Source organism: Lathyrus oleraceus, chromosome 4 (assembly GCF_024323335.1).
Source record: "Lathyrus oleraceus cultivar Zhongwan6 chromosome 4, CAAS_Psat_ZW6_1.0, whole genome shotgun sequence".
Classification (NCBI taxonomy): domain Eukaryota; kingdom Viridiplantae; phylum Streptophyta; class Magnoliopsida; order Fabales; family Fabaceae; genus Lathyrus; species Lathyrus oleraceus.
This window is the reverse complement of record NC_066582.1, coordinates 317,640,273-317,712,361: the sequence shown is the minus strand read 5'-3', so window position 1 is coordinate 317,712,361 and position 72,089 is coordinate 317,640,273. Positions and strand designations below refer to the sequence as shown.

Here is a 72,089-nt window from a genome sequence, read left to right as displayed (position 1 = left end):
GATAATCAGCTTCCTCCTTTCTTTGGGGCTGAGGAGGATAGAGAAGAAGATCAGTTCTCGGTACTGAACGAACAGTTTGGCCAGTATGGTGTTCAACTGCCAAACAAGGAGATTCAGGCACTGGCAGAGAAGATCAGGGCTTTGGAAAGCTATGCTACTCCAGGGGTTGTTAACATGTTAAACATGGGGCTGGTTGAGGGGATTGTGATCCCATAGAAGTTTAAAGCGCCTGCGTTTGATAAATACAATGGGAGTTCTTGCCCGGAAACTCATCTCCAGGCATTTGTCCGAAAAATTTCTGCCTATACAATGGACCAGAAGCTCTGGATGTATTTCTTCTAGGATAGCTTGTCTGGGGGATCTCTTGAGTGGTATACAAAATTGAGAGCATCAGACATCAAGAGCTGGCAGGATCTTGGAGATGCCTTCTTTAAACAATATCAATTCAATGCTGACATGGCTCCTAGCAGTACCCAGTTGCAGGGTATGTCTCAGAAGCCTAATGAAGGGTTTAAAGAATATGCACAAAGATGGAGGGAGTTGGCTGCCAGAGTTCAACCTCCTTTGGTAGATCGCGAAATGTCCGATCTGTTCATGGGTACCCTTCAGGGGACCTTTGCTGAAAGAATGGTGGGATGCCCGGTTACCAACTTTGCAGACATTGTGGTGGCAGGGGAAAGAATTGAAAGTTGGTTGAAAATCGGGAAGATACAGGGTAACGCTTCGTCGTCTGGATTGAAGAAGCCCTTTGGTAATGGCCAGCAAAAGAAGGAGGGTGACACAAGTGTTGTGTATGCCCAGAGGGGACCCAATAGGGATCGTTACTACCAGCACACTACTGTGGTAACCATTCCTGCTGATAATCAACCTGCACAACAACATCAACAACAACAACCGCAACAGCAACGACAGCCGTTTCAACAGCGACCACAGCGGGCCGGGTATCAAGTGAGGGGACGAATGACTGATCGTCAGTTCGATAGGCCGCCCGTGACATATTCATTTTTGTTGAAGAAGTTGAAGGATTTGGTATTGGTTCAGCTGAGAACATTGGCTCAGTTGAGACCTGATCAGAGGCCTGCCAATTATGATGAAAATGCCAAATGCGAATTCCATTCTGGTGCTCCCGGGCACAATGTTGAAGGATGCAAAGCTTTTAAGCATGTCGTCCAGGACTTGGTGGATTCTAAGGCTATCAATTTTGCTCCATCCCCAAATGTTAACGCTAACCCCATGCCTGTGCATGGTCAGAGGGGGGTGAATGCAATTTCTGAGGATAGGAGGACAGTTGGGCTGATGAATGTGGACCAGTTGAAGACTCCATTGGCTGAGGTCAAGGGACAGCTGTTGAAGATTGGGGTCTTTCCGGGTTGTGGTGATTGTTGTGTTGCGTGCACTATTGCCCCTGATGGGTGTGTTTTGTTGAGGGAGGCTGTCCAGAGGATGATGGATGAGGGAAGCCTCAGATTTGAGAAGGTTGGTTTGGAGAGGGAGGATGTCTCCACCATAACTATCTACTTTGATCCGGTCGACTTGTCAGTGCTGGAAGATGCGGCTCCAGTTACCATCACGGTACCTGGGCCTATTCCTTATGACAATGATGATGCGGTGTCGTGGCACTATGGTGGGGAGGTTTATTGTAATGGGGAGAAGCAGGAAGATCAGGCTGCAGGTGAAACCACCGTTTCAAAGGTAGATAATGCCGGACCTAGTGGTTTCACTCGCAGTGGAAGGTTGTTTGCACCGGACACTTTAAGGAGTGGGGAGGGAGAAAAAGAAAAGAAAGATAAGGCCGAGGCTTTAGCCAGGGCAAGAGGGAAGCAGGTGGTGAGCGAGGGTACTCCTGTGGCGACACCGGCGCCTGGTGGGTCGGAGAAAGAACTTGATGATGAAGCTGAAGAATTTCTGAGGATCATCAAGAAGTCTGAGTATAAGCTTGTTGACCACTTGCAGCAGACCCCGTCTAAGATCTCAATCCTGTCATTGCTGTTAAGCTCCGAGGGGCATAGAGAGGCTTTGTTGAAAATATTGAAAAGAGCCTATGTTCCGCAAGAGATAACAATCAGTCAATTGGAGACAGTGGTATCTAATGTCAATGCCAGCCATGGGCTGGGTTTCACTGATCTTGATCTGACTGTAGACGGGCGTAACCATAATAGGGCATTACACATTGCGATGGAGTGTAAAAGAGCGGTGCTTTCGTACGTTTTGGTGGATACCGGTTCATCGCTCAATGTGTTGCCGAAGAAGGCCCTAGCAAAGTTGGACTGCGAAGGGTTGATCTTGAGGCCCACTGACCTGGTTGTTAGAGCCTTTGATGGTTCGAAGAGGGCTGTGTTTGGGGAAGTGGAGCTCCATGTGAAGATCGGGCCCGAGGTGTTTAAGTCGGTATTTTATGTCATGGATATTCAGTTGGCATACAGTTGCTTGTTGGATCGACCATGGATACACGCTGCTGGGGCAGTAACTTCGACTTTGCACCAGAAATTGAAGTATATCTGGGACGGGCAGGTCGTAACCGTTTGTGGGGAAGAAGACATCTTCATCACCCACCTATCATCGTTCAAGTATGTTGAAATGGACGGTGAAATATTTGAGACGCCAAGTCAAGCATTTGAAACCGTCAAGGTGGAGAATGCCCTTTTCGCTAAAGAAGAGAAGAAGTCGTCCATTTCTTCGTAAAAGCAGGCCGCCGAGGTGGTGAAGAGTGGAGAAGCCCCAGGTTAGGGAAGGATGATGGACATCGCCGCCAAGAAAGACAGGTTTGGGGTTGGTTATCAGCCGGGTCGAGGCTCGTCTGGACAGGGCAGAGGGCGTCGTCAGCCGTTCACGTTCACCAGTGCTGGAATGCTAGATCCAGATCACATCTGTATGGTGGGTGAAGAGATCGACAGTGACTGCGAGCTTGATCAGTGGATAAAACCGTGCGTAAGAAGAAGAAGAAATGATGATGACAACATCAATGGTAAACCATACAAGAAAAACAAAAACTCTCAGTACTAAACGAAGGCTAATCATAACATCATCAAATGATGAAACACATATCAAAGGAAATTCAAAAAATAATACTAGCAACAATGAAGTGATGATGACAACATCAATGGTAAACCATACAAGAAAAACAAAAACTCTCAGTACTAAGCGAAGGCTAATCATAACATCATCAAATGATGAAACACATGTCAAAGGGAATTCAAAAAATAATAGTAGCAACAATGAATTTCAGATATTATCCTCTGACGACGAGTCATTTCTCATACACAAATTAAATAGTCAAAAATCCATTAAAGGAAAACAAATGAATAACAAAGTCTCGTCTAAGAAAAAAATAAACAAAAATCATAAAAATTGATTACAGTTTTAAAGACTTCTTTCATGTTTTAACGTTTAATTTTATGTCTCATCTTGCATTTCTATTATTTATAAATATATTAGTTTTTAATTAAAATTACACTATTTTTTATTGAACAAGTTAAGTGGACTTCTTCTATTCTTGCTAAATTATGTGGAGTTCTAAGAGCCATAGAAATTTTTATGGACAAGGATTTGTCAAAGCTTTGGATAGAAACAAATTCCACCATGATAGTACAGGTTTTCTCCAAGTCTTTTTGTGGAAGGCTTGCATAAGTTTTTTTTTCTTTTCAAATAGACACGTTTTCATTACTTATATTTTTAGAAAAGGGAACTCTTACGAGGTCTTTTCTTTTCTAGCTTAGGACTCATTTTCAATTCTCTAATAATTTTTAATGCTATTTTTTTTAAAGAATTATGAATGATTTTGTAAAAAATAGACATGTATATTCTCTATCCTAATCTCTATGGAGGAAAACTTTCCTATTAGTAGATATTTGAACGGGGTAATTTGTGCACCAATATGTTTTTCGAAGGCAAATCGATATTTTTATGCTAATTGGTTATTTAATTAATTTTTCCTTCAATAACTATAACTTAGAATTATAAATCAAACAACAAAAATATAGAGTATTAAGATAACTATCACTCAATAACACTTATCATTTTAACATTGCATAAGCAAGATAGTTAGAATATAATAAATAACTTCTTAGTTAAATTAGTTAAACGGTTATAATTAATTATAGTTAGTTATGAAGGTGAGAAAAACAAGAAAGGGGGGTTTGAATTGTTTTGGAAAATAAGCGCTTTTTCAAAATGAAAATCACACAAGGATTTTATACTGGTTCGCTTATAACACAAAGCTACTCCAGTCCACCCGGACAAGGTGATTTCGCCTTCAATAAGGACTTAATTCACTAATCTTGAAAGATTGTTTACAAACAATGTCTAAGAGAAAGATCTCTTAGTCCTCTCAAGTATACAGACTACGCAGAGTCACTTGAGGAAAATAAACAATAGATGAAAGACAATGTAATCTAGAGTGCTTCTAAGATAAGCAAATATTACAACAGTAAGAACAAAGTGTTTCATGTACTAAGCAAAAGCTTTGTGAAGGTTGAGAGAATAAAATGTGTTTTTGTGTGTTGATGTTTCAGTAAAATCTTGTTGTACGCTCAATGTTGATTTGCAGTCCTTTATATAGAAGAGAAGGATCCGTTGAAAAATCATAACAGATAATAACTCCTGAATAATAATTAGTGCCATAACTTATGTTGCTTGTTGCCAAAACAACTTTCTCTCCTTGAATGACTACTTTCTAAAAATAATTCCTTTTCATTTGAATTTGGAGTTAACGTCTCTTTCTGTATTAGGAAATCCATTTCCATAACTTTATTTGAAATTAACGTTACTCTTCCTTATTTAGCAATTCCATAATCGGAGTCTTCGTGTTTCTGGAGATCTTGGAATCTTGCTATCTAACTTCTGATGTTGATCTCTTTTGAGTTCTGATGGTTTCTTCAGATAGCGCTGAGAGTTTCTGGAGTTTGACATACCGTTGTTCAGAGTCAGAACTTCTAGAGCGTACTTCTTGTTCAGATGCTTCTGATATTTTGCTGTTTTGCTCAGAGTTAGACTTTCTTGAACGTGCTTCTACTTCAGATGCTTCTGGTCTTCTGATAATTTGTATCTGATATGATTATGTATCTGATGATTTCTTCCTTCTTTCCTTAGAACCCTGCACACTTAGAAACTTTTCGTTAGGGTGCCATTTTTGGTTTCATCCTTTGTTATCATCAAAATCATGGAATCTGTTGTAGAACAATTTTTGTTCTTACAATCTCCCCATTTTTGATGATGACAAAACAAACTTAATTAGCAGATGAAACATAAACAATATCAGATCAGATAGACAAGAGCTCCCCCTGAGATAGGCTAGGGAGTTCAGAAGTTCTTAACAAAGCTTCCAAGCAATGAGGTTTCTTGATACCTTCTGCAATTTCTTAAGTCTAGAGTTAGATAAATTAATTTTTAAGAAAAATATGTTGTAGAGTGCTTAAGGTATTTAGACATTATTTTCATCAGAGCTATTAATGACTTCTCCCCCTTTTTGTCAGAATCAAAAAGACATAGCAAAAATAATAATTCAAGAGAAAAACATTGTATTCAGATAAAAAAGCGACAGAGGCAAAAGGAACAAGTAAACATCAGAAACAAGGAAGGCAAAGCAACAAAATCCTAAGTGCCTAAGGGTTGGGAGGCGGAGGCATTCTCTGAAGCAGTTGAGCCAGCATGTTCTGAATGTTGTCGTTGACAGTATCTTGTTTATCCATTCTGGCACGGAGTTCCTTCTGATCTTTCTTCAGTTCTTCCAGCGTCTGGAGAACCATAGGAACAACAGATGAGGACTCCCCCTGAGTCAGAGCCCGCTGTGCTTCAGCAGCGGCCTTTGCTTCAGCTTCAGCAGCAGCTTGTGCTTCAGCTTCGGCAGCAGCAGCAGCATCGGCCAGAGCTTTAGCTTCAGCTTCCTTTACCCTTAGGATTTCAGCTTCCCTTGCTCTTTCTTCCTCCAGCCTTCTGGCTTCCTCTTCAGCTTCTCTTGCTAGTCTCTCTTCCTCCAGCCTTCTGGCTTCAGCTTCTCTTGCAAGTCTTTCCTGGAGTCTTTCCTCAGCATCTCTGATGTAGCCATTTCTGACTTGTTCAGAGATGTTCTTCAGTTTAAAAGCCTCAGAGGTCATCCAGCCAATGACTCTGTTCCAGTGTGTCCTTATAGAGTCAGGATCATCACTGACTTCAGAGTTAATGGTCAGAGACTTGACCTTTTGTACTGAAGCCCCTGCGACCAGCATTATGGCTTCCTCAAGGGTAGGTACGGAAAGGTTAGGTTCAGAAGTTTGAGGTGAAGAGTTTGGAGGGCTGAGGTTTAATGTTAGAGGTTCAGGTTCAGCTTCAGGTTCAGGTTCAGATGTTTGGGATGGAGAGTTTGGAGGGTTTAAGTCTAATGTTAGAGGTTCAAGTTCAGCTTCAGGTTCAGGTTCAGCGGAGGTGTTTGGAGGGGTGATAACAGAGGTGTGGAGGTCAGAGGGTTGAGTTTCAGAAGGTTGGTTTTCATAGGGGATGTTGGTTGTTTGTTCTGGGGGAGGTGAAGTTGCTTCAGATTGTGTTTGTTGTTGTGAAGCAAGGTTTTGAGCCTGAATTTGGGCTAGGGTTGGAGAGTTAGGGTCAGAGTATTTTGGGTCAGAGGAGAGGTCAAGGTATGGAGGTGATTCTGGGGCTGAAGATGATGAAGAGGAAGTGGTTTGGCTTATTTCTTTAGTTTCAGATAGAGGTAGTGATGTATGAGCAGGATTAACATTTGGTAGAGGTTGTGAGGTTCTGGTTGTAGAAGGTGGGGTTTCAGAGGATGTGTATATAGGTGGTGTTGGAAGAGGATTAGAAGAAGCCATAAGTTGTTCAGAGGGAATAAAGGGAACAGACGTACCAGTAGTTACTTGCAGAGGCGCTGGAGATCTGGTTCCAGAAGTTTCTCCTATCCTTGCTCTCTTTGCCTTTGAAGACTTATTCTTAGAGGGACCTCTTTTGAATCTGACAAAGTCTTCTTCTGAATCTAGACAATCGTCCAATCTGAAATCAGATATGTCGACTCCTTCATCCTTCAGACGTTGCATGTAGAAGAGGATAGCGTCTCTGGGTTCATTCTTGAAGAACCTTGCAAGACCATGTGGCAGCTTCCTCTGATCCTTCAAGGAGTCCCAGGAGGTGTCCAGCGTGGGTCTGACTTGAATCTTCTTCAAGATTCCCATGCTCTTGATATTTCTGGCGTTCAGAGGCTTCCCAGTATCTATTGCCAGATCTTCCATAAGCCTGTTCTTCTCCAGATGATCTACCAGCCCATTTTCGATGAAAACATCAGACAGAAGTCTTCCCAGAGGGATGTAGGATCTGGGTTTCATGTTGTTTCTTGTCTCCCTTACAGAGTCTCTGAGATATCTGAAGAGTAGTGCAGGAAGGCAGAGCTTCACACCCTTGTGAATGCAATACAAAATGCACTTCTGATCTGTATTGATGTAGTCAGAGGAGTTTGATGCTGGGCGATGATGAATGGTTCCCAGAATGATCTTGAGCCATACTCTGAGGTTCTGATGAAGTTCTTTATTCTTTGAAGGATTTCCTTCAGTGTTGAGTTTGAAGATGGTTGGGTTGATTTCTTCAGCAATGCGCCTTGACCTAGGGTTGATGTTGTAAATCCTTTTTCCTCCATCTTTCTCCATGTTCAGTAAAGAAGCAATTGACTTTTCAGTAATCACTATCTTTACCCCCAATACGTAGGAGACGATGAAATGGTCATCAGTGTCTGCAAATCTCCAGAATTCTTTGATGAGATTTGGGTAAACAGGGCCATAAAGCCTTTGGAAGTAGTTTTCCCACCCTTGTTTACGGAGTTCTTGAGTAAAATCTACTCCATTTCTCTTCATGTTGTTGAAGTCAACAAGAGATTCACACAAAACTTCCAGTCCCTCAAAGGGAGTTGTTAGGTTTATATGGGGTTCACGGTCAAGAACATGGGGTTCCTTGTACACTGGAGTAATGGAGACTCCTGTAACCGTTGGAGTTGGAATGCTTGAACTTTGGGCAGTGGTGTTGGATTCCATTTGTTGAGAAAAGTTGAAAACTTGTTGTTGTTGAGCATCCATAGTTGATGAAGAAGGAGATGAAGATGAAGAGTTTGTAGAAATGCTTCAGAGAGGGTTTGAGAGTGAGTGAGAGTGATAAGTGTGTGAAATGTGAGAGGAGTGTTTAAATACCCTAAAAGAAAACACATGCAAAACGACACTCAATTCAGCGTTGGCACAAAACACAAGTTAGCACGCTTGGGGAAAAATGATTAAGGCTCATTAATGAATGTCTAATCCCAACAGTATGCACACTGCTCGAGGAGATCTTAAACGTTTGCCCTTTGGTTTTCTTCTGGACAGCTGTCTAGAAGTTCTAGGGTTAGACGCTAAGTGCTCCACGTGTTTTGATGTATCTGATCTTCAGGAATACCACAGGATTGGTTCCTGGAGATTTCTAACTCAGATATCTTCTTAACTGGTAGAAGTATCAAAGTCAGAGGCAGAAGTACATTTGTTTATGTCAGAGTCTTATTTTACATCTTCAGAGCCACATTTCATTCGGGGCAATTTTGAATGTTCAGATTTTCTAAGATAAAAAGAAATTTATCTTCAGCTAGAGGCTTAGTAAAGATATCTGCCCATTGATGATCTGTATCAATGAACTTCAATGTTACTATCCCTTTCTGAACATAGTCTCTGATAAAGTGATGTTTTATTTCAATGTGTTTAGCTCTGGAATGTAGAATGGGATTCTTACTTAGACAAATGGCAGCAGTATTATCACAGAAGATAGGAATGTTACTCTCAAAGATTTGCAAATCTTCTAACTGATTCTTCATCCAGAGCATCTGAGTTGTGCACAGTGATGCTGAGATATATTCTGCTTCTGCAGTAGATAGAGCAATAGTTGATTGTCTCTTGCTAGCCCAGGATATCAGATTGTTTCCCAGAAGCTGGCAATTTCCAGATGTGCTTTTTCGTTCTAGTCTATCTCCTGCATAATCTGCATCACAGTAACCCGAAAGTCTATACTCTGATGTTTTCTCATACATCAGGCCCAGGTTAGGAGTTCCTTTCAGATACTTGAGAATTCTCTTAACTGCTGTCAAATGAGATTCTCTAGGATCTGATTGGAATCTGGCACAGAGACAGACACTAAAGAGAATATCAGGACGAGTAGCAGTCAGATAGAGAAGAGAGCCTATCATACCTCGATAGAGCTTCTGACAAACCTTTTTGCTTACTTCTTCCTTTTCAAGAATGCATGTTGGATGCATGGGAGTTTTTGCAGAGTTACAGTCTGCCATGTCAAATTTCTTCAGAACATCTTTAATGTATTTGCTTTGCTGAACGTATGTGACTTCTGAAGTTTGGTTAATTTGAATTCCCAGAAAGAACTTTAGTTCTTGCATTAAGCTCATTTCAAATTCTGCCTGCATTAACTCAGAGAATTCTTGACAAACAGAGGCGTTAACTGAACCAAAAATAATATCATCAACGTATATCTGGCATATCATGAGATCATTGTTAAGGTTCTTACAGAAGAGTGTGGAGTCAACTTTCCCTCTGATAAAATTGTGTTCCAGAAGAAAATTGCTTAAACGTTCATACCAAGCTCTGGGAGCTTGTTTAAGTCCATATAAAGATTTTTTAAGTTTAAAAACATGTTCTGGAAAATTTGGATTTTCAAAACCTGGAGGTTGGTTGACATACACTTCTTCTGAAATATAACCATTAAGAAATGCGCTCTTGACATCCATTTGATATAATTTAATAGAATGATTAATAGCAAAAGATACAAGAAGATGAATAGATTCTAACCTTGCGACTGGAGCAAAGATTTCATTATAGTCAATACCTTCTTGTTGACTGTAACCTTGAGCTATCAGTCGAGCTTTATTTCTGACGACTTCTCCTTTCTCATTCAGTTTGTTTCTGAATACCCATCTGGTTCCAATAACATGAGTGCCTCTGGACTTGGGAACAAGATCCCAGACATCATTCTTTGTGAATTGATCTAATTCTTCTTGCATGGCTGAAACCCAGTCGTTATCTTGAAGTGCTTCATCACAGGACGTAGGCTCAATCAGAGACACTAGTCCCAGAGGAGTATCTTCAGAGGTCCTGAAGGTAGATCTGGTTCTGACAGGTTCGTCTTTGTTTCCCAGAATCAAATCTTCGGATACATTGATACGACTTTTAACTTTCTTTGGGATTTCTGGGGATTTAATTTCTTCAGAGTTCTGAGTAACAGTTGCTTCTGGAGCTTTATTAGATCCTGCAAGAGTGATTTCTAAATCTGCAAAGTTTTCAACTAGCTTTGACTTTTCAGGGTCAAGCTTATCATCAAATCTGACATGAACTGATTCTTCCACAATTTTGGTTTCTGTGTTGTATACTCTGTAGCCTTTAGAACGTTCTGAGTATCCTAACATAATACCTTTCTGTGCTTTGGAATCAAACTTGTTCAAATGTTCTTTAGTGTTTAAGATAAAGCAAGAACATCCAAAAGGATGAAAATATGAAATGTTTGGTTTTCTTCCTTTACACAGTTCATAGGGAGTCTTTTCCAGAATAGGTCTTATAGAGATTATATTCTGAATGTAACACGCTGTATTTACAGCTTCTGCCCAAAAGTGCTTTGCCACATTAGTTTCATTGATCATGGTTCTGGCCATCTCTTGGAGTGTCCTATTCTTCCTCTCTACAACTCCATTTTGTTGTGGAGTTCTAGGGCAGGAGAAATCATGGGATATTCCATTAGAGTCAAATAATTCCTCAAAATCTTTGTTTTCAAATTCACCACCATGATCACTTCTGACTCTAATAATTCTAGAGTCAAATTCTTTTTGCACTTTGGAGCAGAAACTAGTGAATACAGAGTGAGACTCACTCTTGTGCTTTAGGAATTTCACTCATGTCCAGCGACTGTAATCATCAACAATGACTAGTCCATACTTCTTTCCATTGATTGATGCTGTTTTCACATGACCAAATAAGTCAATGTGGAGAAGTTCCAGAGGCTTAGAGGTAGAAACAACATTTTTCTTTTTGAAAGACGTTTTTGAAAATTTTCCTTTCTGACATGCCTCACATAGAGCATCTGAAGAAAACTTCAGTTTAGGTAGGCCTCTGACTAACTCGAGTTTATTTAGCTGAGAAAGTTTCCTCATGCTAATGTGGCCCAAGCGTCTATGCCACACCCATTGCTCTTCGTGAACAGTCATCAGACATTTAACATTTTGTTCTTTTAAATCAGAAAGATTGATTTTATAAATGTTGTTTTTCCTCTTGCCTGTGAATAGGACTGAACCATTGTTTTAATTAATGGCTTTACATGTCTTTTGATTAAAGATCACGTCATAACCGTTATCACTTAATTGACTTATGGATAACAAGTTATGCATTAATCCTTCTACGTAAAGAACATCAGATATAGAGGGAAGAGTGCCATTACCAATAGTTCCGGAGCCTCTGATCCTTCCTTTCTGATCTCCTCCGAAGCCTACGAATCCAACATCTTTAAGTTCCAGGCTTTGGAACATAGACTTTCTTCCCGTCATGTGTCGCGAGCATCCAGAGTCCAGGTACCATGACTGGTGTCTGAACTTTGCTGCATAGGATATCTGCAACATAAACAATCTTATCTTTTGGTACCCAGAATCTCTTGGGTCCTCTTAGATTAGTTTTCCCAGAGTTTCTTATAACTTTGGGTTTTCTAGCATTTTCAAATTTTTGTTCTTGTGTGTGCGTATAGTGATATGAAAACGGAGATTTAAGTTGGTCACCAGTAGAAATTTTATCTTCCTTAGAATCATACCCAATTCCTTTTTTATTGTTCTGACTGACTCCATAAATCATGGATGCCATGACACTTCTTCCTATCCCATTTTTCAGAAATTCTTGAAAGGCTTCTTTGTATTTATAAATTATTGCATTTGAAGTCTGTGGAGTTTGAGATAAGACTTCTTCCAGTTCTAAACATTTTTTATTCGCTGCATCTCTTTGTAATGTTAAGGATCTGATTTCATCCTCTCGTTTTAGAATTGTTATCTCAAGTTTGCCACATTCTTCAAATTTTGCTTCAAGACAGCCTTTTATATTTTTAAACTTTTGTTTTAATTTCTGATATGAGCTAAGAGTTTCTGACAAGCATGATTCTAGATCAGATCGAGAGAATTCAGAAAATACCTCTTCAGATTCTTCATCTGAGCTGCTCCTGGATGTGGTAGCCATAAATGCCACATTTGCCTGTTCATCAGAGTCAGATTCTGATGAGCCAGATTCACTATCATCCCAGGTAGCCATTAATCCTTTCTTTGTCCTGAAGGTATTTTTCTTGAAGCTTTCTTTTCTAGAATTGTCTTTCTTTAGCTTGGGGCATTCATTCCTGTAGTGACCTGTTTCTTTACATTCATAACAAGTAATATCTTTGTTAGTTTTACCTTTTGAGGTTGATTCTGATCGATCCCCTCTGGGTCTTGGTCTTCTGAAGTTGTTGTTCCTCTTTTTCCAGAGTTGTTTAACTCTTCTGGTTAGGAGGGACAATTCTTCTTCATCATCAGAATCTTCTGGTTCAGAGTCATCAGCATCTTCAGTTTCTGCCTGGAAGGCTTTGGTTCTGTCAGATTTGCGTCTTTCAGATCTGGACTTTAATGCTACAGACTTGTTCTTCTTCTGAGGTTCATCTTCCTCTAGTTCTATCTCATGGCTTCTGAGAGAACTGACAAGCTCTTCAAGACTGATATTGTTCAGATCCTTGGACAGCTTCAGAGCAGTGACCATGGGTCTCCACTTCTTTGGCAAGCTTCTGACTATCTTTTTGACATGGTCTGCAGTTGTGTATCCTTTGTCTAGAACCTTGAGACCTGCAATCAGAGTTTGGAATCTAGAGAACATTGCCTCTATAGCTTCATCATCTTCCATTTTGAAAGCTTCATATTTCTGGATAAGCGCCAGAGCCTTTGTCTCTTTGACCTGAGAGTTTCCTTCATGAGTCATCCTCAGAGACTCAAGTATGTCTTTGGCTGTTTCTCTGTTGGTGATCTTTTCATACTCGTTGTAAGATATAGCATTGAGGAGTATGGTTCTGGCCTTGTGATGATTTTTGAAAACTCGCTTCTGATCATCTGACATCTTACTTCTGGGAACTTCAGCTCCATCCTCTGTGACAGGAGGTTTGTATCCATCTGTGACAATGTCCCAGAGATCAGCATCATAGCCTAGAAAGAAACTTTCGATTCTATCTTTCCAGTAATCGAATTTCTCTCCATCAAAGACAGGAGGCTTAGCATTGTAACTATCCTTTTCAATTGTGTGGGCCATAGTTTTTCTCGTTCTGGATCTCTCTACATTGTTAAGTGTTTGATTAGAAAATCAATAACAGAGCCGGAGCTCTGATACCAATTAAAGGTGAGAAAAATAAGAAAGGGGGGTTTGAATTGTTTTGGAAAATAAGCGCTTTTTCAAAATGAAAATCACACAAGGATTTTATACTGGTTCGCTTATAACACAAAGCTACTCCAGTCCACCCGGCCAAGGTGATTTCGCCTTCAACAAGGACTTAATCCACTAATCTTGAAAGATTGTTTACAAACAACGTCTAAGAGAAAGATCTCTTAGTCCTCTAAAGTATACAGACTACGCAGAGTCACTTGAGGAAAATAAACAATAGATGAAAGACAATGTAATCTAGAGTGCTTCTAAGATAAGCAAATATTACAACAGTAAGAACAAAGTGTTTCACGTACTAAGCAAAAGCTTTGTGAAGGTTGAGAGAATAAAATGTGTTTTTGTGTGTTGATGTTTCAGTAAAATCTTGTTGTACGCTCAATGTTGATTTGCAATCCTTTATATAGAAGAGAAGGATCCGTTGAAAAATCATAGCAGATAATAACTCCTGAATAATAATTAGTGCCATAACTTATGTTGCTTGTTGCCAAAACAACTTTCTCTCCTTGAATGACTACTTTCCAAAAATAGTTCCTTTTCATTTGAATTTGGAGTTAACGTCTCTTTCTGTATTAGGAAATCCATTTCCATAACTTTATTTGAAGTTAATGTTACTCTTCCTTATTTAGCAATTCCATAATCAGAGTCTTCGTGTTTCTGGAGATCTTGGAATCTTGCTATCTAACTTCTGATGTTGATCTCTTTTGAGTTCTGATGGTTTCTTCAGATAGCGCTGAGAGTTTCTGGAGTTTGACATACCGTTGTTCAGAGTCAGAACTTCTAGAGCGTACTTCTTGTTCAGATGCTTCTGATATTTTGCTGTTTTGCTCAGAGTTAGACTTTCTTGAACGTGCTTCTACTTCAGATGCTTCTGGTCTTCTGATAATTTGTATCTGATATGATTATGTATCTGATGATTTCTTCCTTCTTTCCTTAGAACCCTGCACACTTAGAAACTTTTTGTTAGGGGGTTCATTTTTGGTTTCATCCTTTGTTATCATCAAAATCATGGAATCTGTTGTAGAACAATTTTTGTTCTTACAAGTTAGCACTTATCATTATATGCATAGGCTGCATTATAACTAACATAAATGCCATATATATGCCGTATACTACTATATAAGTACAACCATGTATTTTGAGTCATTATTATAATATTTAAAAGATATTTCAAGAAGATTCTCTAAAAATCCAAAAGTATTATATCTTGAGACTAACTTAAATATGTCCAAAGCCAAATTAATTATTTTTCATTCAAATCGTGGTATAATAACCAATTAGTTAAGCAATTAACCTATTTTACTATGCTGAAGAAATTAATAAGAGAGAAGTAGGCGAGAATGTGCGAAGAGAGAAAGAAGTGAAAAATATAATTGATTTAGAGAACTGTTTGGTATGAAAGAGAGAAAGAGAGAGAAGAAAGAAATATTATAAATTTTCCTAATACAAAAATATTTTTTTTATATTAGTTCTAGATTATTTATGAGAGTAATCGATATTATATAAATAATATTTTCCGATATAAATAATATATATTCTAAAGGAAATAAAATATTAAAAAAAATCACTTACAAAAAAGTGAAATGACACTAAAAAAAGTGAATAGAGTGAATAAAGTATTCATAACATTGTAATTTATAGTATTTTGCAGTTGCAAAGTCAATAAAAAGTTTTCCACAGTTTGTGAACAGAGAGAAACTCTGCAGAATCTTAATTCTTCTTCTCCTTCATCGTTCTTTACTTTCTTTCCTTCTATATTGTTTTTCTTTTATTATCATTGTGTGGGTAATAACAATCTTGTTCATCAAGATTGATTGAAATTCTTCATAGGTTTTGGAGGATTTCCAACATCTGGTATCAGGAGCCCTGGTTGAAACGATTTGTGGGGAGAAAATCACCATGGCAACGAATCATCCAAACGGACATTTTCCAGCAAATCTTCTGATTCTCAAGAACAACAATTATGAGAATTGATGCAAGTAGATAAATGTTGTGTTTTGTTATCAAGATCTTTGGGATCTTGTGAAGGAATGAGTAACAACGCTTGCAGAAGCCGCGACATATCAAGAAAAGGCTGCACATAAAGAATTGAAGAAGAAAGATTATAAAGCTCTCTTTATAATCCATCAATGTGTTGATGCAGATAACTTTGAAAATGTTAGTGATGCAGAGTCAGCGAAAGAAGCACGGGAAATTCTGGAGAAATCGTTTGGAGACGCGAAGAAGGTGAAAGAGGTGAGGTTACAAACTCACAAAAAGACGTATGAATTACTTCAGATGGAAGACAATGAAAGCATGACCGATTTTTCACCAAGGTTACGAAACTGATGAATCAAGATCTGTTGTTGGAAAGATTTTGAGGTCATTGGATCCAAAGTTTGACCACGTGGCAGTAGCCATAAAAAAGTCGAAAGATTTGTCAAAATTGACAAAGGAAGAGCTTCAAGGGACATTTGAATCTCATGAACAAAAAATGGATGAAAGAGCTGCAGGAAAGTCGAAGAGTGATATGGCTTTAAAAGCTCAATCAGCAAAAGAAAGAAAAGGCAAAGGAAGTTGGAATGGCAACAAAGGCAGAGGAGGTTACAACAATTCGGCTAGTCGAAATCAGCAAGAAGGAAAGTGGTCAAATCAGAGGAAACCCTGGAACCAAGGCAACCAAAGAGGTGGTGTTGCAGGTAGAGGAAGAAGTGGTGGTAAAAAGCAAGACAAGAGTCACATTCAGTGTTACAATTGTCAAAGGTATGGTCATTATTCTAGTGATTGTCCAGAAAAGCAGAAGAATCAAGAAACTTATGCAAAGCTGGCGAAACATGAAGAATAAGAGACGTTGTTGATGGTTACAACAAGAGAAGAAGAGAGATTCAAGGACCAGTGGTACTTGGACTCAGGATGCTCATCACACATGTCTGGAAGAAAAGATTGGTTTGTCAACATAAAGCCCTCAATGAATAACATGGTGAAAATTTCAAATGACAACACTCTAACAGTTGAAGGTGTTGGTGATATTCTGATTATGAGGAAAGATGGAAAGAGGTCAGTAATTTCAAATGTGTTGTACATACCAGGCATGGAGAACAATTTTCCCAGCATATGGCAATTAGTCGAAAAGAACTACAGAGTGTCGATCGAAGACAAGATGATGAGAGTTCTCGACTCAAATGGAAGGTTGATCTTGAAGGCTCCAATGTCTCAGAATAGAACCTTCAAGATTGAACTAAATGTGATGGGGGCATAAGTGCCTTGCAATAACATCCATCAGAGATGAATGGATATGACATTATAGACTTGGCCATCTAAATTTCAAAGACATCATAGATTTGAAGAGAAGAAATATGGTTTCAGGATTACCAGAAATCGATATTCCAAACGAAATGTGTGAAGAATGCAGGCAGGCGAAGCAGCATAAGAAAAAATTTAGTAAGGATGCAAGAAGCAGGTTGAAGGCAATTCTTAAAGTCATATACTCTGATGTATGTGGTCCTCTCTAGGTGTATTTGATTGGAGGTAACAAATACTTTGTTATATTCATAGATGATTTCAGTCGAAAATTATGGTCTTACCTGATCAAGAAGAAAAGTGAAGTGATCGAGGTATTTATCAAGTTTAAATTATAGTAGAAAGACAGAGCGGTCGAAAGATCAAGATTTTGAGGACTGATGGTGGTGGAGCATGTGTCAAAAGACTTCGGCGCATTATGTGTGAAAGAAGGGATTGTGCATGAGGTGGTGTCACCCTACACTCCACAGCAGAATGAAGCCTCAGAAAGGAAGAATGGAACCATTATGAATATGGTTAGAAGTATGTTGAAAGACAAGCATTTACCCAAAGAATTATGGGGAGAAGTTGTGTCGACTGCGACATATATCTTGAACAGATGTCCAACGAAGAAGTTAGAAGGAATCACGCCAGAAGAATGTTGGTCTGGTGTCAAGCCTAGCTTGAGTCATCTGAAGGTGTTTGGATCTATAGCATAGACATGTGCCAGATCAGTTAAGAAGAAAACTTGATGACAAGTCGAGTCATATGATCCTGATAGGATATCATTCAAATGGAGGATATAAGTTGTTCGACCTAGTGAATAAGCAAGTGGTGATCAGCAGGGATGTGATCATATATAAGCTTAAGGAGTGGGATTGGACTGAGAATGTAAAGAAAGATTCAGTGATAATCTTTTATGATGAACCATCTAGTGAAGTCAAAAGAGAAGTTCGATAGGAAGAAGTCAGAGGTGAAGCAGACCCAAGCAGACCTCAAAGAACAAGACACATGCCTGCAAGGTTGCAAGAATGTGTGATTACATCAAATGATGTGGTCGATGAAGAAGGTGAGCTGGTACATTATGCTTTATACGCAGATGTCGAACCTGTCAATGCAGCTGAGGCATTGGAAGATTCGAAGTGGATGAAAGCAATGGACGAAGAGATAACAACAAAGAGTCATGGAGTGATCGGTCACCATTTCCATTGAATTCCCACCGTTAATCCGACATATTTTCATCACTTTGGTAAGATTTATGCTTGTTTATAGTTGCTTCAGAGTCATTTATCATGTTTTGTTGGTTTGGTATCGCATTGCATTTGATTACAAGTTTATGTCAAAAAGATCTCTTTTACGCTTCGTTTGGTAATGTTATTGTTACAGGCCATTGCACAGGTTTAAAAGCATTAATAGTGAAGTTATGGATACTCAGAAAGGCAAAAATATGAAGAGACAGCAGGTCAACACGGGCACCCGTGTGCTACAACACTGTCTGTGTTGCTGGTCAGGCAAAGCAAAATGGGAGAAGAAAAACAGAGATCAACACGGGAACCCGTGTGGTGACACACGGCCGTGTTGTTTAAAACAGTGCATTAACACGGGCACCCGTGTGGAGGAACACGGCCCGTGTTATTGCCCCTGTAGCTTTATTTGAAGATGCCCATTTTGGAGAGCACACACGGGCACCCATGTGTACACACACGGCCCGTGTTGTTGGGCGCGGCTTGGAAACCTCAACTTTCGCTTTGCGAACCTATTCTGCTCATTAAGGGTAGTTTGGACCTTTTGCTTGGAAGAAATTCATCCGAAGCTATTAGAAGGCTTGGAAGAGAAAGGAGAGAACACTTTTTGACGGACGAAAGAAAACACTACATTGAGAGGATAGCTACTACGGAGAATTCGAAGACGGCGAGATTCAAGGGTTCCGACCATTGAAGATCAAAATCTCCTAGTTCTTTGTAATGTCTAATTTTCATACTATGATTTCGTTTAATACTATGAGAGGCTAAATGTAACACCCTTCTAAAATACCCCAATAATTAATTAAAACAACAAAATATGAATCAGAGCAGATATGCAATTTCAGGGTGTCACACTTGACACTTCACACCATTCACCAAAATAACTTGTCATGCTCATTTATTAATCAAAATAAAACATTGCACAATTCGCAGCGGATAGAAATCTAACAACATGCAAACCATGTAACACATTTCATGTAAAATTGTCCAACAACCAAAAATAAAACAAAGTAAAACATCCCGTCCCGATGTTACATATACCAGAGCATGACCCACTAAGGAACTACGCTAGACTCCAAGCACTAGCTTCTACTCAATCACTGCTCGTTACCTGAAACATAGTTGTAAGGGTGAGTTCCTCAATCGATATAGTAAGCATTATAAAATATCATGTAATGCTAAGTAAATTAACACATTCATCACCCTAATCATATCACACATTCAGCAACGGCAACATCAACTCATAATCATACTCAACACAAACACAAAACACACGTATAATATTGGAATACATCCATTCATATTATACGCCATACATACATTATGAAATGAGACTCCATGCATGCGGTACCGACTATTCGTGAACACATAGTTCAACCTCACCGATCAAACCCAGATACGGCTACCAAGCTCACTAGTCCCACTCATTTGAGACCTAGTGACTCCCTCACTAATTCCTCACCATGGGAATTAGCTACCACCATAAAGGCTATGCTATGCACACTAAATCACCTAGCATGCAAACATCAACAACAATCCACAATGGACATATGCTCACACTCTAAGCCATAAACAGTCCATCCACAATTGCATACATAAGAGATATATTCACAACATTATGCATACCATCATACATCATCAGCATATTCATCACAGACTCATATCATGTCATGCCCAATAATAAATCACAGTATTAGCACACTCTACTAATACCTATACTGCTCAAAACAACGGGAAATGATCCCTACTATATCATACATCAGCTAAATTACATCACTCAGCTGAAACGACCAAAACTGCACAACAACAGCTCAGAAAAATCGAACTTCTTCCCATACACGTATGCCTCATGCCCATACGCGTATGGCACATTTCCTAGCCAAGCCCATACGCGTATGGCCTGTCTCATACGCGTATGATACGCGTACCACTTCTCCCATACTGTCGCATCCGCGAAAATCAACCGGCGAAGCTCAAATAAAAGCACAACACAGAGCCGCCACTGCGCGTTATTTATCCCAAAATAGGGAAAGGAAACGCTCAGAGAAACCTGGAAAGGAAATGGTCTCGCGACCAAAGAGAAAGGGTAAGGGAGTCGGTTACGCAAGGGGAAGGTATTAGCACCCCTCACGTCCGTCGTACTCGACGGGATCCACGTTCTAAAATAAAGAATAGGTTGCTAAAACATCACACACACACACACACAGGGAACGCAGGTGGGGTTAAGAGAAGAGAGCTCGATAGGGTATCGCACCCTATGCCTACATATCTCGTCTGGAACGAGAATCAGAGCCACTGTAGTTCGGCTTACGCACGCCAAACAACACAAAACGCACGAACAGAGGGCAAACGTGGAGCCTGACAACCACTCGATGGAATTACGTCAGCATCCGAACCAAAACACAAAAACAGCAAACATGGAGCCCGACAACCAATTACTGGACTTACGTCGGCATCCGAGCCAAAACACACAGTCAGATAACAAGTAAACACACACAAAAAAGGAAAAGGTTGCCCGGAGTGGTCTTGCACAACCACCTGCCTACATACCTCGTTTGGAACAAGGATCAGGGCGATGTAGTTCCCCCTCAAGGGAAAGAAAATCTAGTCAGAAACCGAGGGAAGACACACTACCAGGGAGCTGGACTCGAGCCTAGTGTTGTCATGCATCGTTACCCTACGTTGAGGTTTCTACCTACTTGCACAACTGCAAGCTACTCCTATCCAGGAAAGAAGCAAGCATACAAGCATACAACCATCAAGCATTTTAAACAACCATGCCAAACAAATATTCATAAAGCACACACTATAACCAATCAAGTGGGCTCAAACAATGGGTTTGACTGCCGAAGCAAGTCGTCTGTACATGGGTATTATTCGCTCTTAACCTTGCCATTACGAGGCTAAGGTGAAGCAGATGAAAAGGTGAAGTGAGGATGAGACCTCACAGCTCTTATCCCTGACCAGGGAGAGCTTCTGACAAAGGAGTGTGGGTCCAGAATGGAGGGACCCTTCTACGCTCAAAGACTCTGACTCGATTGTGCAACAGCACGAGATCTTGGGTTTGTGTCCCAATGCATCAACACACGGCCGTGTGAGCAGAATGACGACTCACAGAATAGTGGGGGATAGATTGCATATCCCTTGGCTTCCACCAATTGCCTTGATCAAGGACTTCACCTGCTTGGGCACAATATTAAACAATCACAAACATCGCCTCTTAAGGAGGACTTCAGACATTTTGCCCGGCCAAATAACAGACCGGGTCTCCAGACTACATGAAGAATAGAAGGCCTACCTCAAGTGGTTTAAAAACCAAGCAGCAGCAAGCAAGTTCTTAAAGAACTGTAAGCAACTAAATGTACCTGAAATCAATCAAGTATCATCAGTACTCAAACAGACAAACAGTAAACAGCAAATGTTAATCAGTCAGACTATACAGATTAATGCACACAAATGCAAGCTATAAGCTCAAGCTCAAGCTTCACAACCTACAAAACAAATTCATGTTAGTTCTCAACATTAAACAACATCAACTTAATTGACTTGGTTCAATCTCCTTAAGCATTGTGCTTTTCATCCTGAAAAATCAAGCAAATGTGAGAAACAAGACCACTAGGCCAAGCCTAGGGTCCAAAAGTGGCAAAAATGTCTAAACAGCAAACAATCTCCAACCAAAACCAAATTAACACAAATAGAAAGCCAAGGCAATTGATCCCATGTTTATATCATTCACCATATTCATTTTATGCCCAAAACAAATCAAACTAGGTCAAACATAACACCAAACATCCAAACAGAACTATTGCATTCAATTCCATATCAAAACAATTCCAAAAATCCTCAAATAATTTACACCTAAACAGGACATATTCAAGGTATAGCATATCAATTTTCAGCTCAATTGGACAAAAGGAACTATGTCAATGAAAATCAAGAAAAACAGACACAAATATATGATCCAAATCATAGCATCAACACATGCATTCACTTCAAAAAATCATAAGTCAATGAAAACAATAAAGAAATGAATGGGACCAAAAGCATCATGTCCTATCATGTGCCTATAACCAGCATACCAAATTTCATGTTCATCTAATACCATATGAGGATTTCACAAAGATATTCCAAACACATGTCACACAAGCTTGCACATTTGACCAACAGAGATGAAAAATACCAATCAAATTGAAAATGCCACATAAAAATCCAGAAAAATTCACATAGCATCTTAACATGTTAATGATCACACATATAAAATTTCAAGTCATTTCAACAAGCCTAGGTCATGAAAATAAATCCAGAAAGTTGACCTAGCTAGGTGTGGCACAAATTGTCACACCTAGATTCAAAAATTCATAACTCAATCATCAGGTATCCAAAATTCACAAAATTTACATGTAAATCACCATTAACATGTCTACAATCACCACAAAAATTTTCAAGAATTTCTTTTTAAGTATGAGTATTTCACATCAAAAATGGTAAAACATGTCAAAATTACACACAAGTCAAACTTCTATGGTCCAAGTCAACAATTCCCCATGCACAACTTGCAAAATCATGTCCATAAAATTCTAGAGAGAAAATGGGAACTATAGAAAAAATCCTCACATTTTTTTGACTTTCCAATAATTTTCTATGAATTTTTTAATGTTTGTGTGATTTTTAAATAATTATTTGGAACTGTTTTAATTTAATTAAGTTACTAATAGCAATTTTGTAATTCTCCAATCAAAGGCGCGGTAAACAGGATTTTCAAACTGGAATGGCACTCACGCGGATCAAACAACAAGAATTTCCAGAAAATCTCTCTCTCCTTCCACGCGTTTCCAGAAATTTCAAAAACTCAAGAACACTAAACCTTAACCAAAATCCACAAATGGATACTCGTTGGAACGGTCTCATCACGTAGAGTCCAAATATCATCATGATTTCTCCTAATTGTCTCTAAATCTCACGGATCGAAGGAATTAGGGTTTGGCAACATAACTTTGAATCAACCTAACTCGAGCTACAGTTCACTATTCTACAAACCAATTATATCACGATGCTCTACATCACACACTCTACAAAACGCATATAATCATTCATAAAATCATGACATTTGAAATTCGAGCACCTGGAAATGGCAGTGTTGAAATTGATGTTCTTCGCGCGATTTGATCCCAAACAGATGGAGAAGGATGATGTGTGAGGTGTCTGGAATGCTCAGGTTCAGTTGCAATCGCTCCTAGTGCATGAAAACTCCAAATGCCATTGATGCATCCAAAATGAACAGTCACGAATTGATGCTCCTTTCAATCCAATCTTCCAAAACAGATGAAGTATGAGAGGAAAGAAGATCAAACCAAAAAGAATCTTGTCAAATGATCACGAATTGAGAGAGATTGATGGAATTTTGTGTGATGTGTTCTTGAGAGAAATTTCAGAAATTGGAGAATTTGAGATGTGATTTTGGGAATTGTGATTTTCTGTTATGGATTAGTTATGATTAAGAACTTATACCTCCAATTAATCAACACTTAATCACACCAATTAACAAAATGCAATGTGTTAAGCATAAGTGTCATTTTCACACCAAGGGCAAAATGGTAATTGCATATGCCAGCTCATTGCCAGCTCAATGCCAGCTCACACAAACCCTAAACACCTGTCATGAACTGTTGCCACTTGTTTCATGTTCATTGGACATGTATTTCTCATTTTCCACATGTGATGGCTATGTCATACATTTTCAAGTCCATTTCAAAAGTCAATTCTCAAACCACAAGGCCTTGGCATGTTATGAGCATTCCAACAACTTCCAAATACCATTTGTGAAGTGTTGCAAAAATCCCCATCCAAAAATTCCCATTATTTCTCAAGTTGGACAATTTTGCCCCTAGTTCTTTAACTGTACAGTTGAAATTTGACTTTTTGCATTGACCATTTTTGATAAAATCCAATTATGCACCATGAAAGTACATGTCAAATGGAGTTTGTGCATATAAAGAACATCCAATTTGGACACTCCATGTGGAAGTTATGCCCTCCTGATTATGGGTCATTTTTGAAATTCACTGGACCATAACTTGACAACCATACATGGGATTTTCAAGTTCTTGGACTTTTTGGAAAGGTGAGAACAAGATCTACAACTTTCATGTTGAACAATGTTTCATTTGAAGCTTCCTTGGACATGTAATTTTGAGGTCAAAAACTTTCCATTTTTGAAAACTTCCATTACAAGTCACTTTCTATTTTTGGCAATTTTTTGTTCTGACTTGATTTTCTCCATTCTTAAGCTTTGCAATGTCAAATGACACTTGTTTCAACATGAATGAAGTGTATCCAACTCTCTCCCACCTCCAAATCCATAAAATCAAGCACAGTTGACTTTTCAGCTGATAGATGAATTTGGCAATGCATAGATCAATCTGAGCCCCAATCCTCTGATGAAATGGCTCAAGGGTGAAACCCTAGCCTCAATAATCTCAATAAAACCATAAAATGACCCTCATACCCATCATAAACCCCATCTCCTGATCATGCCCTGATTGGCCCAATGCAACTGATTAGGGTTGACCAGTGGTCAAAACCCTAATCTCAAGGAATCAGCTTCAATACTTGATGATGACAAGCCATGATGATGATGATGAATCAATGTAATCAAGATGAAGACCAATATCCTTTGAGAATCATAAAACCCTGATTCATAGCCCAATCCTCATATGGCCAATGATCAGTCAATAAAACCCTAGCTTTGCACTTTGACTTCCTCATCTCCTGACCAAGACTTGTGAGGATGACTTGCACAATGTAACCACATGATATGCAATATGCAATGCCTAATGACCTAAAAATGTATGTAATATGTTAATGCTAGTCCCAAGAGAGGAGGGCAAATTTTGAGGTGTTACACATACGCGTACCAACAGAGACAAAACTACGTTAGAACATCATCTTCTTCATTCATACGCGTATGGCCTCACCCCATACGCGTACCACTCACAGGCTACGCATAAGTACACGCGTATGGCGCGTATCAGCACCAGTCTCCTCCCCTCCAGGCCATCTCATACGCGTATGGCCTAGTGTCATACGCGTATGACCAGAAACCAAAATTCCAGATCTGCTATGGGTTTTTCTCTGCTACGAGATTTCTCAAATCCAACCTCCCACAGTCCAATTTTTACACAGCATTCGTTCATATTATCTAACACAGATCATACCCATTCAGTTTCACAATTTCTAACCTTATTACATCTAATTCCTACGGATTTTCTTCAATTATAAACTCATATCTCATTCATCCATAAGTTCACAATTTGCAGCATTCATCATCCTGATTAGAGTCAATTCAATGGCTTATTACTACCCATTACATGTTAACCCATAATCCCCATTAAACGATGATAAACCCCCCTTACCTGAGTTAATCCGGCAAATCCTTTAACTTCAAGTTGTTCCCTTCTTCAACCCTTTTTCTCTTGCTCTTCCTTTTTGCCATTTTTCCACTTTTTAGTCGCTTCTCTGTTTTCACGTGTAAAAACCTTTTTACTAAATGGGACTCTTTACCGATTCCAAAAATCGTTCCAATTCCAACTTTATTATTCCAATAATAATAATCCAATAATATTCCAATTATTTAATTAAATTAATAAATATAATAATAATAATATATATGAAGGGTTTATCTTTTATTTTGAAAAATAATACCCTCTCATTCATATTATCATCATAATATACTATTAAACTTAAATTAAATAATTATCATATTTTATCGGGGTGTTACAACTCTCCCCCACTAAAAGAGTTTTCGTCCTCGAAAACATACCTCAAGCGAATAACTCTGGATAAGACTCCTTCATCTGACTCTCAAGTTCCCAAGTCACATTGCCACCTGCTGTCGCATCTCGAAAAATACGATTCCTCGCGATGATCGCGGAAAAATTATGTTCGAACAGAGTCGCCACCGAACTTTATTTATCCCAATGAAGGAATAGGAAAATATCGATAAAACCTTTTAGAAAATAGAATAATGGTCGTCGCAACCATATTCGGGTTCGGGAGTCGATTACGCAAGGGGAAGGTATTAGCACCCCTCACGTCCGTTGTACTCAACGGGAACCTTTTAGTCTAATTTGCTATTTGAATGTTAGTTAAATGTTATTTGCTTTCTTTGAGTAATTAGAATTGATGATAAATATGGAGGAAGACCTCAAAGGGGGAAAAGGGAGGTTTTTTATTAGTGTGCTCGCGAAGATACAGCAATCTCCTGCCTACGTATCCTTATGGTGCAATAAGGAAATCAGAGCATTCGTAGTTCGGGCAACTACGGTTTTGGTGTGTTTTGTTTTGATGAACGACTGTGTAGGTCGGCGTTCTAACGGCTAAACGCTGGCATGTCTACTCTCGGGGGAGGCTCTAGCACTGGTTTGTTATGCGCATTAGAAAGGATTGACAGTGTTCTTTTTGAAAGGGTTTTGGTCACGCGGGGGTGACGAGTTGAATTGATGTGTTTGATGTTTGATTGGTTTGGTTTCGATCGCACGGGGGCGAGAAGTTAGGTTTGATTTGTTTGAGATGTCTTTTGAAGAACGACGAAAGATTGAGCAATGTGGTGTTCACCAATCGTCCAATTCTTTCGAGGAATAACAAGGCGTCCGCCTTCTAGTCCCTTTTCGTTCGAATTATTTTGAAAGTTTGTTTGTGGATGTTGAATATGCACGGTAGTGAGGCGTACGCCTCCTACTTGCTTATTCAAAGAATAATGAGACGTGCGCCTCCTATTCCCTTATCCAAGTTTATTTAACGTATTTTAGTCGGAAGTCGATAATTTGTGCAATATGGCGTACGCCAATTATCCAAATAATCGAGAGATGACGAGGCGTACGCCTCCCATCTTTTATCATTCGAAGTTTAATTTAAGAAAGATATGTTTGGATATTTGTATTTGATTTGCGAGAAAAGTTTGAATTTTGGATTGGTAGGTTTGGAAAGGTCGATGATTTGAGTTGATGATGAAGATTCGAGCAATATGGCGTACGCCAATTATTCGAATAATCGAGAGATAATGAAGCGGATGCTCACTATTCTCCTTTTCATTCAAGGATTAATTATTAAAAGGTTTTGAGGAGTGCATTGATTGAAACATTATGATTTGAAGTCGTATGATTATTAGGGTTTTAATTTGATGACGAAGATTCGAGCAATGTGGCGTACGCCAATTATTCGAATAATCGAAAGATAGTGAGGCGTACGCCTCCTATCCTCTTTTCATCTGAAATATAGAATAAAAAGGATTTGGAATTGATTTAGAAAATGAGGTTTGAATGTATATGATTAAGGTTTAATCGGGTGACAAGAACTCGCGCAATATGGCGTACGCCAATTATTCGAGTAATTGAGAAATAGTGAAGCGTACGCTTCCTATCTCCTTTTCACCCCAAGTTTATGTTTAAGAGAAAATTCTTTTTAAATTGAGTTGGTTTGGAAAATGGTTTGAGTTTAGAAATTAGACTTGATTTTGAAAAGTGATTTGAATATTGTGTGATTTAAGATTTAATCGGATGACAAGAACTCGCGCAATATGGCGTACGCCAATTATTCGAGTAGTTGAGAAATAGTGAAGCGTACGCTTCCTATCTCCTTTTCATCCCAAGATTTATGTTAAGAGAGAAAATCCTTTTGATATTTAGTGGTTTGGAAAATGGTTTGAGTTTGTGTATTATTTCATCTACTCGGTTAATCAATAACCAAGTAGGTTTCATTGTAAGAAAGCCCAAGAGTAAGCTATGTGAGGTTGATGGCGATGCGAAGAGCAATCGACTTACAAGGGTGTTTTAAAAATGGGCTCGATATTTGGATCGAGAATTGTGATTTGTGCTTTTTGAAATTGGTTGAAATGGCTTTAAGTTGATGAGCTTGAAGTAATCTTGTCACAATTGTAGCACATCATGCAAAATGAAATTAATACTTTGTACATATGACTAAACAAGCATAGAATAATAGTTTATATAAATCTCAAAAGTGAATAATTATCTAAGTTATGCCAAGTAAGAAAATGATGATAATACGACATATTAATTAATTAAATTATAGTAGACTATTTATGATAATAAAGTTTTTTCTAATAAATAAAATTCATGTTTTAAATCAAATAAATTCAAACCAATCCTATGCTAACCAAAAGAAATAAAGAAACTAACTAAAAAGACAGATGGGCCTTGAAGGCCTCTGAAGCCCATTAGGGCGTACAACAACAAGGAGCAAGGGGGTGGTCCAAAACCCAGGAAGCCCATGTGGCTGATCCAATTCGGGTTATCCATAACCCTGGACCGGGTCAAAGAAACCGACCTAAGATCCGTTGGATCTCCAACCTTGAAACATGCGGAACGGCGTTTCCAACGCCTTGAGAAGGTCAACCAATTCTTGGGCAGTGAGAGATCTTGGCTCTCATTCATGGCCATAAATCAAAAAATCTGCAGTTAATGATAATTAACAACAATGAAGAATATATACGCTCTGTTCTTTCTCGTTCAAGAACTCAACCTTTCGGAAAGTAATCGCGTCCCAAACCCTTACATATACCCAGAAACAAACTCCAACCTTAAACTACCTTCCTTGAAATCCAACATTAGAGTTACACAAATCCAACAAACCTAAGCAAGATACTCATTTATATCTACCGATTCGAGAATAATTTCTAGTGATATCACTCAAAGTAAAAGAAAAATCAGGGAAGTGATATGAACCTTACCAACTCAGAGAATCGGAACGTCCAGCTTCTGACGATGTCGCTCAAGTTCTTCCGGCGAGTGTTCTGATTGCAACCAATTGTCCAGACAAAGTATGCTTTCTCTTCACGGTTTGGCTTTTCTCTTTTCCTTTCCTACCCCATTCTTGTCAATATGCTCCTCTGTTTAGACTTCTACTGATGAGGTTTTAGATTTGCTTTTTCCTCAGAGATTCAATACGAAACTCTAAAAGAAGAAAAGCTTTTAGGTGAGGATGAGAATTTCAACAGGGCAACGGTGCAAAATCTCCTCCTCTTCTTCTAATTTCTGTGTTCGATGTGATTTTTATCAGGGTCTTAGCTCGTATTACTCAAAGTTCTAAGGATAAACTTTGAGCACCCATTTGATATCTTTGAGCTTTGGTGTGCAGGTTAGGATGCGATTTCGGCAGAGTGACGGTGCATAAAATTAGGTCTTGGTCGAGTGACGGCGCACCGATTAGGGTTTTTTCTTTTCAATGATTGGATGTCTCTTATATAGAGCTCTGGGTTACCAAGTCTCTCACCTGTGAGCTGGCCAAAAATCCAAGATTTTCCGTTGGAATCAAATCTCCTCTAATTTTGGTGTGGTCCCTAATTTGATGCAGGTGGCAAGGCGAGTTGGTTGGGAGTGGAAATCTTTCCATGATGCGTGGTCCCAAAATGCAGGTGCTTGAAGATTTTGTCTGTAGTGAATCCACGGTAACCATCTCTTTTCACTTTTCACTACAGTAATTGTTCTGTTTTACCCACGTATTGACTTTTGTAACAGGTTTTTTTACTGGTGTTTGTCTACTGCTATTTGGTTATGGATATGCGCACAGTAGCAATGCTCCAATTTGACTTAAGGTTCGTCCATCATGGTTTATCATGATGATTGTGTATCGCAGGTCTCACAACTATCAGAGTGATGCTGAATCCGCTGGTGCTTGATTTCTTTTGACAGCATAGACATTGGTTTGATCGTGGTATGTGGCTACCGCAGGTCTTGTTGTGACCACTGATGTGTTGCAGAGTACTGATTATCTCATTCCTGTTGATAAGCCTGTGGTACTATCTGGCGGCAATCCTCCAAGAAGATTGACAAATGCTGCAGGTATCATCACTTACTGAGTTTAAACCATGTATTTGATTGTTTTGTATGACGATGTTACCGGTGTATTGTATTCAATCCGTGTTGGTAACCTGCTGCAGGTTTTGGTTCTGCAGCCAAGATTTCTTGCCGTTTAAAGGGATAGTTTGATGGCAGTTGATGTTAGCTAGTGCTGTGGTTTTGCAACAGCTTTGGTTGGCAGCGGTATTGACGACACGGGTGGTGCAAGTGGGAAATCTCGACAAGGCTAGTAGCTGTGTTGTTTCACTTTGTAATGGATTTGGATGACCATATTGATTTCTTATTTCTGTCATTCGCAGGTTTTCCGTGTTGCTTCAATCATTGCAACATTATATACAATTCAAAATGCAATTGGCTCGGCTGCAATCACTAGAGTTTCAAATGCACTAGGAGCTGGACATCCACAAGCAACACAATTGTTTGTGTATGCTGCTATGACTCCTGCTGTTTCCAATGCAATTTTGATTAGTTCCACCATTTTTCTCTCTCGACGGATTGTCGGTTATATATTTAGCAACAGGCAGGATATCCTTGTAAACCAAAACGATAGAACTAACTTTGTTTGCTGTCATGGCAGGATGTCCTTGTAAACCAATATAGTAGAACTCACTCTGTTTGCTGTCATAGCAGGATGGGTGTTTGATTGGGTTCTGCAGTAAGCTTGTCATGCACGTCGGGTGGGATTTATGCCAATGACTTTGGTATGTTGTAGGCCTGTGGTAGACTCATTGCTTGGAACCGAAATCTGTTAGAATTCAGTAGGTTCATTTGTATGCTTGTGTATTGGTTTTGAGTATGGTTGTAATGCTACTCATGCTGTAGTTTTGATGACCACTGTTTTGCAGGGCACAAGATTTACGGTGCGGAAGGTCCTGGTGTATAATGCATTTGGCTTTGATGTAGACTGTTGTGCTTATCTGGTCGTGGCTTGATGGTCATTAGATTTTGAAGTGTATTTCTTTCATTTGGCCCACTGTAATGTATTTTTAGGACCTAAGATTGCTGTGAACGGTCTTGTGGTATTGTGGTATTTGAAACAACTATGTTTGTAAAAATCCAAAATTTGTTCAGCTAATGTAATTTCTACATTGATGTCTTTAAGCCACGCAATGTTCTATTTCGAAATTCATGGCTATACTATGTACAGGTGACCATCTAGTAACCATGCTAAGCTGCCTCTCGATACATCACTCTAAGAGTACGTCGGTTATAAATGAAAAGAATAAAACTGTGAATTTTCTCTACATTCTTTTATGAACATCTCATTGCCTTTTGTCATCTATGTTCAAGAAAGTGCCAATTTTTAAAATGATCCATGCCTCCAAAGCAGAGGTGAAGCCAACAAAGTTGCAAACCAACTTGGGCACTTTGGCAATCATCGCTTGTAATCACACATACTCATGGCCATATTATTGGATTCACCACCCCAATACTTACATGATGAGACCTACTTATGACCTTGATTCGACCTAGTATTCCACCCTATGTAATATCCTTTCATCATGTCCTTTTCCTCGTATTCGTATAATAAATCACTTTGGACAAAAATGGGTTTCATGAAATGCATGTTTCTGTGTAGTACGGAAATGACATAATAGTTATAAGAGACTGAGGTGAGGTATTATCGTGATGAAATATATGCCATGCTGTGCATATGATGCTAAATTTAAAAATGAAATTAATTCTACAACAATTTAAATATGCCCGGACAAAATTGGGGTATGACCCGTGGATTCACTACAGACAAAATCTTCAAGCACCTGCATTTTGGGACCACGCATCATGGAAAGATTTCCACTCCCAACCAACTCGCCTTGCCACCTGCATCAAATTAGGGACCACACCAAAATTAGAGGAGATTTGATTCCAACGGAAAATCTTGGATTTTTGGCCAGCTCACAGGTGAGAGACTTGGTAACCCAGAGCTCTATATAAGAGACATCCAATCATTGAAAAGAAAAAACCCTAATCGGTGCGTCGTCACTCGACCAAGACCTAATTTTATGCACCGTCACTCTGCCGAAATCGCATCCTAACCTGCACACCAAAGCTCAAAGATATCAAATGGGTGCTCAAAGTTTATCCTTAGAACTTTGAGTAATACGAGCTAAGACCCTGATAAAAATCACATCGAACACAGAAATTAGAAGAAGAGGAGGAGATTTTGCACCGTTGCCCTGTTGAAATTCTCATCCTCACCTAAAAGCTTTTCTTCTTTTAGAGTTTCGTATTGAATCTCTGAGGAAAAAGCAAATCTAAAACCTCATCAGTAGAAGTCTAAACAGAGGAGCATATTGACAAGAATGGGGTAGGAAAGGAAAAGAGAAAAGCCAAACCGTGAAGAGAAAGCATACTTTGTCTGGACAATTGGTTGCAATCAGAACACTCGCCGGAAGAACTTGAGCGACATCGTCAGAAGCTGGACGTTCCGATTCTCTGAGTTGGTAAGGTTCATATCACTTCCCTGATTTTTCTTTTACTTTGAGTGATATCACTGGAAATTATTCTCGAATCGGTAGATATAAATGAGTATCTTGCTTAGGTTTGTTGGATTTGTGTAACTCTAATGTTGGATTTCAAGGAAGGTAGTTTAAGGTTGGAGTTTGTTTCTGGGTATATGTAAGGGTTTGGGACGCGATTACTTTCCGAAAGGTTGAGTTCTTGAACGAGAAAGAACAGAGCGTATATATTCTTCATTGTTGTTAATTATCATTAACTGCAGATTTTTTGATTTATGGCCATGAATGAGAGCCAAGATCTCTCACTGCCCAAGAATTGGTTGACCTTCTCAAGGCGTTGGAAACGCCGTTCCGCATGTTTCAAGGTTGGAGATCCAACGGATCTTAGGTCGGTTTCTTTGACCCGGTCCAGGGTTATGGATAACCCGAATTGGATCAGCCACATGGGCTTCCTGGGTTTTGGACCACCCCCTTGCTCCTTGTTGTTGTACGCCCTAATGGGCTTCAGAGGCCTTCAAGGCCCATCTGTCTTTTTAGTTAGTTTCTTTATTTCTTTTGGTTAGCATAGGATTGGTTTGAATTTATTTGATTTAAAACATGAATTTTATTTATTAGAAAAAACTTTATTATCATAAATAGTCTACTATAATTTAATTAATTAATATGTCGTATTATCATCATTTTCTTACTTGGCATAACTTAGATAATTATTCACTTTTGAGATTTATATAAACTATTATTCTATGCTTGTTTAGTCATATGTACAAAGTATTAATTTCATTTTGCATGATGTGCTACAATTGTGACAAGATTATTTCAAGCTCATCAACTTAAAGCCATTTCAACCAATTTCAAAAAGCACAAATCACAATTCTCGATCCAAATATCGAGCCCATTTTTAAAACACCCTTGTAAGTCGATTGCTCTTCGCATCGCCATCAACCTCACATAGCTTACTCTTGGGCTTTCTTACAATGAAACCTACTTGGTTATTGATTAACCGAGTAGATGAAATAATACACAAACTCAAACCATTTTCCAAACCACTAAATATCAAAAGGATTTTCTCTCTTAACATAAATCTTGGGATGAAAAGGAGATAGGAAGCGTACGCTTCACTATTTCTCAACTACTCGAATAATTGGCGTACGCCATATTGCGCGAGTTCTTGTCATCCGATTAAATCTTAAATCACACAATATTCAAATCACTTTTCAAAATCAAGTCTAATTTCTAAACTCAAACCATTTTCCAAACCAACTCAATTTCAAAAGAATTTTCTCTTAAACATAAACTTGGGGTGAAAAGGAGATAGGAAGCGTACGCTTCACTATTTCTCAATTACTCGAATAATTGGCGTACGCCATATTGCGCGAGTTCTTGTCACCCGATTAAACCTTAATCATATACATTCAAACCTCATTTTCTAAATCAATTCCAAATCCTTTTTATTCTATATTTCAGATGAAAAGAGGATAGGAGGCGTACGCCTCACTATCTTTCGATTATTCGAATAGTTGGCGTACGCCACATTGCTCGAATCTTCGTCATCAAATTAAAACCCTAATAATCATACGACTTCAAATCATAATGTTTCAATCAATGCACTCCTCAAAACCTTTTAATAATTAATCCTTGAATGAAAAGGAGAATAGTGAGCATCCGCTTCATTATCTCTCGATTATTCGAATAATTGGCGTACGCCATATTGCTCGAATCTTCGTCATCAACTCAAATCATCGACCTTTCCAAACCTACCAATCCAAAATTCAAACTTTTCTCGCAAATCAAATACAAATATCCAAACATATCTTTCTTAAATTAAACTTCGAATGATAAAAGATGGGAGGCGTACGCCTCGTCATCTCTCGATTATTTGGATAATTGGCGTACGCCATATTGCACAAATTATCGACTTCCGACTAAAATACGTTAAATAAACTTGGATAAGGGAATAGGAGGCGCACGTCTCATTATTCTTTGAATAAGCAAGTAGGAGGCGTACGCCTCACTACCGTGCATATTCAACATCCACAAACAAACTTTCAAAATAATTCGAACGAAAAGGGACTAGAAGGCGGACGCCTTGTTATTCCTCGAAAGAATTGGACGATTGGTGAACACCACATTGCTCAATCTTTCGTCGTTCTTCAAAAGACATCTCAAACAAATCAAACCTAACTTCTCGCCCCCGTGCGATCGAAACCAAACCAATCAAACATCAAACACATCAATTCAACTCGTCACCCCCGCGTGACCAAAACCCTTTCAAAAAGAACACTGTCAATCCTTTCTAATGCGCATAACAAACCAGTGCTAGAGCCTCCCCCGAGAGTAGACATGCCAGCGTTTAGCCGTTAGAATGCCGACCTACACAGTCGTTCATCAAAACAAAACACACCAAAACCGTAGTTGCCCGAACTACGAATGCTCTGATTTCCTTATTGCACCATAAGGATACGTAGGCAGGAGATTGCTGTATCTTCGCGAGCACACTAATAAAAAACCTCCCTTTTCCCCCTTTGAGGTCTTCCTCCATATTTATCATCAATTCTAATTACTCAAAGAAAGCAAATAACATTTAACTAACATTCAAATAGCAAATTAGACTAAAAGGTTCCCGTTGAGTACAACGGACGTGAGGGGTGCTAATACCTTCCCCTTGCGTAATCGACTCCCGAACCCGAATATGGTTGCGACGACCATTATTCTATTTTCTAAAAGGTTTTATCGATATTTTCCTATTCCTTCATTGGGATAAATAAAGTTCGGTGGCGACTCTGTTCGAACATAATTTTTCCGCGATCATCGCGAGGAATCGTATTTTTCGAGATGCGACAGATGGCGACTCTGCTGGGGACATTGCTCCAAGCAAGAGAGAGTCAAGCCTAACTTAGTCAATTTGCTATGAATGTTAGAATACCGCTTTTTTATTTGCTTCTGTATATCTTGATGTATTATTTATGCTATTATATTGGGTGATCTATGGTTTCTGACACATGTTGTGAGATAAGCTCCGTACCCGAGCTTTGAGAAGAACTTAGAACCCGGAGTTGTGTAGTGTTGAACCGGGGGGTGTACACCTCATTGGGACAATACGAAAACTCCACCTAGAGTAGATCTGTTCAGAATTTCCATCCTAATATGGCTAGCCCATTATTGCGAGGAAACGTTGAACATGGTCCATGACTCTGGGAACCTCATCTTAAACTGAAGTCCGTCTTCATGATTGGCGATCGTGTAGTATTGAACCGAAGGGTGTACACCCTGTTCGAACAATACGAGGATCCCACTTAGAGTAGACCGATTCAGAACTTCCATTTCAATGTGGCTAGCCCATTATTGCGATGGGAGACTGAACTTGGTCCATGACTCTAAGTTCTTATCATGAAAATGGATAAATTTAGGAGCCATCCTTTGTGTGTGGGGTAGAGAACATAGAACCTCCTTATAGGGTGTAGCATATGATACTCATGATATCCTGGATCCTAGTTATACCTGAATTGCATTTCCTTTGCATACCTAAATACAAAATTTCATGCATTCTCATCTCATCAGCATGAATTGCATATCATTTCCATAAACAAAAAAAACTCATCCCATCCTTTGTCCATAACCCGCAGTTGAATTCCCGACATTCGTATCAGACTTGAAGTAGTTCTGGAAAGCTTATGGATCCATTGGAGCAAAGTCACATTGCTTTGAGAGGAGATGTGGACTCAATAAAAAACCAGGTAGACCAACTTGTGGAGGCAATGATAGCTTTAGCAAAGAGGGAGGACAACATTCAGCAGACTACAGTGGTTGAGAATGCGGTGTTAGCTCCGGTAAACGATCATACCCAACCTCAGCTTGCGCAAACCCCAGTTGATAACTCTGTTGTACAGGAACGTCATATCATTCGAGATTCCTCATATCATGATGATGTTGAGTATCATAGCTTTGCATTCTCCGTGCCAGATTCCCATGGAACAAGCCTATTGGTTAATATTGAACAACCACAAGATGATGAGATTTCTAAAAGATGCCGCGTGCTAGAGAAAAAGCTCAAGGCCATAGAAGGACAAGATACTGTTGAACAGAGTGCCTTAGACATGTGTTTGGTACCTGGCCTAGTTATACCCCCAAAATTTAAAGTACCAGAATTTGAGAAGTACAAAGGGGATAGCTGTCCAAAGCACCATTTGGTAATGTTTTGTCGAAAAATGACCTCTCATGCCCACATTGATAAGTTAATGATTCACTGTTTTCAAGACAGTTTGACTGGGGGATCATTGAATTGGTATATGAAGTTAGAAAGGAATCATGTTCAGTCATGGATAGACCTAGCTAATGCCTTTTTGAAGCAGTACAAATACAATTTGGACATGGCTCCTGATCGCATGCAGCTGAGGGCCTTATCTCAAGAAAACAACGAATCCTTCAAAGGGTATGCCCAAAGATGGAGAGAGTTAGCAGCTCGCGTTGAACCACCTCTCTTGGACAAAGAAGTGATGGAATTATTCAGGGATACCTTGCAAAGTCCTTACTTCGAAAGGATGATTAGCAGTGCAGCATCAGACTTCGCTCACTTGGTGTCAATTGGAGAACGCATCGAGAATGGCCTCAAAAGTGGAAAAATCCAATGCGCCTCAAATAGCCAGAGCATGGAGAGTGAATCTATTCCTAGCTCCCAAAAGGGAGAAGAAGCTGAAATTAACGCAGTCTGGGAAGCTCCACAAGCTTCACACCAGACATCATTCTCTCCACATGGTCAGTATCCTACAACTCAAGGACCTCCTCAATATCAACGATGGATTCCACCTCAGCAGCCATACAAACGACATAATACTCCGCATCAGCATCGTCATCCTGCTCAACAAAGGCCAAGGAAGCCAGAGAGACACATTGATCCGCTTCCAATGCCATACAGTCAATTACTTCCATATTTGATCAAGAGAGGACTGATAGTGCCAAAGGAGATAAAACCAGTAAGTCCTCCATATCCGCCAAGTTTTGACGCCAACTCCCGATGTGACTTCCATGCTGGGGCACAAGGGCATTCAACTGAAGACTGTAAGGTGCTCAAAAGCAAGATACAAAATCTGCTTGATTCCAAGATGTTCTCACTTGCGCCTCGAAGCTTGCAAATCAATAATACTTTTTCGCCTAGCTATGGGGGTCCATCAGTCCAAACAGTGGAAGAGATTTTTGAGAATAGGTCTGAAGATGATTATCATATTGGTCTCGACGAGCATAACTACTGCTACTATGAAGAAAGCTAGCCCAGTAGTGAACCAGACACGAGAGAGATTCCTCTACACTGGCAACCATTTGGCTATTCCTCGCATTTCATTTGTATTTTTCTTTGCATGTTAAGTACTTATCTGCTTTCAAGTATTGTTGATTTCCTTTAATGGTAATATTAATAAAATGATTATGCATGTTTTGAACGAATCCTTTCGTATTCACTCATTTTTTCCATTGATGTAAAAAAATATTTCTCCCATTCACTTATCAAACTGTTGTTTTAGCAAAGATTGAAGGGAGAATGACGAAAACGAAATACTCATAATTGTTGATTGTATGCTTTCAGCTAAAACCTTGCTGATGATGTACAGGCATTGTTTCAAATCGTCAAACACTGGAGAGATAAGGAGTTAATCCCTAGTCAACCACTTCGAGCCTAGAAGTAGGAGTTTCTTTCGGATTTACAAACCCTTACATCTAACCTGGGGCAAGGTAGTGTTTAGTTAATTTGACTACGCATTCAAATTACAAGATGAGACATCCCGTATGAGGACCAACCATATGCCATTCTTCGCACACATCTTGAACTGTCGAAGGAACCTTGAAAAATACCAAAGTTATGTCGGTTGTTCTTCAATGACCAATGACTTGGCAGTCATAATCTTCCCAAAAATCAAAGAAAGAGCCCGCTAAGTCGAACACCCAAAAAGGAGACTTAGGCAAAAATTAGGGCAATCCCGGTGGACTAAAAAGCTTCAAAAAGCGGTCCAGGCAAAAGTTAGGGATCAAAGCATAAATCAAAAGAGGTCACGAAAACCCTCAACAAAACAAAACAAGATTCGGTGACCATCATACCAAAGTCAAAGGGTCACCAACATCAATGAAGAGCAAAATAAGATGACTGCCATTTCAATAGATCTTACACTTCCAAACTCTTAAAAGTTGAATGCGTGTGTTAACTTAACTGAAGTAGGATTGGAGATCATCATGAAGAAGGGGTGGGTTAAAACAAAATTTGAGCCTTATATCCTTTCGTTCAAAAACCGTGAACCATGCCACATTACAACCCTCAAAAGACCTAATTGAGGTAGGGTTTATTCTGAAAGCATACTACAACAAGGTTGCGTAAACTGACTCCTAAATATTTGCTAATCACCTGTATTGGCATCATATTCTCACTGTATCTTTCACACACTAGCTAAATCAGCAATACGTTTGAACTAATGGTTCATTCCTCACACACTATCACATCACTTCAATACATGATTTTTCAAACCTGCATGAACGTCGCATTAAAATTACCATTGATTAAATAAACAATTTTAACTGCAAGTAATTTACTTAACATCAAGGAAACTTCAAAGAAGTAATTAGAAGAACTTGATCATTCGTCGGTGCTGACCCGAATCAAGACTACTTCCTAACCCTATGGATCAGGGGCATGGTATCCAATGATTAAAAACTGATCAGACTGAAAGAAATCTCCAAGCATCAGTGGATCAAGGAGGCAAATTATTACAACATACTCAGTCAATCTGGGACAAGCCTTTCGAAATCTCAAATCAGGGGCAAATTACAGAAAGACTCATGCATTGGGGCAAATGGGTTCAAGCCATGGTATAATCGTTCCCAAGATTTCCTTTCAAAGGTTAATCCCTGCACACTGGGGCAGACAAGTCGCAAAGAGCCTTAGGGCAGAGCAAGAGCACAATCATCATGCATTAATTATGTCGCTACGCTCATTAAATCATTTGAAAGCCGTCATGGCATACCAGTCAAAGAAGTTGAGGTTCTCTCAAGAACAAATACACAGTCTATCAGCAAAGGACCAAACTTGGGGCACCAAGAGCATCTACATCTATCTTCTGATCATCGCATCGTCAAAATACAGAATGTCGGGAAGTCAAAACCTTTCACCAACCAAAGTCCAATCCAAATTGGCAATTACAAAAAAAAAAAAAAACAAAGTCCAATCCATATTGGCAGCTACCAAAAATAAAAGTCCACTTTATTGACATCTCCAAAACCAAAGTCCAATCCCTATTGGCATCTCCAAAACCAAAGTCCAATCCATATTGGCCACAACAAAAAGTCCACTTTGCTGGCGTCTTCATAAACTCAAATCGAATCAACATTGGTACCCAGAAAGTCTCACCTTCACAAAGGAAATCAATCCAGAAATAACCAATATTCATCTTGCATTACCACATGCATTGCATACAATAAACACACATGACTTTCCTTCCCAAATAAGGAAGTTGCATATCAAAAATCTCCTACACAAAAATGAGAAATTTTCATTAACATGCATCATATGCATACACAACATCATAATTCTTTCCCATCAACCCTTTGATGGACATAACCTGATCTTTCTTTTCCATCAGCCCTCTGATGATGACCATTCTTTTCCACCAACCCTTTGGTGATGCCACTCCATAGTGAGGTTTCTTTTCCACCAACCCTTTGGTGATGCCACTCCCTAGTGAGGTTTCTTTTCCACCAACCCTTTGGTGATGCCACTCCCTAGTGAGGTTTCTTTTCCACCAACCCTTTGGTGATGCCACTCCCTAGTGAGGTTTCTTTTCCATCAACCCTTTGATGATGCCACTCCATAGTGAAGTCTCTTTCCGTCAATCCATTGACGATAACAACCACCTTTCCATCAGCCCTCTGATGATGACAGTTACCTTTCCATCAACTCTTTGATGATGATATTTCCCAATAATTTCAAAAAAATAAAACCCTACAAAAAACATCCAATTACCCAATTGCATTCCCACATGCATCACATGCATCATTCCATGCATAATTTTCCTGCCAATTAGGAAGATTCATCAAACCCAATCCCATCAATCATCAGCATACTCATGCATAACACTCCCACAAAGTGGGAATTTCATTAAAAAAATGATGAACAAAATTCGTTGCATTCCCATGCGCATCATAAATATCCCCAACAATTGCATACTTGCATACATCTCATGCATCATCCCATGCATGGCATTTCCACCCAAAGTGGAACATCATACAAACATCAAACATAAAATATCAAGATCCAGGGTCGTCCATATGTATCCCAGACTTTCCTCATTTTAATTCAATAAAGTTATTACCCTCCATGTGCTCGTGGAATTATTTCCCAACCAGTCTTTCTTCAACTTTGTGATTAATAATGATATTCCCCAACATCTTTGCTATCATTGCTCCCCAAGCAGAGGTTACCCTAAAAAGTCTCTTATGAGCTTTTCCACTGCAGAGCATTTATAGTAAATCTCTTCCAAAAGGAGTCTTTTCTAAAAATTTCCCCCAACAGATAAACATCTGAGATACTGCTTCATTATATGGAGAATCTCAGTTGTCTGTTTGAGATGCTGCTTCATCAATATGAAGAGTCTCATTCAGTTTTTAGAGATACTGCTCTAGTATCCTCGAAGAGTCTTAGATTTAATTAAGGTATCATTCCCTTATTCGGAATATCTTAATTCTATCGTATAAGATGCTGCTTCGACTCGATACAGAGAATCTCATTTCTGCTGTTTGAGATGCTGCTTCATCAATAATGAAGAGTCTCATTCCTTTTTAGAGATACTGCTCTAGGTATCCTCGGAGAATCTTAGATACGGTTGAGGTATCATTCCCTTGTTGGAATATCTCAATTATATCATATAAGGTACTGCTTCGTTGATCCTCAGAGAATCTCGTGCGTTCAAATCAAGACACTGTTCTGTTAATTTTCAGAAAGTCTTAGATACAGTTGGGGTATCATTCCATTATTGGAATATCTCGATTATGACATCCAAGATACTGTTCTGACGGTTCCTAGAGTGTCTCGACTGTTTCATTTTGCCTTTTTGATAATTTTTCTTACTGTATCTCTCACTGCATTTTTTTTATTTTTTTTGCATTTCTTCCTTGCATTTTCAAAGGACAAAATTTGGGTCTTTTCGTATTTAATTACCTTCCACTACGAATGTATGAAGACTATCGTCATTCTTACCTTCTAGTTCAAGATAATGAAATAGGGGCAGCTGTCATACCCCAATTTTGTCCGGACATATTTAAATTGTTGTAGAATTAATTTCATTTTTAAATTTAGCATCATATGCACAGCATGGCATATATTTCATCACGATAATACCTCACCTCAGTCTCTTATAACTATTATGTCATTTCCGTACTACACAGAAACATGCATTTCATGAAACCCATTTTTGTCCAAAGTGATTTATTATACGAATACGAGGAAAAGGACATGATGAAAGGATATTACATAGGGTGGAATACTAGGTCGAATCAAGGTCCTAAGTAGGTCTCATCATGTAAGTATTGGGGTGGTGAATCCAATAATATGGCCATGAGTATGTGTGATTACAAGCGATGATTGCCAAAGTGCCCAAGTTGGTTTGCAACTTTGTTGGCTTCACCTCTGCTTTGAAGGCATGGATCATTTTAAAAATTGGCACTTTCTTGAACATAGATGACAAAAGGCAATGAGATGTTCATAAAAGAATGTAGAGAAAATTCACAGTTTTATTCTTTTCATTTATAACCGACGTACTCTTAGAGTGATGTATCGAGAGGCAGCTTAGCATGGTTACTAGATGGTCACCTGTACATAGTATAGCCATGAATTTCGAAATAGAACATTGCGTGGCTTAAAGACATCAATGTAGAAATTACATTAGCTGAACAAATTTTGGATTTTTACAAACATAGTTGTTTCAAATACCACAATACCACAAGACCGTTCACAGCAATCTTAGGTCCTAAAAATACATTACAGTGGGCCAAATGAAAGAAATACACTTCAAAATCTAATGACCATCAAGCCACGACCAGATAAGCACAGCAGTCTACATCAAAGCCAAATGCATTATACACCAGGACCATCCGCACCGTAAATCTTGTGCCCTGCAAAACAGTGGTCATCAAAACTACAGCATGAGTAGCATTACAACCATACTCAAAACCAATACACAAGCATACAAATGAACCTACTGAATTCTAACAGATTTCGGTTCCAAGCAATGAGTCTACCACAGGCCTACAACATACCAAAGTCATTGGCATAAATCCCACCCGACGTGCATGACAAGCTTACTGCAGAACCCAATCAAACACCCATCCTGCTATGACAGCAAACAGAGTGAGTTCTACTATATTGGTTTACAAGGACATCCTGCCATGACAGCAAACAAAGTTAGTTCTATCGTTTTGGTTTACAAGGATATCCTGCCTGTTGCTAAATATATAACCGACAATCCGTCGAGAGAGAAAAATGGTGGAACTAATCAAAATTGCATTGGAAACAGCAGGAGTCATAGCAGCATACACAAACAATTGTGTTGCTTGTGGATGTCCAGCTCCTAGTGCATTTGAAACTCTAGTGATTGCAGCCGAGCCAATTGCATTTTGAATTGTATATAATGTTGCAATGATTGAAGCAACACGGAAAACCTGCGAATGACAGAAATAAGAAATCAATATGGTCATCCAAATCCATTACAAAGTGAAACAACACAGCTACTAGCCTTGTCGAGATTTCCCACTTGCACCACCCGTGTCGTCAATACCGCTGCCAACCAAAGCTGTTGCAAAACCACAGCACTAGCTAACATCAACTGCCATCAAACTATCCCTTTAAACGGCAAGAAATCTTGGCTGCAGAACCAAAACCTGCAGCAGGTTACCAACACGGATTGAATACAATACACCAGTAACATCGTCATACAAAACAATCAAATACATGGTTTAAACTCAGTAGGTGATGATACCTGCAGCATTTGTCAATCTTCTTGGAGGATTGCCGCCAGATAGTACCACAGGCTTATCAACAGGAATGAGATAATCAGTACTCTGCAACACATCAGTGGTCACAACAAGACCTGCGGTAGCCACATACCACGATCAAACCAATGTCTATGCTGTCAAAAGAAATCAAGCACCAGCGGATTCAGCATCACTCTGATAGTTGTGAGACCTGCGATACACAATCATCATGATAAACCATGATGGACGAACCTTAAGTCAAATTGGAGCATTGCTACTGTGCGCATATCCATAACCAAATAGCAGTAGACAAACACCAGTAAAAAAACCTGTTACAAAAGTCAATACGTGGGTAAAACAGAACAATTACTGTAGTGAAAAGTGAAAAGAGATGGTTACCGTGGATTCACTACAGACAAAATCTTCAAGCACCTGCATTTTGGGACCACGCATCATGGAAAGATTTCCACTCCCAACCAACTCGCCTTGCCACCTGCATCAAATTAGGGACCACACCAAAATTAGAGGAGATTTGATTCCAACGGAAAATCTTGGATTTTTGGCCAGCTCACAGGTGAGAGACTTGGTAACCCAGAGCTCTATATAAGAGACATCCAATCATTGAAAAGAAAAAACCCTAATCGGTGCGCCGTCACTCGACCAAGACCTAATTTTATGCACCGTCACTCTGCCGAAATCGCATCCTAACCTGCACACCAAAGCTCAAAGATATCAAATGGGTGCTCAAAGTTTATCCTTAGAACTTTGAGTAATACGAGCTAAGACCCTGATAAAAATCACATCGAACACAGAAATTAGAAGAAGAGGAGGAGATTTTGCACCGTTGCCCTGTTGAAATTCTCATCCTCACCTAAAAGCTTTTCTTCTTTTAGAGTTTCGTATTGAATCTCTGAGGAAAAAGCAAATCTAAAACCTCATCAGTAGAAGTCTAAACAGAGGAGCATATTGACAAGAATGGGGTAGGAAAGGAAAAGAGAAAAGCCAAACCGTGAAGAGAAAGCATACTTTGTCTGAACAATTGGTTGCAATCAGAACACTCGCCGGAAGAACTTGAGCGACATCGTCAGAAGCTGGACGTTCCGATTCTCTGAGTTGGTAAGGTTCATATCACTTCCCTGATTTTTCTTTTACTTTGAGTGATATCACTGGAAATTATTCTCGAATCGGTAGATATAAATGAGTATCTTGCTTAGGTTTGTTGGATTTGTGTAACTCTAATGTTGGATTTCAAGGAAGGTAGTTTAAGGTTGGAGTTTGTTTCTGGGTATATGTAAGGGTTTGGGACGCGATTACTTTCCGAAAGGTTGAGTTCTTGAACGAGAAAGAACAGAGCGTATATATTCTTCATTGTTGTTAATTATCATTAACTGCAGATTTTTTGATTTATGGCCATGAATGAGAGCCAAGATCTCTCACTGCCCAAGAATTGGTTGACCTTCTCAAGGCGTTGGAAACGCCGTTCCGCATGTTTCAAGGTTGGAGATCCAACGGATCTTAGGTCGGTTTCTTTGACCCGGTCCAGGGTTATGGATAACCCGAATTGGATCAGCCACATGGGCTTCCTGGGTTTTGGACCACCCCCTTGCTCCTTGTTGTTGTACGCCCTAATGGGCTTCAGAGGCCTTCAAGGCCCATCTGTCTTTTTAGTTAGTTTCTTTATTTCTTTTGGTTAGCATAGGATTGGTTTGAATTTATTTGATTTAAAACATGAATTTTATTTATTAGAAAAAACTTTATTATCATAAATAGTCTACTATAATTTAATTAATTAATATGTCGTATTATCATCATTTTCTTACTTGGCATAACTTAGATAATTATTCACTTTTGAGATTTATATAAACTATTATTCTATGCTTGTTTAGTCATATGTACAAAGTATTAATTTCATTTTGCATGATGTGCTACAATTGTGACAAGATTATTTCAAGCTCATCAACTTAAAGCCATTTCAACCAATTTCAAAAAGCACAAATCACAATTCTCGATCCAAATATCGAGCCCATTTTTAAAACACCCTTGTAAGTCGATTGCTCTTCGCATCGCCATCAACCTCACATAGCTTACTCTTGGGCTTTCTTACAATGAAACCTACTTGGTTATTGATTAACCGAGTAGATGAAATAATACACAAACTCAAACCATTTTCCAAACCACTAAATATCAAAAGGATTTTCTCTCTTAACATAAATCTTGGGATGAAAAGGAGATAGGAAGCGTACGCTTCACTATTTCTCAACTACTCGAATAATTGGCGTACGCCATATTGCGCGAGTTCTTGTCATCCGATTAAATCTTAAATCACACAATATTCAAATCACTTTTCAAAATCAAGTCTAATTTCTAAACTCAAACCATTTTCCAAACCAACTCAATTTCAAAAGAATTTTCTCTTAAACATAAACTTGGGGTGAAAAGGAGATAGGAAGCGTACGCTTCACTATTTCTCAATTACTCGAATAATTGGCGTACGCCATATTGCGCGAGTTCTTGTCACCCGATTAAACCTTAATCATATACATTCAAACCTCATTTTCTAAATCAATTCCAAATCCTTTTTATTCTATATTTCAGATGAAAAGAGGATAGGAGGCGTACGCCTCACTATCTTTCGATTATTCGAATAATTGGCGTACGCCACATTGCTCGAATCTTCGTCATCAAATTAAAACCCTAATAATCATACGACTTCAAATCATAATGTTTCAATCAATGCACTCCTCAAAACCTTTTAATAATTAATCCTTGAATGAAAAGGAGAATAGTGAGCATCCGCTTCATTATCTCTCGATTATTCGAATAATTGGCGTACGCCATATTGCTCGAATCTTCGTCATCAACTCAAATCATCGACCTTTCCAAACCTACCAATCCAAAATTCAAACTTTTCTCGCAAATCAAATACAAATATCCAAACATATCTTTCTTAAAGTAAACTTCGAATGATAAAAGATGGGAGGCGTACGCCTCGTCATCTCTCGATTATTTGGATAATTGGCGTACGCCATATTGCACAAATTATCGACTTCCGACTAAAATACGTTAAATAAACTTGGATAAGGGAATAGGAGGCGCACGTCTCATTATTCTTTGAATAAGCAAGTAGGAGGCGTACGCCTCACTACCGTGCATATTCAACATCCACAAACAAACTTTCAAAATAATTCGAACGAAAAGGGACTAGAAGGCGGACGCCTTGTTATTCCTCGAAAGAATTGGACGATTGGTGAACACCACATTGCTCAATCTTTCGTCGTTCTTCAAAAGACATCTCAAACAAATCAAACCTAACTTCTCGCCCCCGTGCGATCGAAACCAAACCAATCAAACATCAAACACATCAATTCAACTCGTCACCCCCGCGTGACCAAAACCCTTTCAAAAAGAACACTGTCAATCCTTTCTAATGCGCATAACAAACCAGTGCTAGAGCCTCCCCCGAGAGTAGACATGCCAGCGTTTAGCCGTTAGAACGCCGACCTACACAGTCGTTCATCAAAACAAAACACACCAAAACCGTAGTTGCCCGAACTACGAATGCTCTGATTTCCTTATTGCACCATAAGGATACGTAGGCAGGAGATTGCTGTATCTTCGCGAGCACACTAATAAAAAACCTCCCTTTTCCCCCTTTGAGGTCTTCCTCCATATTTATCATCAATTCTAATTACTCAAAGAAAGCAAATAACATTTAACTAACATTCAAATAGCAAATTAGACTAAAAGGTTCCCGTTGAGTACAACGGACGTGAGGGGTGCTAATACCTTCCCCTTGCGTAATCGACTCCCGAACCCGAATATGGTTGCGACGACCATTATTCTATTTTCTAAAAGGTTTTATCGATATTTTCCTATTCCTTCATTGGGATAAATAAAGTTCGGTGGCGACTCTGTTCGAACATAATTTTTCTGCGATCATCGCGAGGAATCGTATTTTTCGAGATGCGACACCTGCTGGTCCTCCCCAAGCTACCTTTACCAAAGCAATCTCTTTACCTCGCAACTGCTTCAACTCTCGATCCTTGATCCTCGTAGGTGATGTTTCAACAGTCAGGTTATCTCTCACCTGTACATCATCTACTTGGACCACATGCGACGGATCAGGAATGTACCTCCTCAACTGAGACACATGAAAAACCTCATGCAAATTCGCAAGTGACGGAGGTAAAGCGATACGATAGGCTACCTCCCCTATCCTCTCCAAAATCTGATAAGGACCAATAAATCGAGGTGTCAACTTCTTCGACTTCAAAGCTCGACCAACCCCAGTTATCGGAGTAACACGAAGAAACACATGATCTCCCTCTTGAAACTCAAGTGACTTCCTCCTCTTGTCGTGATAACTCTTCTGACGACTATGAGCAATCCTCATCTTCTCCTGAATCATCTTAATCTTTTCCGTAGTTTGTTGAACAATCTCTGGTCCAACCACAACACTCTCACCGGACTCATACCAACATAAAGGTGTCCGACATCTCCTACCATACAAAGCTTCAAACGGTGCCATACCAATGCTCGAATGAAAACTATTGTTGTAGGTAAACTCAATAAAAGGTAAATAACAATCCCAAGCACCTCCCTTTTCCAAAACACAAGCCCTCAAAAGATCCCCCAGTGACTGAATCGTCCTCTCAGTCTGACCATCAGTCTGCGGATGATATGCAGAACTCAATCTCAGCTTAGTTCCCAAAGCCCTCTGCAAACCTTCCCAGAACTCCGATGTAAATCTAGGATCTCTGTCCGAAACAATACTCGACGGAATACCATGCAAACTTACAATTTTCTCAATATACAACTCAGCTAATCTCTCTAACGGATAATCCATTCTGATCGGAATGAAATGAGCCGATTTTGTCAATCTGTCAATAATCACCCAAATAGCTTCAAAATTCTTAATTGTCCTCGGTAAACCAGAAACAAAATCCATACTGATACTATCCCACTTCCACTCTGGAATAGCCAACGGTTGCATTAGCCCAGACGACTTCTGATGCTCAATCTTTGACTTCTGACAAGTCAAACAAGAATAAACAAAACTCGCAATTTCTCTTTTCATTCCCGGCCACCAAAATAACTTTTTCAAATCATGATACATCTTCGTAGCCCCAGGATGAATACTCAGGCCACTACGATGTCCTTCCTCAAGAATACTCTTCTTAAGTTCGGTAACATCCGGAATACACACCCGATTACCAATTTTCAAAACACCATTCTCATCAACTCTGAATTCACCACCTTGACCTTGATTCACTAGAGTCAACTTATCAACCAAAAGCACATCGGATTTCTGACCCTCTCTAATCTCATCCAGAAGACCACTCGTTAACTTCAACATTCCCAATTTAACACTATTGTGAGTACTCTCACACACCAAACTCAAGTCTCTAAACTGCTCAATTAAATCCAATTCCTTAACCATTAACATAGACATATGCAATGATTTCCGACTCAATGCATCAGCCACTACGTTTGCTTTACCCGGATGGTAATTCAAACCAAAGTCATAATCCTTCAGAAACTCTAACCATCTCCTCTGTCTCATATTCAGCTCTTTCTGATCAAACAAATACTTTAAACTTTTATGGTCACTGAAAACCTCAAATCTTGACCCGTACAAGTAATGCCTCCATAACTTCAGAACAAATACCACAGCTGCCAACTCTAAATCGTGTGTCGGATAGTTCCTCTCATGAACCTTCAGTTGTCTCGAAGCATAAGCTACAACCTGCTTATTCTGCATCAAAACACCACCCAAACCCAACAATGAAGCATCATAGTAAACCTCAAATGGTTCCGACGGACTTGGTAATATCAGAATAAGAGCAGTAGTTAACCTTCTCTTTAACTCTTGGAAACCTTCTTCACATTTTGAGTCCCAAACAAACGCTTGCCCCTTTCTAGTCAACATCGTCAACGGTAACGCCAACTTAGAAAATCCCTCAATGAATTTCCTATAATAACTTGCAAGTCCAAGAAAACTCCTTATCTCAGAAACTGACTTCGGAGCTTCCCACTTAGATACTGCTTCTATCTTAGAAGGATCAACAGCAACACCACCTCTTGAAACCACATGACCAAGAAAACTAACCTCTTCTAACCAAAATTCACACTTGGACAGTTTAGCAAATAACTTCTTTTCTCGTAGAACTCCTAAAACCACTCTCAAATGTTCAGCATGCTCTTCTTCAGATTTCGAATACACCAAAATATCGTCAATAAACACCACAACAAACTTGTCTAGGTACGGATGGAAAATCCTATTCATATACTCCATAAATACCCCAGGCGCATTAGTCACACCAAAAGGCATTACAGAATACTCATAATGTCCATACCTTGTTCTGAAAGCAGTCTTCTGAATATCCTCAGTTTTCACACGTATCTGATGATACCCCGATCTCAAATCTATTTTGCTGAACACACTCGCACCAACCAACTGATCCATCAAATCATCAATCCTCGGCAAAGGATACCGATTCTTGATCGTCACTTTATTCAGTTGCCTGTAGTCCACACACAACCTCATAGTACCTTCTTTCTTCTTAACCAATAACACTGGTGCGCCCCACGGTGACACACTCGGACGAATAAATTTCTTATCCAACAGACCTTCCAGCTGACTCTTCAATTCAGTTAACTCAACAGCAGACATACGGTACGGAGCCATCGATATCGGCCTAGTACCAGGTACCAAATCAATCGAGAACTCAACTTCACGCTCTGGCGGTAATTCATTCACTTCTTCAGGAAACACATCAGGAAAATCACACACCACGGCTAGATCGCAAATCACCAGTTTATCTTTAGCCTCCAAAGTCGCTAACAGCATAAACAACTCTGCCCCATCTGCTACTGCCTCATTCACCTGCCTTGCTGATAGAAACAAACTCTTTCCTTCCTCAATCTCAGGAAAGATCACAGTCTTATCAAAACAGTTGATATAAACTCGGTTAAACATCAACCAGTTCATACCCAGGATAACATCAATCTGCACTAGTGGAAGACACACGAGGTCCATCCCAAAGTCTCTACCAAAAATACTCAAAGGACAATTTAAACAAACTGAAGTAGTAGTCACTGAACCCTTCGCAGGAGTATCAATCACCATACCCCCATGCATCTCAGATATCTCTAATTTAAGTTTCACAGCACAATCCAAAGATATAAAGGAATGAGTCGCACCTGTGTCAATAATAGCTACAAGAGGAAAGCCATTAATATAACACGTACCTCGGATCAAACGATCACCTGCAGAAGTCTCAGAACCCGATAAAGCAAAGACCTTGCCTCCCGACTGGTTCTCTTTCTTCGGCTTAGGACACTGTGGACTGATATGACCCACCTCTCCACGGTTGAAACAAGTCATAGTCTTCAACCGGCACTCTGCAGCCAAGTGATCACCTTTGCCACACTTGAAACACTTCTTCTCAGTACTAGTACACTCATGGATACGATGTCTAGCCTGACCACATCTGTAACACTTAGCAGGGGCACTGGAGTCTCCCCCATTAGGTCTCTTCATCCCACTCTGTCTCTGGAAACCTTTGTCAGCTGCATACGGCTTCCCACGATCATTTTGATTCTTGCCTTTCCTATCAACCCTCTGCTGATAGCTCTCCGCTCTGGCCTTGGTATCCTGTTCAAAAATCCTGCAACAGTCAACCAAGTCAGAAAACACTCTAATCCGCTGATACCCAATAGCCTGCTTGATCTCGGGACGTAACCCGTTCTCAAACTTCACACATTTTGAAAATTCCTCAGTAGCCTCATCATAGGGAGTGTAATACTTCGACAGCTCTGTGAACTTAGCAGCATACTCAGTAACAGACCGGTTGCCCTGCTTCAATTCTAAGAACTCTATCTCTTTCTTTCCTCTGACATCCTCTGGAAAGTACTTCCTCAGGAATCTCTCTCTGAACACCGCCCAAGTGATCTCAGCACTCCCAGCAGCTTCCAACTCAGTGCGGGCAGCAACCCACCAATCATCTGCTTCCTCTGACAGCATATGCGTACCGAACCTGACCTTCTGGTTATCGGCACACTCAGTCACTCGGAAGATCCTCTCGATCTCCTTCAACCACTTCTGAGCACCATCTGGATCGTATGATCCCTTGAACATTGGAGGATTGTTCTTCTGGAACTCACTCAGTTGACGAGCAGCTCCCAATCCCACAACATTCGGATTCCCTCCAAGTACTCCAGCTAGCATACCCAGAGCCTCAGCAATCGCAACATCGTCTCTACCTCTTCCAGCAATCTCTATTCTGAGTTAATCCAACAAGCTAAAACAATAAGTACTGATAGGGTTACACAACACCTATCACATACAGAGAAACAGAATAATTACGACTCGACTCGACCGACTATGCTCTGATACCACTGATGTAACACCCTTCTAAAATACCCCAATAATTAATTAAAACAACACAATATGAATCAGAGTAGATATGCAATTTCAGGGTGTCACACTTGACACTTCACACCATTCACCAAAATAACTTGCCATGCTCATTTATTAATCAAAATAAAACATTGCACAATTCGCAGCGGATAGAAATCTAACAACATGCAAACCATGTAACACATTTCATGTAAAATTGTCCAACAACCAAAAATAAAACAAAGTAAAACATCCCGTCCCGATGTTACATATACCAGAGCATGACCCACTAAGGAACTACGCTAGACTCCAAGCACTAGCTTCTACTCAATCACTGCTCGTTACCTGAAACATAGTTGTAAGGGTGAGTTCCTCAATCGATATAATAAGCATTATAAAATATCATGTAATGCTAAGTAAATTAACACATTCATCACCCTAATCATATCACACATTCAGCAACGGCAACATCAACTCATAATCATACTCAACACAAACACAAAACACACGTATAATATTGGAATACATCCATTCATATTATACGCCATACATACATTATGAAATGAGACTCCATGCATGCGGTACCGACTATTCGTGAACACATAGTTCAACCTCACCGATCAAACCCAGATACGGCTACCAAGCTCACTAGTCCCACTCATTTGAGACCTAGTGACTCCCTCACTAATTCCTCACCATGGGAATTAGCTACCACCATAAAGGCTATGCTATGCACGCTAAATCACCTAGCATGCAAACATCAACAACAATCCACAATGGACATATGCTCACACTCTAAGCCATAAACAGTCCATCCACAATTGCATACATAAGAGATATATTCACAGCATTATGCATACCATCATACATCATCAGCATATTTATCACAGACTCATATCATGTCATGCCCAATAACAAATCACAGTATTAGCACACTTTACTAATACCTATACTGCTCAAAACAACGGGAAATGATCCCTACTATATCATACATCAGCTAAATTACATCACTCAGCTGAAACGACCAAAACTGCACAACAACAGCTCAGAAAAATCGAACTTCTGCCCATACACGTATGCCTCATGCCCATACGCGTATGGCACATTTCCTAGCCAAGCCCATACTCGTATGGCCTGTCTCATATGCGTATGATACGCGTACCACTTCTCCCATACGCGTACCAACAGAGACAAAACTACGTTAGAACATCATCTTCTTCATTCATACGCGTATGGCCTCACCCCATACGCGTACCACTCACAGGCTACGCGTAAGTACACGCGTATGGCGCGTATCAGCACCAGTCTCCTCCCCTCCAGGCCATCTCATACGCGTATGGCCTAGTGTCATACGCGTATGACCAGAAACCAAAATTCCAGATCTGCTATGGGTTTTTCTCTGCTACGAGATTTCTCAAATCCAACCTCCCACAGTCCAATTTTTACACAGCATTCGTTCATATTATCTAACACAGATCATACCCATTCAATTTCACAATTTCTAACCTTATTACATCTAATTCCTACGGATTTTCTTCAATTATAAACCCATATCTCATTCATCCATAAGTTCACAATTTGCAGCATTCATCATCTTGATTAGAGTCAATTCAATGGCTTATTACTACCCATTACATGTTAACCCATAATGCCCATTAAACGATGATAAACCCCTCTTACCTGAGTTAATCCGGCAAATCCTTTAACTTCAAGCTTTTCCCTTCTTCAACCCTTTTTCTCTTGCTCTTCCTTTTTGCCCTTTTTCCACTTTTTAGTCGCTTCTCTGTTTTCACGTGTAAAAACCTTTTTACTAAATGGGACTCTTTACCGATTCCAAAAATCGTTCCAATTCCAACTTTATTATTCCAATAATAATAATCCAATAAAATTCCAATTATTTAATTAAATTAATAAATATACTAATAATAATATATATGAAGGGTTTATCTTTTATTTTGAAAAATACTACCCTCTCATTCATATTATCATCATAATATACTATTAAACTTAAATTAAATAATTATCATATTTTATCGGGGTGTTACACTAAACCCCCTATGTTAGGGGGGTGGTCTTGATTTGATCGTATGTTATGAATTTGAACAAATGATTTCCTTATTACCATGTTACTTATTTCAATTCAATTGTGTGATGTTGTTATGCTTTTGTATCGGACAAATACAAATTGATCTATGACTTTCAATAACAGGATTGTGATTGTTAGGGTTTTCACACAATTGGGTTTATGAATGCATCATCTAGGACTAGTAACTTTTGTAAACCACCGAAAACCTCGATTTTATTTATGATTAAAACCAAGGATTTATTGAATGGACATTTGATAAGAATTGGTAGTTTAATAGTTTCTTTCTTGAGGACTTAAGGAAGAACATTCTGAGGTTAGGTAATTGAATGTTTCATGCGTACTAAGGAAATATTGACTGAATTCTTAACTGGTTAAATCAACCACTCCCCCTAGCATATTTTATATTGATCAATTATATTTTACTGTCTTTTGTGTTTATTGTTGAAACTCCAAAAACAACCAAACCATTATCTTTTTGTTCTGATAGAATCAAAGTAAAATAAGTGTTTCCTACGCAATCCCTGAGATCGATACTTGGAAATAAAACTCCTCCACAACAGTGATCACTGTAAGTCCCCTTCGTTTTTGAATTTAAACATTGAGGTCAATGTTTAGTTCAAGTGTGGGGGGGTTTTCTCCTTTCATGTTTTAATTCTCTTTCAATTTGTTTTGTTTTTGTTATGTTATCATTATATTAGTGTGTTTGTTTGTTTTCTTTTCTTTTGGACTTACTGTGTGTACATAGTGATGAGAAACAGTTGGACGATCACGGGATCAATGGTAGTGTATGAATGACACCCCTCAAACTTATGCTGATAAGGCACACCGGAAGTTGATGCAACCTTGAGAAAATAAAGTCGGACACAATTTGGGGACACCGGACGAAGAGAGCGGTATGGAAAAACCAAGTCATAAAAGAACCACATAACACGAGGAGGCTTCAGAGCTTGCAAAGCTAACCAACATGGTGAGATCACAATAAGCCAGACACTAAACATCAGCATGAGAGTTCAGCCAGGTATGACTCTACCATTCTGATTTTGCGTATGTCCTTTTGACACTTCACAGCATGACAACACACACTGAGGCAAGTTGTTTGTTAGCCAGGGCCTTTCTTGATTTCCCTATCTGTATGTTTCCCTTCGTAAACCCCGTTGAGCCTTAGCCATTTTATTCATCATAAACCCCATGTTAACCACTAATCATTCATTTCTTCCATTACTCGGTATGATTGTTGTGAGTTGCAAGATGTGCATAAAACTAAGTTTGGGGTGGTAATCTTGAAAGATGGGGCAAGTGCATAATAAGAGATCATACAAAAAGAAAAGAATTGTGTATGTCCAACAAGAAAAAAAAAGAGAAACAAAAGAGAAATATGCACTTGCCGAAACTTAAGACTCTAACACCTATAAAATGCTCGCAAAAAAAATTGAGTAGAAAAAAGAGTCAAAAGAGTGAAATTAACCCCCAGAGTATACATGATGCACGAGAAAAAGAGAAAGAAAAATCACACAACATGAATGCCGAGTTCAAAACCCTTTGTTATCCATTTTTTTGTTTATCCCACCGTACCCAAGCCCCGTTACAACCTAAAAGACCTCGTAAAGTGTGTGGAATCTGCTATTGTCGTGAAATTAGAATGTATTCAAATTTAAGAGTCTGGTATTGCATACTGCGCTGTGAGTGTACACACCCTAACCATGAGAGATGTTGTGAGTGTGTGAAAAGCTTGTAGGTGACGAGGCTTCTGATGTGGAAATGTGGCAAACTGCCTGAGTCGGAGAGACCTGAAACTCGATTGGAAAGGAATAACACAAATTGTGAAAGACTAGGTTGCATTGTGGAAAATGAATTCGTGGGTGACCTTTGTTTGGACTCAATACATCACTTGAGGACAAGCAATGAGACAAGTTTAGGGTTGTGATAGGTCACCATTTCCATTGAATTCCCACCGTTAATCCGACATATTTTCATCACTTTGGTAAGATTTATGTTTGTTTATAGTTGCTTCAGAGTCATTTATCATGTTTTGTTGGTTTGGTATCGCATTGCATTTGATTACAAGTTTATGTCAAAAAGATCTCTTTTACGCTTCGTTTGGTAGTGTTATTGTTACAGGCCATTGCACAGGTTTAAAAGCATTAATAGTGAAGTTATGGATACTCAGAAAGGCAAAAATATGAAGAGACAGCAGGTCAACACGGGCACCCGTGTGCTACAACACTGCCCGTGTTGTTGGTCAGGCAAAGCAAAATGGGAGAAGAAAAACAGAGATCAACACGGGCACCCGTGTGGTGACACACGACCGTGTTGTTTAAAACAGTGCATTAACACGGGCACCCGTGTGGAGGAACACGGCCCGTGTTGTTGCCCCTGTAGCTTGATTTGAAGATGCCCATTTTGGAGAGCACACACGGGCACCCGTATGTACACACACGACCCGTGTTGTTGGGCGCGGCTTGGAAACCTCAACTTTTGCTTTGTGAACCTATTCTGCTCATTAAGGGTAGTTTGGACCTTTTGCTTGGAAGAAATTCATCTGAAGCTATTAGAAGGCTTGGAAGAGAAAGGAGAGAATACTTTTTGACGGACGAAAGAAAACACTGTATTGAGAGGATAGCTACTACGGAGAATTCGAAGACGGCGAGATTCAAGGGTTCCGACCATTGAAGATCAAAATCTCTTAGTTCTTTGTAATGTCTAATTTTCATACTATGATTTCGTTTAATACTATGAGAGGCTAAACCCCCTATGTTAGGGGGGCGGTCCTGATTTGATCGTATGTTATGAATTTGAACAAATGATTTCCTTATTACCATGTTACTTATTTCAATTCAATTGTGGGATGTTGTTATGCTTTTGTATCGGACAAATACAAATTGATCTATGACTTTCAATAACAGGATTGTGATTGTTAGTGTTTTCACACAATTGGGTTTATGAATGCATCATCTAGGACTAGTAACTTTTGTAAATCACCGAAAACCTCGATTTTATTTATGATTAAAACCAAGGATTTATTTAATGGACATTTGATAAGAATTGGTAGTTTAATAGTTTCTTTCTTGAGGACTTAAGGAAGAACATTCTGAGGTTAGGTAATTGAATGTTTCATGCGTACTAAGGAAATATTGACTGAATTCTTAACTGGTTAAATCAACCACTCCCCCTAGCATATTTTATATTGATCAATTATATTTTACTGTCTTTTGTGTTTATTGCTGAAACTCCAAAAACAACCAAACCATTATCTTTTTGTTCTGATAGAATCAAAGTAAAATAAGTGTTTCCTACGCAATCCCTGAGATCGATACTTGGAAATAAAACTCCTTATTACTACATCGGTAAAAATAGTACACTTGCTATTTTTCTGATCATGGAGCAATTACCATGAGGATCGACAACATGTCAGCTATCAAGCTGGCGAAGAATCCGATAGCACATGGTCGAAGCAAGCACATCGAGATGAGATTCCATTATCTTTGAGAGTAGGTAGCATATGGGAAGATGAATGCGGAACACTGCAGAACTGAGAACCAAATTGCAGACATCATGATGAAGGGAGTGCGGGTCGAAGTGTTCAGAAGACTAAGAGCTATGATGAATGTAGATAGATTAGACACAATGAATTAGGTGGTGTGTTGAATTGTAATTCCTTGTGTCGAAGTAGGTTGCTCGACAGAACAAGGAAATGTCGAACCACCTAGTGTGTTGAGTTATGTTAGTGTGTCGAAGCATGTTCCTTCACACAGGATTTCGACTTAGGCCTATTTTTAGTAGTGTTAACTATTTTGGGCTTTTATAGTTTTGGACTTTGACTTGAGTTCCAAGTTAACCTAAATCTATAAATAGAGAGAGTAATCCTTATTTTTGTAATAAAGTGAATAGAGTATTCATAACATTGTAATTCACAGTATTTTGCAGTTGCAAAGTGAATAAGAAGTTTTCCACAGTTTGTGGGCAGAGAGAAACTCTGCAGAATTTTAATTCTTCTTCTCATTCATCGTTCTTTACTTTCTTTCCTTCTTCATTGTTTTTCTTTTATTGTCATTGTGTGGGTGATAACAACCTTGTTTATAAAGATTGATTAAAATTCTCCATAGATTTTGAGAAATTTTCAACAAAAACATGTAATAAAAAGCACATAAGAATGAAGATGAAGAAAAAAAAACTAAAGATATGTGATCAAATATTAAGATTTAAGACCATCATTGTCATACAAAAATGAACAAATGCTTCATATCTCAATCAATTCTAGTGATTATCACAAGTTGATAATCACCACTTTTTTCATGTTCAAGAACGGTTAACATTAACATTAATAACAAATAGCATTAAGAAAATAATCTACACCTTCAATGCTTCATCTGATTTACTATTTGCCCCACTGATACATACGTTCCTTGTATCCCAATCAATGTACCGATGATAAGAATTCCCAGGATGATCATCATCTCTAACTCCAATTTCTTACCACCTTTTTTCATCTTTAAATAGCAAACACAAGGGAACAACAATGATATTGCCACACTCAAAAATGCACCGGTAAATGCCATAATGTATGCAAAAAAGGGGATGTATAGTGCCACAAGAACACTGCAAGCAACAATGGTTGTTCTCACTAAAATGCTAATAGGTCTACTCATGCATAGATTCCATTTGTCTTCAATAGCAATTGTTATGGGGCTGATTTCAATAGCATACTTAGTGAAAGGATTAATTACGGTGGAGTAGATTGCTATTTTAGTGCTAATAGTGTTTTTGGGTAAGTTTAATGTGATTTGAGACTTTAAATGATCTCCAAACATCATGTAGCCTAGAACGGCAATAGTTCCATAGATAATAGTGCTTAACACAAAGCAAACCAACACAACCTGCAATTACAGAAATCAAGACAAAGTTAAGAACTATTAACAACTTCTAAGCCATACATAGATAATTTAGGAGACTATAAATTGTTTGATAGTTATTCATTTTAAAATTTCAGATATCAAATTTCTCAACATCTAACATCTACCATTTTGAAGTGTGTTTAGATGAGATAATCGAAAAATTATAAGGATATTAGAGTACTACACAATTCAATTAGAGTTCTAAAAAGTATTGTATGAAAGGAGTTAAAAATTATTGATTCTTAAACTTTAAGGGATTATTTAATAAATTTTAAAATTTTTAGGATAAAATATAAATATATAATAATAAGTTAACTGAATGATAATTTTAAATGATTTTAGTCAAATTTAAAATTCTATAAGTTGAATGACCTATTTTTAAATATATAAAATAAAGATCAATATGAAGAAAAAAAAAATTTAAGGACAAATTAGATAAAAGGACCATATTACAAATTTTCAAAATTTCATAACAACTAATTTGCAAAAATTAAAAAAAGAAGGTACCAGAATGTATCATTAAACAAAATAATAATGATCAATTTGAAATTAACATGTACAAAATAGCTAAGAAACTTTGTTAATTGTCCGGTGGTATGTAAAAACTCTTTAAATTTAATTTTGACAAAATACTTACTAAATTCTTTCATGTTAAAAACTCTTCAAATTAATCGTTGAAATAAAAGAAATTTATAAAGAAGAATTTAAATTATTCTCTAATGTAAGCCCAAAAGTAGAGGAGGAGGAACGTGATCTTCGCCTAGTTGAGGTCCATTAGTTGAAAGTCTTCCACATAGCGGAAGAGAATCTTCCTCTTAAGCTTATGTTAAGATGCCGAATGATCTTCTTATTTTCTTTTATGATGACATAAAATATGAAAAACTCCTTTGAGATGATTTTTCCATATACTCTTTCAAATTTCTGTTAAGTAGGATCAAAACATAAAGACCTTGGGCCATTGGGAAGACGGGATTTGAATTTGTGGATCTTTGGTGCAAAAATTGATATTTCATCTAGGAATTGGAGGTTACGAGTAACCTTTTTTTGGTCACTCTAGGTTTTAAATTTTCTCAAGACAAGACGTGGATTAATGGTGGTGGCGTCATGGAAAAGACGATGAGTATTATGTTAAATCGACTTATGATGTCCTGAATGATTCTAGTCCGCAAGAGTTAACCCCTTTAAATGAGGTTAACCACTTTCTACCTCTTATCTAAAAATGTTGGGCCCGTCTAAGGTAACGTTATTCTTTTGAAAGCTTCTCCAAGATATAATTCAATTGAGAAATGACACTTTTAGACGTCAAGTCTTAATGGATCCAGACGGTATCTCTTGTGTTTTTTGTCATTCTCTTGTGTCTCTTTGTTACATGTGGGATGATGGCTAGTTTTTAGTATAAAAATATTAGGTTCTTTGTGTGAGAATTAGCTCTTCCAAGTCAACTTTCTTAAGTTAACTTTGTTTAGTTGTTTAGATCCTTAAGGACTAGGTCTAGGATTAAAGTTGACTTGATCCTTGTGATGAGTCATAAGGGAGTTACCACATTGAGTTAAGAGCAACCACACAAGTGAGAGAAACCACATATATTTACCTAAAATCTTAAGGCACAAGTATATGAGTCATATCTCTTATAAATCGCTCATCCTCCATTTTTTTAAACAATGTGAGACTTTTAACTCACACTTAACCACGTCACGAGAACTTCATCAAGACACATCGCCTGACCATCACCTTATCATAAAGACTTTCAATACAAGGTGTATGTCCTTTAGTTGGACTATCAGCTGTGATACCATTGATGGGTCGTGAGATAACATTTCTAATGGATCAAGAGAAACCACATAAGTGAGAGAGACACCACATATTCATCCAAAATTTTAAAATACTAGGTATATGAGTCATCTCTGTTATAAAGTGGCAAACGTTCATTTTTTCAAGCAATATGAGACTTCTAACTTACACTTGAGTCACAACAACCTTATTTTTTTATCAACACAAATATTTTCACTCAATTTATGTTTTTACGAGGACAAAACTACAAACTTTTTCATACAATTATAATTTTTAGAAAATAAATTGCACAATTTCTCAATTTCAATTTTTAAACGAAAAAATTACAAACTCTCTCACATATAATTTTTATAAAGAAAAATTCCAAACCCATTCTGGCTACTATTTTTGCACAGAAAAACTAAAAACCCTATTAACCAAATTTTTGTTGAAAAAAAAAACCCGACTTATGACATAGAATTACCCAAACCCTACTACATCCACAACACTAAAGTTGTTGTGGTGAAAAAATTTCAAACAAACTCTCTATATTTAAAGTAACATTTTATTTATTTTTTATTCTTTTTTCTATTTAACATGAGACTCGGATGAATATTCACTTTAAAAACTTGTTTTGAATTCTTTGTAAATTCCATAATGGTCTTATCTTCTTTGCCACATAGGTGACGATGGAGGAGCGGTATAGATAAAAACATTTTCACTTTGAAAATCATTTATTGGCAAGACCAAGGTTTTAAAAAATGATTGCGGTCAACATAAGTGTTGGATTGCTAATAACGATCGTCGCGGTAAATTTCTCACAATATTACGTGATAATACTATAATTTAAATTAATATTATTTTTGTTATTATATAAAATCTTTAAAATAAATATATTAAAACATAATTTAATAACTATTACAAATAATATATTTAACGATGATTTTGTGTTTGACCAAATAAAAATAAATAAATTAATAACTAATAACTACTAAGATTAAATTTGTCAAACAAATTTCATGATAAATGATTTATATTAAGTTGACATCATAAAAAAATTATTAATACAAGTTAAAAGAGTTAGTGAAAATTTATTGTTTACATCACTAATCACCACAGGGTAGATCGAGGAGTAGGATATCATAACTTTCACTATAACCTTCATCATTTTAAACAATGAGGGTGTGCAAACTGCGGTAACTGTGTTTTATCGCGCTGTAACGGTGTTTCGTCTTTGATATTTTTGCACTGCAATGGTGGGGTGCTTTGGCTTATATTTCTGTTGGTGGGGTTCTCTTCGTATGGTTTCTGTTTCCTACACCCTGGTTTGTTTTAGAGATTTCTGTTTGTTTTTCTATGTTTAACGTTTTTGTATTGTTGTGTACATTTTGATGTCTTTTCGGCATGTTCCGCCTTTGAGAACATTTAAGGTGTTATTTATTTTCAAAAAATAATAATTATCTAAAATATTTCAAATAATTTAGATACAAACACCCTATAAATAAGAAATATTTTCCCCAAAACTAAAATGTGATAAGAAGGCCAAGAAATTACCTTGGAAAATTGTTTTCTGTCACTCATGGAAGTGCATATTGTAGGCATCAACGAATGAGCACTAAAACAAAAAGCAAAAATGCTCATAGAAGTAGCCAATCCACTCCAATGAATCACATCACCCCTTTCATCAAATCCCACACCATCCACTTCACCAACCCACACAACACATCCAATCAAAATAACAGAAGTGAGCACCCCACCAACAGAAATATAAGCCAAAGCTCCCAAGTTTCTCAACCATGTTGTTGGTAGTATCGCCAAAGCAGTGAGAAAAACAAAACCACTTTTACCACCAATTCTTACGCCAAAGATTGTGAATTCCATGTTTGGAAAAAGCTTCTCCAAATTGTCTGCTTCTAGAATAAGAAGCTCCACACATATTAAAAATGCCTCTAAATATATGAATATAGCTATCACAGCTCTTCCTTTGTACCCGAATGCAACCTCGCCTATATCAGCGTAAGATTTTATTTTTGGATTTAGGTTCATACACCTTTCCAAAAGTAAAGCTGTGTAGCAACATATCACACCAAAAATTATTAGCAGCATGAAACTGAACCATCCTCCTTGATAAACTGCATATGGCATTGAGAGTATTCCAATACCTGTTAAGGTATTCAGTACATTGAAACATGTTTTGAAAAAATTTGTTCCTCCATTTTGTTGATCTGCATTTGAAGCTTGGATTTGATTATTTTTACTCTCTAATTCCATATTCTTTCAGTTAAGTTTGACAAGACAATGTTTTGGACGCTATAATAGATTCCAATATTCTGTTGTAACAAAAAAACAGTACCTTATTAAGAGAGAAGAGACAGAAAGTGGCACAGTGACTTTTGGTGAGGTTGAATAAATGATTATTATAGTTATAAATAATAACTTTTGGTGAGATTGATTAGATTTTATAGTCATAAATAATAACAAATAGTTAGTTTTAAAAAATAATATGATAGTTTCAACGATCGGCTTAAGAGGTGAGCATGGCTTTTGTTTTCTTTGTACAAGGTAGCTATTTCATATATTTGTTGATGTAACCGCGACGTTTTATGTGGGCTGAAAATACAATAAATATCAGAATATGGAGGAAATAAGACTGTGTTTGTTTCAATGTTTGAAATTATATTTGTAAGATTTTAAGGCCTTGTTATGCCCTTTATTTTTGTGAATCTCCTTTAGCACATTTTTTTCTCCTTTTTATAGTTAGACATTTTAACAAGATATTGGTGAATGTCCTCTTGTAAGTCGTCCTTCAACTAACGAGTACGTGCAAGACTTTCTCTTTATTTTTCTACTTCCTTTCTATCCTTTAGGAGCTATCCGGTTGTTATGTACTTATTATCGGTGTCCTCCAATTCAAAATTACCGGCTTCTGTTCCATTGCGTTTACTTCTTCACTTATGCTTGGGTTTGCAAATGTCTCGTGTATAACGATTTTATTATGGTATCGCGCCTTGGAAATGGCCAGCTTCGACGACATGTATTCCCGACCATTTTCTTCACTTTGGAATGTGATGTATCTCCACTCTTCGGAATTTTGCCATAACACTCTTTACCTTTGTGAAAGATTGTTGCGTTATGTTGTCTTTGACTTGGTACTCGTCTCGTCCATGGTATTTCTCGTAAGTTTGGCTTTTCGCGGAGATTGCTTTTAGCTGCATTGGGCTATGTAAGGGACATCTTCTCCTAAGGCTAAAGTAAGGCATGCCACTTCCGGACTCAGGTAATGTATCCCCCTTACAAACCATGTGACAAAGTCACGGTTCCTCTCAAACATTTTATGAGAGCCTTTTGCACGGATTCTTGTAAGTTGGACACTATCTTGATGGTCTTTCATGGCCCCCTCTTACGTATATGGTAATAAAATCTCCGATCGATTTGGGTCTTTCCATTTTCTTATAGGCCTTCGGTGGCACGAATTCATCGTTTTCATGAGCATTATCTAAAAATGTTTCTTCTAGTCAGGAATCTAGCTTTAGTGACTCCTTAGTGCATGTTTTCTTTATGAGTATTGTAACACCCTAAACCCCGCATACAATTTAATATGGAGTTTAATTAAACAAAACGCATCAGTTCAGGATGTCACACACAATCAAACATAATCTGCTCCATAACACGGGTTATAACATAACAATTTAAAATTTGTCATCGCATACTCACCTTCACTTAGGATATAGTCGTAGCAAAATCATTATTAAATCAAATAAACACAATATTACAACTCTGTGATACGGTGAACTGACTTTGTGTTTTTGCTTTGAAAAGTTATGTTGCGGATAGCAAGAGTCGCCACCGACTTTTCTTTTATCCAATAAGGAAAGGCCGAAAAGAACAGGAAAGACCTTGATTAGATTTTGAGTTCGGGAGGTACATTATACAAAGGGAAGGTGTTAGCACCCTTTGTATCCATGGTTATCCATGGGCTCTTAATTGCTTAACTCACTTATGTTTTCCTTGTTTGAGAAAGTGTTTGAGAAATGTGGTGTGTTTAGAAAATATTTTGAAAGGAGAGTTTAACTTTGTAATGATTCTTGTACTAATGTATACAAAGTGTTTATCTCGTTTGATTTTTAAAGATGTTTAGAAAAATATAACTCGGCGATGATTCTGGTGCGAATGTATACCAAGTGGTGATTTTCTAAAAGATGTTTTGAAAAGTGTGAGGTGTGAAAAGTATTTTAAGCTGTGAGCAAGCATTTAAGAGTTATACCTAACCAAGGTCTTTATAGGTATTTCCTATCCTTAGGAGGGTAAAACTGTCCTTACTATTGAGAAGTAAGTAGTCTTATCCTTTGGATGTAAAGGGACATCGTGGGGTCGTCGATTAGTCATTGAAGGCAACATTTGTAAGGATACCTTAGCATTCAAAGAGACGATCATCATTTAATCGTAGGCTACAACGAAGGGTCATCGAGGGACAAAGTCATATATTCGAAGGCAACGTTCGAGGGACAAGGTCATATATTCGAAGGCAACGTTCGAGAGACTATGATTTATCTTGTAGGGACATTGACCTTTTGATCGAAGGGACTATGACTTATCTGTTTAGGGATGATGATGATTTAATCGAAAGGGTCTTTGCTAAGGGTATCTCCACATTCGCGGGACATGACCGTAATATCGTAAGGCAACAAAGAGAGGGTTAGCCTAGAGGTGCAAATGTGGAAATGATTGGATTCGGATATATTATCTTGAATTAATTTATCTAAGTTCGATTATTTATCTTTCCATGCAATCCTATTAGCATACATCTAGACAGTTATATTCACAGTATGGAAAATTAAAGTGCGAAAAATAAGACTACGCTATTACATGGCATCGGGATGGGGTACATAATTTAAAAGGGGATATAAAATATCTAAATCTTAATTAACGAGTATAAAATTAAAAGGGCATAGAAAGTTCATGACAAATGAAATAAATAAACTAAATTTAAGAATGAATTAAGAATATTTTTAGTCTATAATAATAGAAACTTTTTTTTATGAATTTATGGATTAAGAATATTTTTAGTCTATAATAAATTTAAGAATGAATTAAGAATATAATTAGATTTTTATTATTCAAAATAGCCCATTTTAATTAATTAAGTGATCTATGGAAATTTAATTAATAAACTAGATTAAATTATATCCTAGTTTAAATAATCAATATAATATATTAATTAGAAAATTAATTAATGGGCTTTATTTTAATAATAGAAAAATAATGGTGAATTAATTATAGTGGAAAGGGAGTAAACATAGTAAAAAAACTGAAAAGCTAAAAAATAGGTCCTGGGGGCTCGAACCCAGGACCTCTACGTTGCAGTGCAAACAAAATTTCTCCAACATGCTATGACATATCAAAAATAGATGCATACTTGAATAAAGCAATATCAACATCCACCAAACCATGAATACATCATCTCAATATATATATATATATATATATATATATATATATATATATATATATATATATATATATATATATATATATATATATATATATATATATATATATATATATATATATATATATATATATATATATATATATATATATATTAAACCAATATTATTCATACATGAATTAAAGAGTATTACAAGGTAATCATGCTGAATCTAAATTCCATAATGAACACTTAGTGGGGATTTGATTCTTCTAGTTTGCTCACTGTATGTGTGTTGTTCTTATTCAGGCTATGAGTGCTTTATGGTTGCTTCTCTTTTCCCTGCCCGTGAATCTTCTTGTTTCTGCCTTGCCTTGTGTATCTTCTTCTGCTGTATCTCTCCTCTTTTTCCTCTTTTTTTTCCTCCCCTTTCTCGCTACAGTCATATGAAGTATTTATAATGGTGTGGATTAGGGTTTAACCTTGCTAAATATTTGGATCCCTTCCTATATTTTAGGGTTTAACCTTGCTAAATATTTGGATTCCTTCCTATACTTTAGGAGAGTTAAGGTTTAACCTTGCTAAATATTTGGATCCCTTCCTATACTTTAGGAGAGTTAGGGTTTAACCTTGCTAAATATTTATTAAATACAAATAATGAATAATTCAAATGACTTTTAACAAATAAAAATTAATTTAAATTTTAGTTACATAATTGAATTAAAATTTAAACCTATTTCTATTTTTACTTTCATCATAAAATCAAAATTATTCTTACTTATATCAACCAAAATTATTTTATAATTTATGGGCTTTTAAAAAAATGTTACTCTTATAAATAAATTTTATTAAGTAAAAACGTGAATTACTAAATAAATACTATTTATAAATAATGAATAAATGGAACATGAGTCACTAAATTATAAAAAATAGTTATTATAATTTAATGAGCTTTAACAAATAAAATTAATTTAAAATTTTAATTATACAATTAAAATTCAAATCTATTTTTATTTATCATTAAATTAAAAATATTTTATTTATATATATATATATAATTTATTTATATCATACAGATAACCAAAATCATTATTATTTTTTATATCTGTATCACATAATAAATAAATTAAAATTTTTAATTTATATGAGAATGTATGCTAATGAATGAATGCAAATGTGAAATGAATGTCATGTATTAATCAATTTATCATAAAAATTAACAGGAAAATTTTGGGGTATGACAGTTGCCCCTATTCAATATTCTTAAACCGAGAGAATTAGAATGGTATGTACGTCATTCGTGATCTAGAGGTGGAAGATTATTGAACACTTAGAATGCCCCAAAAATTTGCACTTGTTAATTAAAAGATAATCTTGAAGGAGATGGGCTTAAAGATGCCATCCAGAAAGTTTGATGATGAGAGCTTCAGAGTGCGTCGTACATTAGACCATATCTGAAGACATGGGTGTCACACTGGGTCGTACGCTAGACCGTATAATAAGTCATCCATTAGGTGATATTAGGGTGAGCTGAACCTGATGAGATAAGGATCAGAATGGGTCATACGCTAGACCGTATCTGAGTAGCAGAGTGAGCCGTCCGTTAGGCTGTATCTGGAGAAATAAAGATCAGAATGGATCGTACGCTAGATCGTATCTGAGTAGTAGAATGAGTCGTCCGTTAGGCTGTATCTGGCGATAAAAAGTAGTCGTACGCTAGACTACATTTCAGAATGTACCGTACGCTAGGTAGTATCTGATGAGAAGAGCCAGACTGGGCCGTACACTAGACCGTATCTGAGTTGCAGAATGAGCCGTCCATTAGGCTGTATCTGAGGATAAAAGATCAGAATGGATCATACGCTAGATCGTATCTGAGTAGCAGAATGAATCGTCCATTAGGTTGTTTCTGATGATAAAAGGGGTAGTCATACGCTAGACTACATTTCAGAATGTACCGTACGCTAGGTAGTATCTGAGGGGATGAATATCCAAATGGGTCGTACGCTAGACCGTATTGGAACAGTTGAAGGAACCATACATTAGGCTGAATCAGAATGAGTCGTACGTTAGGCTATATCTGATAATATTTGTATATGTTGTATTTGCAATAAATGTCTGGGATGGGCTTAAAGATGCCATCATTAGGAAGATATCAGAATGCTTGTCAGAATGAATATTCATATGGATTATATCTGAAAGATGTATCTGAATCTTGAATGTAATCGATAAAGATATCTGTCTGAATGAATCTTTATTTTGACTGTATCAGGAGGATAATTAACCTGGAAAAAAAAGAGTTAGCCTCATGCCATGTCATGATGCATGAGATGTTTTATGCTCTTGAAAATAAATGCGAACATTGCATGCATGTATATGCTGTGAAATGATGCATGAATGAATTATGCGTCTGAAATTTTTTGCCATGGGAAAATAAATCCCGATATTCTGGTTGGAGATATTTGTATTGATGAACCTTTCTTAGCTGGGAATATTTGATTTCTGTCTGTTGGTAGAAATATTCAACAGAACCTGACTAGGGATAAAAGAGATGACCAGTCTGTCTAGTAGTGCCAATTTCTTCTGGGAATAACTGATTTTGCTGGGGAATAGGATTTGCAACCGGATTTGTTAGAACGCATTGTAGCACCTCAAATTTGCACCTATCATTATGCATACATTTTCATATTAGGTCATAGCATATCATGATCCATTGCATAGCATTTGCATTGTCCCTCAGTTGCCTCAAGAGCAAGCAATCAGAAATTAGGTCAAACTAATCTCCTGATCAGTCAACCAAGCAAGCAAAGGAATTTCTCATTTGAACCAAGGCCTTGGGGTTTGTCCAACAAGTTCACATGACTTGGGGATCCATTTGAAGTATTTTGGTCAAGGATTGAAGGCTCAGAGGTCATCAGTTCATGCACAGACAGTCAAAAACCCTAAAAAAGTCAACTGTCAGTCAAAGCAATGGATGGTGGTCATTCTTGTGGAATTTGGGCACCATGGTCAATAATCAAGAGTTCATACAACTTGGGACATCATTTGAAGTCAAGTTCTCAAGGAATTAGGGTTTGGAAGTCATCAGTCAATGCACAATCAGGCAGAAACCCTAAAAGTCAACTGTTGGTCAACTGTCCATTTAATCAGTGATTTGATGATTGGATTTGGTTTGTGAGAGCTCATTCATGTCCAAATAGTCATCATACATCATGCCAAACACCATCATGGAAGAATTTGAAGCCAGATCAAAAATTTCCAAAAGTAGAAACTGGGCCTGTAACTGAAACTTACCATAAATGGAAAGTCTTGATCCTCAAACCTACATTTTGATACAAGCCTCAAATGAATTTTTGCCCAACATGAAAGTTGAAGATCTTGTTCTCCCATTTCCAAAAAGTCCTAGAACTCTCAATTCCCATGTGTGGTTGGCAAGTTATGATCGAATCGATTTCAGAAAATCTTGAACTTCAGAAGGCCATATCTCTCAAACCGTTTGACCAATTTTGGTGGGGTTTTTTCCTACAAGTCACATTTGATCCCCTCTTTCCAAAAATATAAATTTCATGTGCCAAAACTTCACCAATCAAAATGGCATATTTTGACTTTTCTCATTTAAATGCAAGTTTGACCAAGAGTTGACTTTTTGATTTAAACATTTTTCCAACATTTGGCCAATTGGGACAGCTCATAAATATCATTTTAAGTGTGTTTGCAAGCTCAAATTATGCAGCACATGTGAATCATTGCTTAGTTGCTTGGAATTTGCAAAAAAAGGACACTTTCATCATGCTAAACCATGCTACTTCATACCATGCCTTGTACCTCAAAAGGACAGCAGCATTATGCATCATTTGCTGTCATTTGAAGCCTCATTTGCAGCCTAAAAAACCAGCAAAACAAAGGCCATGCTTGCTTGCTTGATTTTGGAGAAAAAGTACAATTTGCAACCATACCTATCCATACTATCCATGAGCCATGCTTTGTATCTCTTAGCAAAAGATTTTATATCATTTTTTTTCTGTCAATTGAAGACTAGAAGCAACCATACACAACAGAACTTCATTCATTCATACTCATTCTTGGCATTTTTTCCAAAACCTGTCAAAAAAAAAAAACTTCCAAAAGACCAAGCTTTGCCTTGCCAAAAGCAACATCAAACAGCAGACCAAAGCATCATTTTCTGTCAATAGAAGACCTTAGTTGCAGCAAAAAACACAAAAACATCTCATTCTAAAAAAGCTTCATTTTGTGCATTTTCAAAAACCAGTCCAAATTTTAAGCCATTGCAAGTTGTTTTGAACCAAGCTTTCTTCACCAATCATCATTTGGAGGGCTGTGCTTCATCTGTTTCGAATCAACAATATCAAAAAACCTCTAAATCCCAACTGTTCTACAAAATAGGTGAGTTTTCGACCTCAACCTTTTCTAAAATCATGATGTACATCTTATAGATCTTTTCACCCTGAACACGCCGAGCTTTGAATCGAGAAAAATGGTTAGGAATTGAGAGAGAAATTTGATTTCCAAATTTGATATTCATTTACTCTTTTACATAATTTGTCCATTGTAGCATGAGTTGAGATTATTGGAATTTGATTTATGCTTGAGCATGTTTAGATAAGCATCTTAGTGTTTTGGATTTTCGGTTTTGGTAAAAAAAAAAAAAAAAAATTGCATTACTGGAATTTACATGGATGCTGGACGTTTTGCTGTAACATTTCCAGGAAATTTACATGGATGCTGGACGTTTTGCTGTAACATTTCCAGGAATTTGCTTCCTGTAGCATGCCGTTTAATTGGTAGGGTCTAATGCATGTTGACGTGCATGTTTACTGTAGCGTAGCGTTTGTAAATAAATGCCAAAAGGCCTGGGGCGAGGGGGATTCGAACCCCAGACCTTTGCTTCAAATACCAAGTGTTTTACCACTGGGGCGCAATGCCAATTCATTAATTAAACGCCTTCTACAAAATATATGTTAAAAAAGGGCGCTGACTTTGCAAATTTAATGAAACGCTGGGTTTCATACTCAGCATTGGGGGCGTTTTGGTCATTTACCACAGCGCCTATTATTTAATCCACTTTAATTCATTTAGTCTCAATTTTTATTTCATTTACCATGCCAATCTTACAAAATTCATAGATCATTCATTTTAAATCCAAATTTCATGGGAATTTTTGCATAATGATCATCACAATCTCTAGTTTTTTATCATTATTTTTCCAGATTTTTTGGTTGAGTAATTTTTAATTGGCCTTAGGGTTTGTGACATGTGACCAAATTTTGTACACTTTGCCAAATCAATTGTGAAATGATGAGAATGTATCCAATGGCTCCCAAATTTTTTGTGCTTAAACTAGACACACTCATGGTGATTTTGGTGTAGAGTTTGTGAATTTATCATTTGTGGTTTGTGAGTTATGATTTTTTGAATTAGGGTGTGACAATTTGTGTCACACCATTGATGTCCAACTTCATGATTTTCATTACCATGTTTCTTGACCTCCAAATGGATTGAAATTTTGCATGAGCCTACTCTTGTATGTCTAGTTGACTTGTGAATTTTCTTGGATTTAATTGAACTATTTTCCATTTGTTTGAGATTTTTCTTCCCTGCCTAGTCAAATGTTGACTTTGTGTGACACATGTTCCCATTTCATTTGTGAAATTCTCATACTTTATTAGATGGACATGAAATTTTACATGAGATAACTATACATCCTCATCTTTTCCATGGTTTTGATCCCATTCATTTATCATATGCCATCTCTGATTTATGAATTTTCTAAGTTGATACATGTTTGGTTGACCTCATTGAGCATGTTCAAAATTACTTTGACTTTCTGATTTTCATTGACTGCCTTCCACTTGTCCAAATGGGATGAAATTTTACATGCTTACCATGCTATGTGTTAGGTTTGATCATGATTTATTTGGTGATTTTTGAAAATGTCTAAGTTTGCTTTTGATGCAAGTCTTGCTGTTGACTTCTATGAGCTTCTGTTTGGCATGTTTTGACCTAAATGGTTCATGAAATGATGATAGTGATTGATATGGATGTGAACCCAATTGGTTGTGTTTCTTAATGGCTTGAACATGATTTTGGATATTCATCCCTTGCTGTTTGGACTTTCTCATTCACTTTTGACCCTAGGCTTGCCCTAGTGGTCCTGTTACTCACCTTTGAGCTTGTGTTTTCAGGTTGACCATCAAATGGCCATTGAGACCAATTCTTTTGATTGAGCTTGCTTAAA

At 37.9% G+C, this 72,089-nt stretch overlaps 1 protein-coding gene and 3 long non-coding RNA genes across 18 annotated transcripts; 1 reads left to right on the top strand and 3 right to left on the bottom strand.

The window, feature by feature from the left end:
* The first annotated feature begins 28,115 nt into the window (after window positions 1-28,115).
* On the top strand, window positions 28,116-30,901 carry LOC127075290 (uncharacterized). 9 transcript variants are annotated; one of them, XR_007786361.1, is made up of 5 exons: window positions 28,116-29,211; window positions 29,291-29,384; window positions 29,455-29,531; window positions 29,629-29,778; window positions 29,877-30,635. It is a non-coding gene; the product is annotated as an uncharacterized LOC127075290 (long non-coding RNA). The 9 variants fall into 9 exon arrangements; XR_007786362.1 differs by lacking the exon at window positions 29,455-29,531 and adding an exon at window positions 30,642-30,901 and having other exon boundaries at window positions 28,117-29,384; window positions 29,573-29,778; window positions 29,877-30,220; window positions 30,374-30,497; XR_007786360.1 differs by having other exon boundaries at window positions 28,116-29,384; window positions 29,668-29,778.
* An 11,241-nt stretch (window positions 30,902-42,142) lies between these two features.
* Window positions 42,143-43,012, bottom strand: LOC127075289 (uncharacterized). Of its 2 annotated transcripts, none has more exons than XR_007786352.1 (2): window positions 42,486-43,012; window positions 42,143-42,398 (listed from the first exon to the last, which is right to left on the bottom strand). It is a non-coding gene; the product is annotated as an uncharacterized LOC127075289 (long non-coding RNA). The 2 variants fall into 2 exon arrangements; XR_007786353.1 differs by having other exon boundaries at window positions 42,543-43,012.
* Window positions 43,013-43,019: 7 nt separating this feature from the next.
* On the bottom strand, window positions 43,020-44,929 carry LOC127075288 (uncharacterized). 6 transcript variants are annotated; one of them, XR_007786350.1, is made up of 5 exons: window positions 43,829-44,929; window positions 43,656-43,749; window positions 43,509-43,585; window positions 43,262-43,411; window positions 43,024-43,163 (listed from the first exon to the last, which is right to left on the bottom strand). It is a non-coding gene; the product is annotated as an uncharacterized LOC127075288 (long non-coding RNA). The 6 variants fall into 6 exon arrangements; XR_007786347.1 differs by having other exon boundaries at window positions 43,656-44,929; XR_007786349.1 differs by having other exon boundaries at window positions 43,262-43,372; window positions 43,656-44,929.
* A 13,169-nt stretch (window positions 44,930-58,098) lies between these two features.
* Window positions 58,099-62,676, bottom strand: LOC127075287 (amino acid transporter AVT1I). The gene is made up of 2 exons (XM_051016773.1): window positions 61,960-62,676; window positions 58,099-58,617 (listed from the first exon to the last, which is right to left on the bottom strand). Exons 1-2 carry the CDS (start codon window positions 62,674-62,676, stop codon window positions 58,099-58,101), a joined length of 1,236 nt encoding a protein of 411 aa, XP_050872730.1.
* Window positions 62,677-72,089: the final 9,413 nt, after the last annotated feature.

What these genes read in the sequence shown, in the direction of transcription:
- LOC127075287 (XM_051016773.1), bottom strand. Translation starts at nt 62,676, where the DNA reads ATGGAATTAGAGAGTAAAAATAATCAAATCCAAGCTTCAAATGCAGAT. An exon ending in ACAGAAAACAATTTTCCAAG is followed by an intron (nt 58,618 to 61,959) that starts GTAATTTCTTGG and finishes CTGTAATTGCAG; the next exon opens with GTTGTGTTGGTTTGCTTTGT.